The sequence below is a fragment of the Anastrepha obliqua genome, chromosome 2, assembly GCF_027943255.1.
Source record: "Anastrepha obliqua isolate idAnaObli1 chromosome 2, idAnaObli1_1.0, whole genome shotgun sequence".
Taxonomy (NCBI): domain Eukaryota; kingdom Metazoa; phylum Arthropoda; class Insecta; order Diptera; family Tephritidae; genus Anastrepha; species Anastrepha obliqua.
The window spans coordinates 11,571,744-11,643,832 of record NC_072893.1 but is presented as its reverse complement, the minus strand read 5'-3'; the positions used below and the strand labels follow the sequence as shown (position 1 = coordinate 11,643,832).

Genomic DNA, 72,089 nt, shown 5'->3' with positions numbered 1-72,089 from the left:
TGTTAAAACGCACTAATGAGAGCCCAGTTAACAGAATCACTTCTGGAAAGAAAGTTGTCGATTGTTAAGTGCGCTGTATGGCAAGTGCAGTTATGAGTTGCTTTTTTTTCAAAGTAAATTTCCACAATTCGGAAGCGTTGTTCTGGCGTTAAACGATTCGTGAGAACTTGTCAAACCTTATTCAACAGAAATATCAACTCAGTTCGCCATACTCAGCTGTCAAATAATATACCTTCTACTCAAATATGAACGAGACGTTATCAATAAAACGGTCCGCGGATGACATATGGCAAAAATAAATTTTTTATTTTTTGGTAGAACTGTTATAAGCTTGCATGGCAAATTTCAGCGTGATATGTCACATAGTTTGTTTTCTGTGCTACTGTAAACAAGTCAAGCTCGAGTGTGTTCTTCGAATTTAACGATGGAAATTCAAGTTGAACAAAGAATTTGTTTGAAATTTTGTTATTCCAACAAAACTTCGACTTCAGACGCCTTAGAAATGTTGCAGACAACCTATGGGGACTCTGCTTTATCGCGTGCACGTGTTTTCCAGTGGTACAAATCGTTCAAAGAGGGCCGTACATCAACCCAAAAAACCACGCCAAAGTCGCTCAAAAATTAAGGTTATGCTGACTGTTTTTCTCGATTACGAAGGTTTGGTGCACTCGGAGTTCCTTCCGCAAGGCCGATCGGTTAACGCTGGATATTATTTAGACGTTTTAAAGCGTTTGCGCGAGAACATTCGTCTTAAAAGGAAAGAATTGTGGGACAACAAGTCATGGTTCTTGCATCACGATAATGCACCAGCTCACACATCACGTCTTGTTCGCGATTATTTGAACAAAAATAATGTTAATATCGTTCCGCAAGCACCGTATTCGCCTGATATGGCTCCATGTGACTTTTTCCTGTTTCCCAAGCTCAAGTTGCCGCTCCGTGGAAAACATTTTGAGACAATTGAAGTCATAAAAGAGAATTCGAAGAACACACTCGAGCTTGACTTGTTTACAGTAGCACAGAAAAAAACTATGTGACATATCACGCTGAAATTTGCATTGTAAGCTTATAACAGTCCTACCAAAATATAGTTATCGATCTCGATAGTTCTCATTAAAGTACATTAAAAACTTCTTGAAAATAAATCTAAAAAAAACCTAACATCCTTTAGGTAAATCAAGAAATGTGACAGAATACATTGAGCCATTTTTTAAATTTTTGTCTGTCTGTTTGTTTGCTTAACAGTTTCTCCATTGGTGTGTTCGAATTCATTAATCTCCGAAACTACTGAAAGGATTGTCTTAGGGCTTGAATTGGTGACTGGATTGTAACCTCGGACATAACAAAGGGTAAATATTATCACAATTGGCATATGTAAAGGTATAGGAAAGGTATATATAATTTAAATTCAATGCTGAGAAGATTTACTTTGCAACAAATTCTTTTGAATAAAACTAATTTTTTTTTTTGAATTGTTGAAAAGTTGATCAATAACTGGAAATGAACTATCAGAGAGCTGGCAGGGGACATACACATTGCTTATGGATCCATTCAGGATATTGGGTTTATGCTTTGGGTATGCGCCTTATTGCTTCAAAAGTTGAATTCAAAGGACATGAATTTCAGGCAAAAAAGGGACCGGGTTGATATAGCCAACGACATGATTTCTAAGGCTCAATCCGATTCAACATTTATTAAACGTATTATTACTGGAGATGACACATGCGTTTTTGAGTGCGAGAATTCAGACATCAGACGAGTGAAGAGCTCCGCATGAACCAAGTCCAAAAAAAACACGACTTTTCTTTAAAAAAAAAGCGATGCTCACGATTTTTATGGTATGGTATGGTACAATGGTATTTCACACCACTATTTTTGGTCAGAAGGTCAGATAGCTAATAAGGACTATTATTTGGAGCTCATGAGACGTTTACGTGTCGTAATTTGCCAGAAAAGAATAGATTTCTTAGGAAACCACTCGTGAATTTGTACCAAGATAAATCACCGTCGCACAGTGCCATCAATATTCGATAATTTTTTACTAAGAACGAATCTAATACCATCCAACGGCCATAAAATTCACCTGATATGGTTCCCTGTAACTTTTTTCTGTTTGATCAAGTCAAAAATCCACTACGGGAAAAGCGTTTTAACAGTCGAAAGGAAAGGAAGTAAGGAGGTAATGGAAAAATCGTAGACGTCTCTAAAAGTTATACCGAAAATAGAATTCCAGAAATACCGAAAATAGAGTTCCACAAATGTTTCATGAGCTATATTGAACGCTGACATAATTGAGTTGCAGTTGATGGGGAGTATTTTGAAAACGATAAAATCACTTTTGAGAAATAAAGTTGTAAATATGAATTTATCAATATTTTGCGGGAACTTTTTGATCAACGTGGCATTCTAAACCAGCTATTGTGATTTGAACGATCCATAATGAGAAAAATCGACGGTCCTATTCGGCTTGAAAATGGCACGTAACGCATCCGTTATAGCAACCTTGAAAACCTTATTGGTGAAAATGTAATACGTTTTGATAAAGCGCACCGGTTTTTGCACAGGTGTCATAAATCAATTAACGAGTTCTCTTCTCATTTTTAGCAAATTTCTTCACGTAAACGTCTCATAACGCCCATATAATTTGACTGTCCTGGTTAACTGTCTGATTGTTCATTGTAATCCATAAAACCCGTGAGCATCGCTTTCTATTTTGACTGAAAACGATGTGGTGTTTTTGGTCTTGGTATAAGAAAATAATTTTGAGTGTATTTTAATTAAATTAGTTCTTTAGCCTAGTGTAGAGTGACCAGCATATTTGCTAATCTTTTTGTTGCATATTTTCCTTAATTTTCGCTTGTAATTTCAATTTGAATTAAAAAACCAAAAATGTTGTTCAAATTTGTTCTGTTTTAAAAACATTACAATATCTAGTTTTCATTTTAAAATTATTTTATCGTATTTTTTAAAGCAAATTTCAACTCTCTCAAGGCTACTCTGCTGCCTTGGAATTGCTAAATTCTATACAAAAATAAATATAATACAATGTAAATAAAACCACAGAAATCAACCACAAAAGAACGCACACATACAAACGCATTTAAATAGAAATATTTACCACAAACTACGAATGTGAAAGCAATAATAGAAAGCAGCGCGTTGAATAGTATTAAATGTGGGATGTACACTGCGTATACGCAACTTAAAGCAACTGCAATTTACCGCAAAGCGCAGTGGAGCATAGCGACGCTTAACTACCACTTCACCGAATGTAATGAATGAATAAATGCAATCAAAGTGAAATGGAATAAAAATAGAGCAAAATTAAATGAAAACTCCCGTCCTGCCATTAATCTGCTGACGGCGATCGCCGAAAAACTGGGTACGAGAAAAAATGCGATAAGAAGATTGTGTGTGAAATTATTTTCAAATGTGCGTACATATATATTATAAATATATATATTTTTTATCTAGCGCTCACCGTTGGCAACAAAAAGCATGAAATGAATAAACGTAAAATAAAGACAGTTTATCTGTCATTCTCATTCTACCGGTATTGGTATTGGCATTGGCGAACAGGTGACATACTCGACTCGCTAGTGACTCTTTTGGGTGCGGTTATTGACACACCTACAGATAAATATACTGGCTTTTTGTGATAAAAAAAAGCTTTTACATAAATACTAGCACAATCAAGCTTTTGCGTGGGTATTAACGGTTTTCTGTTTTGTTTCTTCTCCATACCTTTGCCACTTTGAGGGTCTTAATTCGAAGTCATTGTGGCAAAGTCAACACGTTTTGCCTATTCATACCGCCGCTCATGGCGCGGGTGATGCGCGATTGAATGGAATACATTTTTCCAGGAATTTCTTTGAAAATAGCAGGACGGGCCGCAATTGTTTGGATGCAGAGGTTGGTGAATGGTTCAGTGGCTAAATGTAATGCATTGGAGGTACCTACTCGGATTAAGGTGATCCACATATGTGATATATATACAAAAAACTATTACATTTGCGCTCACAATCAGGTGGCTCTTCCTTTTTACAATATTCTAAATACATATTTTCCATAAGAAATTTTTTCGCAAAGCATTATAAAAGTATATTTTAAAAATTGCCCCCCACCATTTACGCATCAGAATCTTCTTTCAGAATCTTTAGAAAACTTGTGTGCATGCAATTTTGTAGCGCTTCAGTTTGGGTATAAAAAAGTGTAAGATTAGAAAAATATAAAAAAGAAGTAGAAAATTGTATTGATAAGTTTTTGAAATTTGTTAAATTTTTCCGAGTTTTGTAAGAAGTTTAGAAAGTTTATTTATGCGATTTTTGATATATAATAAACTACACCACTTTTATAAAAAATGAACGAAAAAAAATTTCCAAAAATTATAAAGAAATGGAGTAACTTAATCATGTGCGCATAGGTGTATGTTTGTGTGGCTCAGCAAAAGGTCTTACGATTTCCACAATATTTATATAATTTATTTATATATTAATATTAATTATATCCGGGACAAAATTTTATACTAAGTTCCGACCTGAAGTTGTTGATCTGAAGTGCAGAACTCGAACATCGAGACTCCTAATGGTCTGGAATTTTCAAAAAATCTATTTTTTTTTTAATATTTTGAAGGTATAGACTTTCAAGAGTGTAGTGTCAAATTTTTGGAAGGACATTCTCAGTATTTTCGATTCTACAGGCGTTTTAGCGGGTAGAGGCAGATTCGTTACTCAAAACTTTGAACTCAATTATCTTAAAACTACTTTTTTCGGTCTGGTGCTGTTAAGAAGAAAAAAACTATTCAACCAACTCATATGAAATTTTAATATTTTGTTCACAACATATTGCTATTGCTCGTACTAGAATCAAATTATTATTTCAATTATTAAGTATTTCTTTTATTAAAAAACTGTAAAAAAACGATTTTTAGAGTGTGAAATTGAAAACCGAGCCATTTTGTAAATTTTTTTTTCCTTTTTTTTCTTTATTCTAGTACGGGACATAGTAACAGTCATACTGATTAATTATTTTTTTGGTTTTTGTGTTTCAGATAAATAGAAGATGGACAACACGATTATTTCTTTCTACCTAATTTCTGATGCGTTTTCCTCTGGCAAATAATCACCATTTTGGTCATCATCAGCACCACCAAATGGATCCATTTAATAATGTATAAATAAAAAAAAAATAAAAATAAAAATAATAACAATAATTTTTATTAAATCAAAAAAAAAACCTCATTCTACTCAGTTGAGACGCTTAACTGAGGCAACAATAAGATGAATAGTTAAATGCCATTATTCACAGGTGATGCGACAGCAAAGCAAAAACCAAGCCTGTACACATCCGTAAAATTAACATACAAATTACAAAAATAAAATAAACCGCAAAGAAAAACATAAACAAATATGTAATCAAAAACTATATTTACTTAGTTCCCCTTTTTTGTCTGTTACTTTGTTTTTTTGTGACTGTAATACTCTTTAGCGTAGACACACACACATATGCACATATGACTTCATGCAAATGGGTAACGCGTGGCTGAGCTGACATAAAATTCTTCATGTACCAGCCATTCCAACAAACGGGCAGCATAGAGCTTTAAAAGCCATTAGGGCCGAGATTCCAAACCAATTTTTATGATGCGGTTTGCTGTTCTTCTATAAATGAAGAGAGAGGCTCTACAGTTTTACCTATGTCGCCTATCAACGGCAGCTACTTTTTCTGAGGAGCCTACAGTCAGGCTTGAACTCAGAGAGGCGGCTGCTTATTTCCTATAATTTGATTATTTTATGTCCACTGTCGGGTTCGCACCCATGGACCTAGAGCCTTTAAGCCACAGAAACTTGGCTACACTGGGTGCCGAACTATTATGTATTTTTAACCATTAAATTTTTACCTTTATTTGCATACAAATTTTTGTTACTCCTGTTTGCTTATGCTTACGGCTGTATGATAGCGTTATGTCCGAAATTTTCATGTACATAAAATTTTACGACACTCCATTACGCTCCGTTCAATGTCATTTGCACTGTGGCAATATGTTTTTTGGGTTTTTGTGCATGTTTCCGTTTTATTGTTTGTAAATGTTGTGGGTCGAAATGGGTTAATAGCGTTGTCACATGGACGGGAATAATAATGTTTTTTTTTAATTTCATGGACAGAAAAATTAAAGACAATTTTTGAATGCAGACATAAAAGTAGTCCAGTTTTATTTAAAGAGGAGCGATACAGCTTTTTGCTTAAAGAGAGCCATAGTATTTGAGAAATTCTGCGCATACGATGCAACTTTCGCTAATTCGCTGATGGGTCAACATGGAAGCATCGCATTTGAAGTAAAATAATTAAAAAGGGTGGTTAATTTTTAAGGGCCGGTGTTAATTTTGAATAAAATAAAATTTTTTTAAGAAATTATTGTCATTTCTCTTTATTATGGTAATATTAGTGTATCTCAATTACGTATGGAATAAAATATTGGACAAATGGTCGCCGCGGTCTTGACGGCACACCTCCAAAGACCACGAAATGCAAATAGTTCCTTATCTAAAGGGTGGTTAAGTTTCAAGGGCCGGTGTTGATTTTGAATAGAATACAATTTTTTAAGAAATTATTGTCATTTCTCTTTATTATGATAATACTGGTATAACTCAATTGCGTATGGAACAAAATATTGGCCAAATAGACGCCGCGGCCTCAGCGGTACACCTCCATCCAATGGTCCAAATTTTCGGTGACGCTGAGGCGTAATTGAGGTTCTATGCCGTTAATGTGCCGAATTATCTCATCCTTTAGCTCTTGGGTTGTTGCTGGCTTATCGACGTACACCTTTTTTTTCAAATAACTCCAAAGAAAGAAGTCCAATGGTGTCGTTGACGTTTAGGTGTGGTTCACATTCAACATCGGCCTTTGAAATTTAACCACCCTTCACAATAGGCCTTTTAGCCTAAGTATTTTAGGAGCCACAAAATCTCCTGTTGCTTCTTGGCTCGAGCTTTTCCAATTTCAATTACACTTTCGTTGAACGCGGAATAATGAATTTGCCGGAAAGATGTCAAAAGGTTATCGAACAAAATGGAAAATATATAAAAATGAGTAATGTTCATTCTATTGTATTTAGTTTCTTTTAAAAAATCGGGAATTTCTTTCCGGGCAATGGGGAATATTCATCGATTATTGGAAAGAAAATAGTGAACAAAATAATCTCATACGCAGTATTAAGTAAACCACACAAATTTATTCAAGAAAAAATTAATTAAATTAAAAAGCGGACCCGAGTGCAGTGAAATTGTCCAAAAAAAAAAATAAAAAAAAAATATATATGACGTTAATTCATTTCTGAATCGAAAATAACAAGAAAAAAAAAAGAAAGAAAGCTAATGAACTAAACTAAACTAAATTTGGAACAGGTAAAATATTGAGAAAAATTTTTTTCTAAAAGTATAAAAAATTTCTTGTGTGAGCAGCTCCTTCACAAACATCAAACTTTACTAGCCTGCGAAAGTAATTATTTTCCTATAAAACTTTTTATTACATTATCATGATTTTTCCCTAATTAAAGCACTACAAATTTCGTGTATGAATTATGGAAAAATTGCCCATACTTTCAATGCTTGTAAAGCATGCGAATTAACTTAATTAACACAAAATGAAACCGCCAATCAACATTAATCAACCATTTTGTTATATAAACCCGCACCAAAAAACAGAAATGATAATCAAAGAGTAATGTGCATGTGTGTGTGCCACAATCAATTAAATTCGCAAACGCAGACATTTTCAAAATGGGCATAATTTCATCAGCAAAAGTTATTTGCTGACCAACAAAAAGCGGGCACTTATTTCCAGCTTAGCAATAATCAGCGGTACAGTTGCGACAGAAATGAGTCCGAAGCCGCCAAGTCGACAGCCAACAGTCAACAGTGGAGCATAATAAACGCCAAGGAGGTAAATAAAGTTTCTGTGCGGTATAATTAATTTTCGCTTGCCGACAGATTGACGAATCAGCACTTGGCGGAGCCGGTGGGCGAGAGTGTTGGACATTTGCGGGCAGTGGAGGCCGCACAATAAGAAGGATCATCATCATCAGCAGCAGCTGTTTGTGTAATTTCTGATGTTGCATATTATTTGCTGTGGCTTGGTTGTGGGAATTATTGTTATTATTTAATAAAGGGTTAAATGCACTCAGGAGAGCGATTTTACGAAAAGTTTTTTTAATTCGTTAAAGTGAATTCTGTATTTTTATTATTATTTATTGTTAGCGCAACACGAAATATTAAGCTGCCATCTAATAGCACACTTAACATTGTAAATTTAAAATTTATTCAAATATTTTTTTCTATTTAAAAATAATGACTCTGGAAGGTTCTGTAAAAAAATCAAAGTCAAAAATAAAAATTTAATTTTTTTTAAAGATTTATTTAAAATAAGGCATGACCAGTATTTAAATATTCCTTTTAATGGCGGCTTCTCACTTAAACTTCTTTTTCTGATGCAGATTCCTGAAATTTAATACTTACGGGGTCCCGGTGGTCTAGAAATTTAAAAAAATGGATTTTTTGTTTTTTCGATATTTCGACGAAAGAAATTTGGTTCATCCTTTGTGATACCATTGCAAGAGGGGAAAAGGAGGTGAAGGAAAAAGAACAATAGGACGAAAGGGAAAGGGGTGGGGAGGGTTGAGTTTTTGTGGATTATGAACGGTGACTAGTCTGCGATTGTGTTAGCCTCTTTATGCTGCTGATGAAGTCCATTAGATTCGTAATATCAGGGCCTTCTATATCAGTAGGCGCAGAAAAGAAGTGAGAACCAAGATGCTTGAATCTTAGTCCCGCGAGAGCTGGGCAGCTGAGGAACAGGTGCTGAGATGATTCCACCTCATCCTCCATACAGCTGACGCAAAACGGATTCGAAGTAATTCCGAGTCTCAAGGCATGTATACCCCGCGGACAGTGCCACGTGAGGATGCCTACGAAATTTGAAAGATGAGATTTTGTCATCTTCAGAATATCCCTCGAACGCCTCCTATCCAAACGTGGCCAGAAGGACTTCGCGACCTTACACATTCGTGTACTTGCCCAGCGCTCGCTGAGTTGGTGCACAGCCCGTCCTTCGAGCAGTAGAGCGCAGGTTGTCAAGGGGATCCCGATCCTCTCCTTTCGCGGGCACACTACCTCACAAGTCCCTTGTCTGGCCAGCTCGTCGGCTTCGCAGTTTCCATCAATATCACCGTGACCAGGTACCCAAATTACCTTTATGTCGAAGAATTCTAATGCAATCGAGAGAGAGACCAGGCATTCCCTGACCAGTTTCGAATGTACTATAATAGAGCCTGGGGCTCTAATTGCCGCTTAGATATCGGAGTAAATATTTACCTTCTTAACAGTTATTACGCAAGTCAACTGCTTCTTTAATTGCGGCCACCTCTGCTTGGAACACACTGCAGTGATCCGGTAACCTGAAATTGATAGGGAGCTCTTTGCAGAATACTCCTTCTCCAACCCCACCGTCCAACTTCGAGCCATCCGTGAACAGATTGACCAGGCCCTCTCCCCAAGTGTTGCCCCTGGTCCACTCCTGCCTTAATAAAATATGGGTGAAGAAAGTGCCGCTTGGACTAACACACTGATCCGTCGACGAGGGGATGAACTGAAAGTTTCTGAGGATGCTTGAGTGCCCATATGTGAGATTGAGCTTATAGCCCAAGCCTGATTGCGGTACGTGCAGCGGCAATTCTGCCTGCGATGTGTATAGGTACCACATTTAACACGTTCCCGCCGGCGCTGTTATTCATGGTCTTCGCCCACAGACGGCAACGTTTACATCTTTTCGCTCTATCGGAAGCGATTGCAGGTTATATAAAACGAAATTTTTTCATAAGGGTAGTCGTTTATGGCTTCTCAGCTCATAGGTACCATCTAATAAAGTACCATTGGTGGTACACGCCGTCCCATGAAGCAATCTTGTGCGGGCCACCGCTGGTACACGCCGCCTCATGAAGCAATCTTGTGCGAGCCACCGGTGGTACGCGCCGGCGTGAACGTGTTAATATTACATTAAGCGCTACAGAAGGAGTAGTTCGAAGCGCCCCACTTATTTCAATGAGTGCAGACCTTTGAACTCTCTCTAGCTTTTTAAGTGATGTCGTCCTCTCCAATGAGTTACACCAGACAACGACTCCATATAACAAGATTGGCTTTATTATGGTGTTATAGAGCCAGAATACAACTCTAGGCGAGAGGTCCTATCTTTGGCCAATTGCGTCCTTGCATCCATACAAGGTGATTGTTGCCTTCCTTACTCTCTCCTCAACGTTGGGTTTCCATGTAAGCTTACTGTCAAGGATAATACCTAGGTACCTCACCTTGTCAGAAAGCTCCCCCAAGGAGGGGAGTTGAACTCTGGATATTTTATATTCCCTCGTGAAAAGGACGAGCTCCTTCTTAAGAGGATTCACCGATAAGCCGCAGTCTGCTGCCCATCGAACAACTACGGTGAGATATCCCTGCATTAAATCGTACAGGGTATCTTAAACTTTCCTCTACCAATTAATGCCATATCGTCCGCGTAGGAAATCACCCTACAGCCCCTCCTTATCTGCTCCTCCAGAATGTCATTGATAACAATGATCCAAAGAAATGGTGAGAGAATACTGCTTTACGGCTCGCCCCTGCTCACCTGCCGGCGAAGATAGACGCCGCCCCACTCTGCTACGACCGTTCTGTCGCTAAGCATTCTGTAAATAAACCCGGAAAGGTCGGCTTCAACCCCCAGCCTACCCCAGTGATTAGTGATTGCTTCCAGGAGAACGTTATTAAAAGCCCCCTCAATGTCGAGGAAGACGCCAACTTCGAGTCCTTTCTGATATAGGGATTCCTCAATATCTTTAACAATTGTGTGCAGAGCAGATTCCACTGATCTGCCTTGCAGTAAGCATGTTGGGTATGCGACAAACGCCCCCAAGGAATTCCGCTCCTTATGTGTAGGTCAATCAGCCTCTCAAGAGTTTTCAGCAAGAAAGATGAGAGACTGATTGGCCTAAAATCCTTAGAGGAGACATGTGAGCTCTTGCCAGTCTTGGGTATGAACACAACCCTCACAGCCCTCCATGATCCCGGTATATAGCCCCTGGCTATGCAGCTCGCGTAGATAGGGCTCAGCCAGCGGCATGACACCGCCGCAGATTTCTGCAGTTGGGCAGGTATGATGCCATCAGGGCCAGGCGACTTGAAGGGCCCGAAGGAGCCAATGGCCCAAGACAAGCGGTGCTCATCCAGCAACCAGCACCGGTTTTGAAGACAGATTGGTGTACTTCCCAAGCTGGTGCATCTAGATACCGGATTCGTCGGAAAATGAGCGTTGAGAAGCATTTTTCGTGATTTCTCTCCGCTCATCGGCCAGCGTCCCGATTCATCCCTCAGGTATCCGAAGGGAGCCGAACACCTGGCACCCGGACTAAAAATTATGTAAAAAAATTTGAATCGGCATAAAGTAGTTTTACTTTTCAATGTTTTTTACGAGTTCACCTGTTGAGCTGACGTGTTTTTCCCCTTCTCTACCGCGCAGCTGACTATTTTTGTTTATTCTACTAAATGTCAACAATACACAAAAAAAATATCAGGCGGTACTAAATGAGTTGTTAAAAAAAAATTTTCGACACGTTTCGCAGCATCCCACGCACGTACCCACCGCTACTGGACCAGCCGACGGTTGGTTTCGTCATCCATTGGATGGCGTCTGCCTTCCAATCAGTCGGCATGAAATTATGAGATTAAAATGATCCCTGGCTCCCCGGACTATTAATTGGGGTTCGGTACCTAAGAAATTAGGTTTTTGCAGAAAATAAACTCACTACCTGACATTGGAGCCCAGATTTTAAAACGAATATTTATTATATGTTTCGGAAATGAAACGCAAGTGTTGCGATCGGGGTTTAGTTTTTTTTAAAAATGGATTTTAGTACATTTCGATGCCGTTGTGGAAAATTAAAAAAAAACTTTACCTTGCTCAAAAAAACATTTAAAAAATGGCCAAAATCTGCATTTTTTGACTATTTAATCTCGAATTGCCAAAAATTCTGACGTGCTGGAACATTTTCAAGGTCATATTCGTTTTCAGCATAAAAAAACCTTCAAGAAAAACCCATAGCCGTTTTAGAAACTGTACCTCGCAGGACTGTGAAATATATCCGATACATTTTGGTACATAAACTTTATTTCTACTTAATTGTAAAATGTGAAAAATTTATGGGTGATATAACTTTTTAATGTTTTTTTTCGTAATCAGGACACCAAATTACAAAGTAATTAGTTATAATTATCGAAAAAGTTGTTTGCTTGTTGGCCTGTGTTATTTTTATGACGATACAAAGGAAATTTAGCAGCCTTCGAAGGGACAAATAACATGAAGACTTTATTTTTTTCAGATTGAGGCTTAGGTACATAGGTAGAAGTGGCAGTTGATCTTGAAACTAATTCACTTAAACAGTTGCCGCTGAATTGTGGTACTCCTCGTTAAACCATTTCGTTTTGAGTGCAAACTTATTGATCTGACTGACGCTTATGCATATCCCTAAGGCCACTGGTATCATTTAAAAACGATGAATAAAAGAATCCAATCCTCTTGGCATGCCACGCAGGGCAGCGACAAAGAACATGTCTCATAGACACTTTCTGCTTCTCATTCTTACAGCCTCTGCAGTAATTGAAATGAGGAGCATCCAATAACTGAGTATTTCGACCTAAGATACAGTGCACTGTGATCAAAGCAACTAACATAGAGACGTTTTTCCTTGACCGATTATGTAGCGCCTTTGACCAAATCTTTTTGTAGCGTTATATGCCACCCTATCTACTCATCTCGTGTTGGCTGAAGTGTTAATGTTACTTGCCCCATGCAGTTTGTAGGTTGAGAGGGTCATACCCACATTCTCCATGTCAAAAGTGAGGCGATTGGTGGGGCCCTCTCTCGCTAATTCGTTTGCCTATCAATTCCTCTGTATCTCACTATGACCTGGTGCGCATATGAAATGAATGCGAAAATATTCTGTCATCTCGTTAAGAGACACCCGGCTTCGCTATCAGAATAAGTATAGATTTTCCCTAAGGTAGTCACATTTTTTCCTAACCAGCCAACTACCTCACTAATGCTGTTGGAGTACATTCGGTTCGCTTTTCCGAGTTTCCACTGTGCGCGCTCCACGCTTCCCTGGAATCAGACGACTAAGCAGGGCTGTAAGCTATCGTGGGGGTCGGCAGGTTGCGGATAGCCGGATGGCCTGTAGTAGCAGGGGAGTTGCGAAACAGTTCTAACAAATAAGCAGCCCCCGACAATGAGGGGCAGGAACGGTGGAAGCGGTTTAGAGCTAGCTATTCCGAAGAGGTTTCTGTGACAAAGGCCAATCCACACCGCCTTTAATAAAATAAGTGTCCCCTTTATCATGCAAAGACACGGTGAAAATACAAAAAATCCAGAAGCGACTGACTCATACTGGGCGGCTCCCTGGTCAGCGTCTGCCCTCCATGTTAGTGGCGACTGTTAAACCAACACGATCCCCATACATTAGGACTGAGCCCAATAAGGTCTTAATTATGGAATACTGAAATACGTTAGAGCCAACTGCCATGAGCTGACGACTGTATTATTCTATTTCCTTAGTAAGCAGAGTGATATCTAGCTGACACGGCATTCAGGCTAATAATCCAGTTGCCCCCGTCTCGTTAAAATGATGGCAAGTCTCTAAGCACGCTCCATATCCTGTCGCTATTAAGTGTCGGTGTAGGTCTAGATGAACCATTCATAGTAAACATTGATTCGGCTCTGAGCTTAAGTTCTCATAAGAAGCTTTTGTCAACCCTTGCATGGCCTCCCTGCTTGCAAAGATAACCATGTAATCATTTATAAGAGACTATGCATGAGGATATGGATAACGGCTTATGAGTTGGGACCCAAAAAACTAGAAATGAATTCAAAACAAGGAAAAAAACAAACCACGGAAGGAAGTGAAGTTTCAACAAAAATAGCACCACAGGTGCACGAAGTAATTTTACCAACCACTATTGCAGATGGCAATGACAGCAGCGGTGAATTACTCAAGAACCCGTTCCAAAGTAGCTCAAGGTTGGCATATTCGCCACCAGACACGGAAAGCACTAGATCGGCGTCACCGTGCATGCCGTGCTTTGGCTTCACGAAGGTGATGACGGCCGAGGAAATATATCGAGCCATCGGTCATAAAGTTAAGGAACTGGCTGAAATGAGGGAGCTTTCGAAGCGAAACATACATATACTAGCCAAAGTGGGATTTGGTCGCGAATATAACGGACCTACACAAAAAACTAAAGAGATCTATCCTTACTCCGAAGAACCTGGCGTCAAGAAGGGCGCATGACGCACTATCTACTGTCAAAGACGGAGATACCCAAACAACACCTCTTACGAAGCGTATAGATTCTACGCCAAAAAGGGCAATCGACGGGGCTGCTGCAGGAAGAAGTGATGGCAAACGAAATAAGAATAACCGCGTGGAAGTCTTGAGAAATACGCCAGTTAAAATGAAAGAGTATGTAGCAACCGAAAAATGGGAGACGGTTAAATCCAAGAAAACCCGAAAGGATCTAACACAGAATGCACTCAAACCAGATGAGAAGGCAGAGAGGAACGATATAAGAAAAAATCGAAGGTAGCAGGGGCCACCGCGAAAGGACGCGATAGTAGTAAAAAGCGTTGGCAGCATATCATAGGCTGAAATTCTGAAGGGGGTTAAGTTAGAACCAAATCGCAAGGAGCTGAATAATGACATACAAGGGGTCAAAAAACTGCCAAAGGAGAGTTGCTGCTGGTGGAATAATGACATACAAGGGGTCAAAAACCTGCCAAAGGAGAGTTGCTGCTGGTGGAATAATGACATACAAGGGGTGAAAAAACTGCTAAAGAAGAGTTACTGCTGGTGTTGGTAAAACCATCTGACCCAAATACTTTGCAGATCCATGAAGCTGTTAAGGTGGTTCTAGGAGAAGCGTTAGAAGTCAGGGCACTAACGAAGCTGCGTTCGGGGACTATGTGGATAAATAAAAATAATCTTGAAAAAAATAGTCTTCTATTAGTCTTCTGATAGTCTTCATTCCTAACACGGGTACTTATTGAACCTTATTTATACGTCATTCATAGTGGCAGACGAAAACCTTTTTCTTAAGGCAGCAATACACGCGGAGTTTTGCCCTTACTTGCCGAGGCTTGACCTCTGTTAGAAAAAACATTTTCCACCATTTGACGTTTCAAGCCCACAATAAACGTTGAATCTGCGCCCAACCGAATGATAGTCACGCACAACGGCATGCGCCAATAATGACCTTAAAATTCATAAAGCAAATTAAAATTTACTTCATATCCCATTCCTTTATTTTTGCCTGCAAAAGTACTCCTCTTTTGATGCGTAACCGCAACATATATTTCTAAATTTAACTGCAATGAATTCGATTGAAATTACAAACACGTAAAACATTGAAATCATTAAAATTTATTACCCGAAATATGAAACAACTGATGCTGATTCTAAATTCTATGCGCCACATAATGAATTGACACAGCATTTACGGCATTGGAATGACTTTTGCGAATAAATTTAAATCTTGAGGCATAAATTATAAATGCTGACAAGTGAAGTGTTTATCTGGGCCATAGATTTCGAAAATGAATTATGGGTGAAAATGGGGCGATAGGACGTAAATTTTGATTGTTTATGAAAACAGAAAAGTTTGTAGCTACGTGGGGCTGCGCAGCTGTAAGTTTTTGAAATAAAATTAAACTCGGAAAAAATGTGATTAAAACGCGTGACATCAAAGGGAGGGACGGAAATTTAGTGGTAACAAAAAAACAAACAAAAAAAGTGGGTGTGGTTTTTTTCCGATCTCAATAATATAATTTTTATGTCGGCTCTAAATGAGGTATGGAGTATTTTGTGACGATGGATCTCTTTCTGTGCGTCTGCCTGACCTTCTACCCTGCTTTATAAAGGGTTTTCCAATAAGAGATCTTATCCGGAAACTTTTCCCGTAAAAGGTCAATGGTTGCGTTGCTTGTGTGGCACAAGTACTATCGCAATTGGCTTAATTATTTTGCCTGGACGATCTTCCTTTTGAAAAAAATTTAAAGGGTGGACCTTGACGTCAGCAGGCCAAACGGACGGTTTTAGAACTTGGTCAAACTGTGATGGCGGAACCCCTAGCTTAAAATTATTATTTTTTTCAACTTTGGATATCTGTATCCTTTTTTTTCAGCTTAAAACATAGAATCTGAATCAATCTTTATCAATATTTGCATTTTTAGCTAAATAAGAAATTATATATTATTATCCTCAGTTACAGAAGGTTTAACCCTAGAACACACACCCAGAAAATACCACGTAAACACACACCCGGGATACGTTTGTACCCGGGACCTTATTTTGCGGTTTTTTTAATGCTTATTCAACCGATTCCTATGATTTTTTTTTTTAAATGTATATCTACACTAATAATATAAAGAGGAAAACTTTGTTTGTTTGTTTGGTTGTAATGAATAGGCTCAAAAACTACTGGACCGATTTTAAAAATTCTTTCACCATTCGAAAGCTACATTATCCACGAGTAAGACAGACTATATTTTATTTTGGAAAAAATAGGGTTCCGTAAGATATTTGGACTTTTCCGACACAAACTGAAAAAAATCAACCAAAGAAGTTACTTATTTTGCGTACGTTGCCTAAACTACAAAAGATAGAACCATAAAATGTTATAATTAATTGTAGATCCTATAAATATCTACAAAAAAGTCCGCGACACACTATACCTATCTATGTCGAGTGAGGCACAACAACCACATTTTTATTTAAAAATCTTGAATTTTTTTTGGACTACATTTAAACGCGTTTATTTTACTCATGCTATTAATCCTTATCAAAATAAATTATTTCATCAATAAGTACAGTTTATGTTGATAATATTTGGTCTGCGAATGATTAAAATTGGACGTTTGGTTTTGAAGTTGTGGTGAAATTAAAATATTACGATTTCTGCTGCACGGCCCGTTGCGAAGTGGGCGTCACCAGGGTCAGGGGTGCGCGTGCGGGAGAGGGGTGTTTAGATCTATGAGTAAGGCTCCCTACGCAGCGGTCGTGTGCGAAGTCTAATAATTTTCATGAGATTTTTTTTAGATTTTGTTCTTAAAACTACACCTACGCAAAAGTTCTTCTCAGAGCTAAACAACAGTCCTTCTCAAAGTTCTTTTCAGGGCTAACCAACAGTTATTTTCAGGGCTAAACAACAGTTCTTTTCAGAGCTAGAATATTACACGCTATTAACATTTTCTTAAACATTTGAAAATGCCTAAGAGAGCCAGGTCTCAACTTTCTAAACATAGTTCTCAAGCACGAGCAGCAAAAATACGTCGTATAGGAGAATCTTCACCTGAACGTTCACAACGCCTTGCTGAACAAAATCTGAGAAACTCTCAGGTACGCGTACGAGAGTCGAGTGTCGAACGTTCGCAACGACTTGCGCAACAAAATCAGAGAACCTCTGAGTTACGTGCTCGAGAGTCGAGGCTGGAGCGTTCCCAACGTCTTGCCGAACAAAGCTTGAGAATCTCTGAGCTACGCGCTCAAGAGTCGAGGCTGGAGCGTTCCCAACGTCTTCATGAACAAAATGTAAGGACCTCTGACTTACGCGAACGAGAGTCGAGGCTGGAGCGTTCCCAACGTCTTCATGAACAAAATGTAAGGACCTCTGACTTACGCGAACGAGAGTCAAGTGTCGAGCGTTCGCAACGTCTTGCCGAACAAAGCTTGAGAACCTCTGAGCTACGCGCTCAAGAGTCGAGGCTGGAGCGTTCCCAACGTCTTCATGAACAAAATATAAGGACCTCTCAGTTGCGCGAAAGAGAGTCGAGGGTTTGCAGCGACTTAGAGCTCAAGCAGAGAGACAGCAGTTGTCCACAAATAGAGTGCGCAATCGAATTTTAGCTAACAGGAACAGACTGGCTTTCAGATATGATCCACAGCTTGGTTATGCACAACAAGCGTCCGTCCAAATCGGAGTCATGAATAAGATCTGCTCTAACTGCTCTGCCAAGAAATGGGAGGACGAACCTAATGGTATGTGTTGTGCTTCAGGTAAAGTGTGTCTTCCTAACCTTCAGGAGCCGCCACAACCAATAAAAAATCTTTTAACTAATAACCATCCATTATCTGGTCATTTTTTAACAAACATACGTAAATACAATAGTATTTTTCAAATGACTTCGTTTGGCGCAAAAGAAATCAGGGAAGGAAATTTTATGCCCACTTTTAAAATTGAAGGACAGGTGCATCATCTCATTGGTAGCCTTTTACCATCATCAGGCCAAAACCCACAGTTCCTGCAAATATATTTTATTTCGGATGCAGACCAGTTATCATTGCGATCAAGCTTCGCACCAACCTTAAAAATGGATTTAATTCGCGAATTACAGACCACTTTGAATAATCATAACGTGTATATACGAAGTTTTAAACGAAACTTAGAACTTAACTCATCACATAATTTAAAGCTAATTATTCATTCTGATCACACTCCACAGACAGCACACAGAGGCAGATACAATGCTCCTACTGTAAACGAGGTAGCCGTTCTCTTGATCGATGAAGACAAAGGTCCCAGGGATATAGTCTTACACGGTAGAGACGGACAGCTCAAAAGAGTTTCTGAGCTACATCGATCCTATGATCCACTACAGTATCCTGTAATGTTTGTGACAGGTGAAGACGGGTATTATTTGACTATTCCTCAGCAGGGTTCTGCGCGTAATAAAACTGTTTCGTGTATGCAATTTTATGCATTTAGATTAATGTTTAGAACTAACCCCTTTAACCCGTTACATTATTACAGAGACTTATTTAGTCAATATTGTGTTGACATGATGGCGAAAATGATATCGGAAAGATTAAATTATATTTCGCGGAATCAACAAAGACTGAGGGCTGATGACTACATCCATCTCAGAGATGCCTTAAATCATGACGCAAATGTTGACCCATCAAATATCGGTCAACATGTCATATTGCCATCATCATTTACGGGTTCTCCGCGTTTCATGCACGAGAAAACGCAGGACGCGATGACGTACGTCCGAAATTATGGTAGACCTGACTTATGTGTCACTTTTACATGCAACCCCGAATGGCCTGAAATTAAAGTAGAGCTGCTACCAGGACAACGGTCTTTCGACCGTCATGACATAATTTCACGTGTGTTTCATTTAAAAATGAAGAAATTCATCAAATTATTTGTCAAATAACAGATATTCGGTAAAGTAAAATGTTATATGGCAAGTGTAGAGTGGCAGAAGCGCGGTTTACCTCATTGTCATTTGCTGTTCTGGCTAGAAACTAAAATACAACCAGATGAGATCGACAGTGTCATAGTTGCGGAGCTACCCGATCAACAAATTGATCCGGTACTACACGACATTATAACTACAAATATGATACATGGACCCTGCGGAGAACATAATTTAGCTGCACCATGCATGAAGAACGGTGTCTGCACAAAAAAATACGTTTACTGCTAAATATGGTGTCAAGGTTTGGTGGATTTGCGATGCCACAAATGCATATCCACTGCATGGACAAATATATACTGGCCAAGCAGAAACTGGTAGGGAAACGAACCAAGGCGAACGAGTGGTGAAGGATTTGTCTGCCAAATACCAAGGAAGTGGCCGAAACATTACAATGGACAATTTTTTTACGACCTTGCCAGTTGCAGAACTGCTTCTCACCTGGAAACTCACGATCGTTGGAACTTTGCGCAAAAACAAATCATATATTCCTCAAGAAATGAAGCAGAACCAAAACAGGACAATTGGTTCAAAGACATTTGGCTTCAAAAATAATGTGAGAATGTGCTCTTATGTTCCCAAAAAAAATGAAGCAGTAATTTTGCTTTCGACCATGCATAATGATGCTGAAATAGCTGACAGTGGGAAACCTGAAATAATTGAATATTATAATCGTACCAAAGGTGGTGTTGATCGAATGGACCAAATGTTTGCGGAATATCCAACACAAAGACAAACAAAACGATGGCCACTAGCGATGTTCCTCAACATGTTGGACATTACAGCTCTTGACATTGTCTACGATTTGAATAACCCTATGTTGCCTTGGCTGAAGCATTGTGTATGCCCATTATTGAAGCCAGAGCCATAAATCGTCAAGTGACGCGAAATTTTTCGACTAAAATTGCTATTGAAGCATATTTCAACCGACCGCTGGAATCAATGGTGTCAACAGCAGCAGCAACATCTGCCGCAGCACGCACGCCCAAACCTGTGTCCGGATCTTGCTATCTATGTTACGCACAAGAGGAAAAAAGCCGTAGAAAAACCAGAAAGCTGTGCGCCAAATGTAAGAAGCCAATGTGTCTTGAACATTCGGTCACATCAACAAATTGCTCTATTTGCCATGATTTTCCTTAGATATAATATGCATTTTTATAATTTTTATAATAAAAGTCAATGGACTATGAATAAGTTCGTGCGGTTTTACAACAGATGGCGTAACTTGATTATTATTCCATCGATCCACATTTCCAAACATTCATTGGAGAGCTACTGTCGTAAGGCACAAACGTCAGTATAAGTTTTTTATTTGAAGCGTAAACAACAATATTTTTACCACACTTGAAAATGTCGAATTTCGTGCCAAATAATGTGTTTTTGCGGGGAATTCTTCTTCATTATTTTAATATGAAGAAAAAAGCAGCCGAAAGTCATCGTATCTTGGTGGAAGTTTATGGTGAGCATGCACTAGCTGAGCGAACGTGCCAGAAGTGGTTTGCACGCTTTAAAAGTGGTGATTTTGGCTTGGAAGACGAAGAACGCGAGGGTGCGCCGCCAAAGTTCATGGATACCGGATTGGAGGAATTCCTCGATCAAGATCCGGCTCAAACGCAAGAAGAGGTTGCAAAAACTTTGGGAGTTGATCAATCAACCATTTCCAAACGTTTAAAAGCCATGGGAATGATCCGAAAGGTAGGCCATTGGGTGCCGTATGAATTGAAGCCAAGAGACGTTGAACCCCGTTTTATGGCATGCGAACAACTGCTTCAACGGCACAAAAGAAAGGGTTTTTTGCATCGAATTGTGACTGGCGATGAAAAGTGGGTCCATTACGACAATCCAAAACGTCGGGCAACGTATGGATACCCTGGCCATGCTTCAACATCGACGTCGGCGCAGAATATTCATGGCCTGAAGGTTATGCTGTGTATCTGGTGGGACCAGCTGGGTGTTGTGTATTATGAGCTACTGAAACCGAATGAAACGATTACGGGGGATGTCTACCGACGACAATTGATGCGTTTGAGCCGAGCACTGCGAGAAAAACGGCCGCAATACGCCGATAGACACGACAAAGTTATTTTGCAACATGACAATGCTCGGCCACATGTTGCACAAGTGGTCAAAACATACTTAGAAACGCTCAAATGGGATGTCCTACCCCACCCGCCGTATAGTCCAGACCTTGCGCCATCCGATTACTATCTCTTCCGAACGATGCAACATGGCCTGGCTGACCAGCACTTCCGTAATTACGATGAAGTTAAAAAATGGATCGATTCGTGGATTGCGGCAAAACCGACCGAATTTTTCACAAAGGGAATCCGTGAATTGCCAGAAAGATGGGAAAAAGTAGTAGTAAGCGATGGACAATACTTTGAATATTAAATTTGTAACCATTTTACGTCAATAAAGTTTCAAATTTCGAAAAAAACCGCACGAACTTATTCATAGTCCTATATGTATTATATATCCTATGAATATTTTTAAGTTTTCAAATAAAAAAATAATATAAAAAATGTTTTTTTTTTTGATTATTATGAGGGTTTTTACTATTGGGGTACAAACGTATCCCGGGTGTGTTTACGTTTATAATGTGTTTGGAAGGCTGTAGCTCCTGAACCAATGGTCCGATCTGGTTCAAATTTTGAATTTGAACTCAAAACTAAATAATCTTCCTAGATCCGAAGTTAGCGGTATAGAGGTATAGCGGTTCAAAAGTTACAACACTTCAAAGTTGAAGTGGATACATTTGTACCCGGGTGTGTGTTCTAGGGTTAAAACTTATAACGTTGTGTTTCTTTTTCGTAAAATATATCTCTCGTATTTTTAATTGTAATAAAAACTCCGGAAAACAAATGCGTTTAGTAAGCTAAGTAGCACGAGCAAGAACAACACCTGTTTTGCAGCGGCCAGCCAACGCTGTCCACACTACAAAGGTAGTTATTGGCAAGCACCTAAGCTCTGCTCACCGCCGATTACCAAACGAAATGTGTTCTTTCCAAACGCGCGCAGGCTTTTTATAGGCAAAATCAATCCTATTAGAAAATTCAAATATAGAGTTTGAAAAAAGACATCTAGTGGTCATTGCCATATAAGAAAACTTTAAATTAAATCTAAACAATTTGAAGGTATTGCCATATAGAAATAAATACATGAATAAATTATAAAATATAAGTATGCTACAAAGTTTATTTTTTATTTATTTCTCTCTATTAACTTTTGGCACCTGCCCAAAGGAATAGAGTTCCATGCTTCCTGTACACCTTCCAAAAGTTCATCGATATTTTTACATTTTTTTTGTCCAACCATCGTCTTCACATCATTCCACAAGTTTCCGATTGGATTTAAATCCGGACTTTGTGCTGGCCAATCGAGCTGGGTAATATTTTCCTGCGAAAGCCAGTTTTTGACCACTCCCGCAGTATGTTTGGGATCGTTGTCGTGCATAAATATCCAATTTACTGGCATTAACTCGAAAGAATATGGCTCCATATTATTTCTAAGTATATTCAGATACATATGCTTATCCATATTTCCTTCTATCTTGACCAGTGGCCCAACTCCGCGCCACGAAAAAGACCCCCAAACTTTTAAATTCCCACCGCCATGCTTCACCGTCTTTTTGTGTACCGTGGATTGGTTTCCTGATTTTTTTCGCGATGTACATACGTTTTTCCATCAGGACCGATGCGGTTTATTTTAGTTTCATCCGTAAAAAGTACTCGTTTCCAAAACTCTGTCTTTTTGAAGAGGTGCCTACGCGCGAATGATAAACGCGCTTTAATATTCTTTTTTGATAGGAGCGGTTTTTTCCTGCTTATGCGACCAAATATTTTATTTTCATTGAGACGCCTTCGCACGAGCTTACTGGACACAACTAAGCCTAATTCTGCCCTTACTTCAGCTGCTATCGTTCGTGAAGACATAAAAGGATCCGATCGAATTTTCCTTACAATTATTTGATCCTCACGGGGGGAACTTTTACGTGGCGGAGCTTTACAAATTTTTTTTTTGTTTTAATAAATTAGCATCCGACTGGACATCTTTGATGGCATTGTATACCGTTTTTCTTGAACAATGCACTATTCTGGAAATCTTCACTTGATTGGTCCCCATTTGGTAAAGGTTCCATATTATTTTTCTATGTTCAACTGAACAACACTTTCCTCTAGCCATTTTAGCAAAAATTAAATATTCACAACAAAAAATAGTTATTTGCCGAACCGATCGCATGTAAGAGAAAAACACGTGTAAGTGCGCTAAATAGTTGTCCAACGTAATTGAGACAGAACTCAAGAAAAAATAAGCAATGACAAATACGAAAGAATTATAACGGTTATTTTTTGGACATTTGAAGAGACCCATAAATAACTCTTATCATGCTGAAAACAAAATTAGGAAAATTTGCACTCTCTTAGAAGAAACTGCATTATTTATCAGTATAATATAAAGTGCGCTAAATGTCTGCCCAATTAAAGCACAAAAATCTAGCAACAACCACACAGCGAGGAGGCCTTCTACGCGTCGTTGGACTGCTGTATCGACACCAATATGTAAGTGCATTTGCTAATTCTTTATTTTATGTTAATATTCACTCTCCCGCTTATTCAAATTCATGTAGACGTATGTATGGAAGTATAGTACATATGTAGCAATTTGCAATGACAGTTTTTTTTTTGTTTGCGAGAACCTATTTAAGCAGAATAATGTACATCCATACGTATGTATACATACTTTGATCTTTGATCGGTTATTCCATTTCATTCCTTTTGTTTCCTTATGTACATAGATTGAATATTATTTAATATATATTTTTTTTTGGGTTAATGACCACATATATATATTATAGAAAATGTTGAGGTAGGGCAGTTTTAGTTAGTTAATGTACACCCACAAAATAATGTTAGTACACCATTGTTTAAAATATACTTATTTTTGATATATCTGATGGTGTTAATAAATATTGTAATGAAAATGATTTACTAGATTTTTCATAATTTTGGTCTGATTTCGGAGGAAGTGTAGATGATCTAATGGGGCTTTATTTACATCTACAAAGCCAAGGTAGGGTGGGTATAGAGCAGCTACACGACATACACATGCGCTGCCAAGCTTAAGGATTCCTAGGCCTTTTAGGACTGTAGGTGGAAGTTACGTATGTTGGCAGTTTTTAATTTTCTCCGTGTGCAATTTATTTAGTTTATCTTGTGAGGCGATAGTTATGATGGTAGCTTGCTTCTGCTGCTGCGTTTCCGAACCCACGTACTGAAGCTCCGGGACACAAGCGAGTGCACACGGCGCAGTGGCAGACCATCATCACAAGCAAGCCTACCAGAACTCACCTATGGTCACATAACACTTTATATTTGTAAGTATATTTATGTATAGTATATAAATTGCATATCTAAAAGTTCCTAAATAAAATTCATAAATAAATTTTATATGTAGGGTTCGCCAATGGAAAGGTCTATGCCATCTTGGTATGGTAAAGCTCCTTCATTTATGAAATAATCAGGAAGCCTATCGCGGATATTAAGTGCATTTGTTGAGGCTCTCCGAATTGTAGTCCGCATACGTGGTAATGAAGATTCACTATTTATTTCTCGTCGCCATTCCCCACAATGAACAATGTTGCCTGGTTCTTGTCGATCAACATAATTTTCATGGCAATACCAACGATTGTGATCGTTTAAAATTATAAAATTGTGTAAAACTATGCAGGCTAGCACTACTTTTTCGCAATTTTTAGGGTCACATTCAATCATCGTGCGAAGAATTCTCCATCACGTCGTTAATATTCCAAAGCTGTTCTCTATTACTCTACGCGCTCTTCAAAGGCGATAATTAAAAATCCGCTTGGTTCTTGGTAAGTTAAAAGCGGGATATGGACGTATCAAGCTTGTTCTCAATGGGAATGCAGCATCGCCAACGAAAAAATGTGGTAATGGTTGGGGCGATTGCATTGATATTCGCGCGGGAGGCGGTAGGGGCAAAGTATTTTGCATCAAGTTCTGTCCAAATGATGAAAGTTAAAAAATTCCTGTAAAATATACATATGTATTAGGTATGGCGGCCGCCGTAGCCGATTGGGTTGGTGCGTGATTACCATTCGGAATTCACAGAGAGGTCGTTGGTTCGAATCTCGGTGAAAGCAAAATTAATAAAAACATTTTTCTAATAGCGCTCGCCCCTCGGCAGGCAATGGCAAACCTCCGAGTGTATTTCTGCCATGAAAAAGCTCCTCATAAAAATATCTGCCGCTCGGAGTCGGCTTTAAACTTTAGGTCCCTCCATTTGTGGAACAACATCAAGACGCACACCACAAATAGGAGGAGGAGCTCGGCCAAACACCTAACAGAAGTGTACGCGCCAATTATTTATTAATTTTTTTTTTTATTAGGTGAAATAACTTATTACATATAAGTTTTATTACCTCCGTCACTCTGACTACCATAACTCCCGATGCTTATTGCAGCGAAAGTATGCTTGGCATCACAAACGGGCATCAGAACGATGCTAAAGAATTTTTTGTAGTTGTAATACATCGAACTTGACTTGGTTGGACATTTGATTGCAACATGCTTGCCATCGATTGCACCAACACAATTTGGAATTTTCCACATATCAAAAAAATCCTTTGCAATATCCTTGTACTGGGATTCTGTAGGTTCGCTAACGTAAACTGGAAAAAGTAACCGCCAGATAACTTCACAAATTTCCTGTATTATTTCGCGCACAGTCGTTGCACCTAACTTATAACTCCATGCAATGCTCTGCACAGATACACCTTGTGACAACTATCTAAACAACCAATAAGAAAGAAATATTTATCGACTTGAAGCCTCGCTTTCTCAATATGCATACAGCAAAACTAAAGATAGTCTTTCTTCAGGACCAATCCGCTGTCTTGGCTTCCTCAAGGAACTGCTCACTAATTTTAAAAGCAGCTCATACACAGGCAGGGACATCCTTGTGTGTGAAAACAATTCACCAGGCTCCAATGTTTTCATTCTGCGGAACACTTGGATTTGATAACCACTTGCGCCCCAATTCCTATTTAATGGCCGAACTTTATAACTCTTGCACTTTTTTTGGTCCTTGTATTTTTTATATAAAATATATAGATGAAATAAATTAAGAAATAAGTCGCAAATTTCGATGTCTTCTTCATCCATTTTGTCACCGATGTATTTTGTAAATACAGTTTGTATGTATGTAACCAAATAAAAAAAGCTGTTATCTACCACGGTAAGGGACTGCGTACGGCGTTCACTGTTTTCAGCATTCGCCCTTGAATAGTTGTGCACGTTTGTCCACGAAGTTTGAGTATGCATTTGATCACTAAGTACTGGAACAGTGCTTTGTTTGGCTCCCGCAGTCGACATGTTGATATGAGCCGCAGCAGCATCAGCATTAGTTGAAGAAGCAGAGAGAGTAGGCGGAGTTGAAATGTTGATATTAGCAGCGGCAGTCGCAGCGAAGCAGTGGGTGCAGAAGATGGCGTCAATACACTAACAGTGGCTGATGATCCTCTTGGCGTCTGCACCAACAGCATAAGTATCAATGTCATTTAACACCACACTAGTTCCGTGAGAGGGCGAGATAGAATTCGCATTTGCAGTAGATGTAGGAGAGTTAGTTTGGTGTTTTGTTTTGATTTTGGTTTTGTTGTTTGAGTTCAGCGCATTGTTCTCATGGTCAACAGGCGGGAAACGAACAGAAAGAGGAGAGAGCAAGGAGCTCGCATGTTTTGAATTTCCACTACCAAGAATACTAGCAAAGTTAGCAACAATGCTTTTGAGATTTTCTACCTCAGTTGTTAATGTAGAGAGAACGACATCTTTTGCTGCTTCAAGCTTCGAGTGCAATGAGCGAATTTCTGCGAGAAGACCATCTGGTTTTTACATTATTTGCTCTATTTCTTCACGCAGAGCATTTACAGCAGATAGTATGCGACTATTTTCCGTTCTAAGAGCAGCTATTTCTTTAACAACAACAAGCAATGTAATTTGTTGCTTATTATAGTGCACATTTGAATCATCATGATCTTTATTTTTTGTTTCGGCTGAAAATACTGATAAAGTTTGACACCTAATGGAAGAGCGTCTATCAGCAGAGCAGGTGTTGCAAAGATACGGTTTATCAGATGAGAGCAAGAAATCCACATCTGCCCGTAGTTGACCAACCGAGTCAAGGTGAAAGAACTCTTGACATTCCGCACACTGCACTTTCGGTTGAAGACAATCAACTTTTTGTCCACATACACACAGCATCTTTGTCTTGTTGAGTTTTTTAAAGTGGTTTTTTAAGTATAGATTAAAGTCGCTGTCTTTTAATTTTTGATATTAACACTACAATGTCATTTCATATTATATCAAAATAACTTTTGTATAGCAGAAATACAGAGCGATTAGAAAAACACGCCCGACATGTACCGCATGCATGCATCGCGTTAATTAATTAATATAGATGCTTTCCATTTCAATTCAACCGGGTTATTCGGGTCATGTTCTTCGATTTCGATGTAACTCAAATATGTTGCTCTCTGGTCAAAATAATGAGACACGTATTTTTTTGTTCGCCCAAAAATATTTTGTTTTCAAGATTTATCGGCAATTTTGTTTTTCGGCTCAAAATCGATTTTTTTTAATTACATATATAAGAAAATTTTTTTTTTAAATGCTCATAACTTAGTCAAAACTGAACCGATTTTAATAATTTTGGGTTCAAAATGATCGCCATTACTTACACGAGCGATTTCATGTAGAAACAATTGCAAAAGCGTAGTTGAAAATTTTTTATTTTGCAAAAACAAAAAAGAATATTTCAAAAAGTGTATTTTTTTTTTTTTAACTTTTTCCAAATCAAGAGAACACCTCAAACTTCAATTGAGCTGAATGCCCAGTAGCTAAAATGAGTAGTTTTTGAGTAATGAATTTTTGAGTAAAAAACCTGTTTCGGGTCGATTTAAAAATCGCTCATTGCTCTGTGAAAATCGTATTCTAGGGATCAAAATAAGAAACTTTGCCGAAGGAACCATACCTCTAAAACGAATTCTGATATCCCCCAATTTCAAAATATCACCACTTTTGGCCTTTACATGAAAAAATCAGCTAAATGGCTATGTTTTTTCTTTATTTTTATTTATTTATAATAATATCTATTTTTTCTCTTAAGAAATTTATTTAGTCAGAACATATGTAAATGAAAAAATTAATTTAGGTGAGTTATAGAAAAAAAACTAAAAAGTTCGACCCAAATTGGGGGACATCAGAATTCGTTTTAGAGGTATGGTTCCTTCGGCAAAGTTTCTTATTTTGATCCCTAGAATATGATTTCCACAGAGCAATGGGCGGTTTTTTTGCCTCCCCACAAATCGATCCCGCCTATTCTACAGCCATCCAGTGCTGTTGATGTAGTGGAGGAGAGAAAAGGGATCTAGGCTGGAGAATTTCTTCGAGTCATCCCCAAAGGACATGCGAAGAAATCTCAAGCGCCTAGCTGCCAGAGCCGGACATTTGCAGAGAAAATGTTCAACAGTCTCTTTCTCTGTAGGATCCCCACAGCTTCTGCAATAAGGGTTGTACGGAATTCCAAGCTTCTAGGCCGATCACCCAGTGGCCAGTGAACACCGCAATGAGATTGGAAATTGAATGGCGGGGGATTCCCATCACCTTAAACGTTCTATTTCTATCGTATTGAGGCCATAGTGTTTTCGAAATTGCGCACGATGAGACAGACCTCCATCTGTCTTGCGCTTTTTTGAAAAAGAAATTGTGTAGTTTCCCTTTAACAACGGACAAAGGGACACCGATGTCTGCGAGGGAGACAGCTGGAACCGGTTCTGTCAACCCCTTCCTGGCAAGTTCGTCGGTAATTTCATTTCCCTCTATATTCCTGTGCCCAGGAACCCAGATAAGGGAGATGTTTCTTGCTCGATCGAGATGTTTGAGTTCCTCCTTACAGGAGTTCACCAGAAGAGAGCTGCAATACGGCAGCTTGGCTATCGGAAAAAATATTAATGTCTCTCTCCCAACAGCGATCCCGAAGCATTTTGCATGCCTGCAGGACCACGAAGACCTCTGCTTGAAAAACGCTGCTCGTTTCCGGCAGTTTAAAGGATACCGAAATGCTGGCTGATTTAGAGAAAACCTCCGCTCCCACTCCAGATTCGATTTTGGATCCGTCAGTGAAAACAGAGGTACCTTCCTATATCCATGCCGACTCCAGTCTTTCCTGCTCGGAAAGATATCTCTAGCACAACCCACAAAACAGAGTTTGAGGATGGAGAGATCAGTGCGAAGAACAGAAAAGGAAGGGGAGATCTGCTTCAAGATGCTACTATGTCCTACAGGAAATTGTCTCCAAAGGCCAAGTTGCTTCAACCTGATAGCGCTCTGAGTTCTGAAGCTTGCTCCTCTGTCTTCACTGACGGTTCGAAGATGGAATCGGAAGTCGGAGCTGGAGTTTTCTCTAAATGAGCAAATGTATCTATCTCCTTTAAACTGCCGAATACTGCTAGTGTTTTTCAAGCAGTCTTTGCGAACTTGCAGGCTTGCAAAATGCTTAGGGAACGCGGGAGCGAGGGAGATATTAACATTTTCTCCGATAGTCAAGCCGCGACCAAGGCTCTGACGACGTCATAATGCATAACGAAACTAGTAAACTCCTGTAAGGAGGAGATCAAATCTCTTGCGTGTGCAGCTAACATTCTCTAATCTGGTTTCCACGACATAGGAACATAGAGGGAAATGAAATTGCTGGTGAGCTTGCAAGGAAGGGGACTGAATTGACCTCAGAGACCTCCTACCTGGACATCGGCATCCCCCTGGACGTTGTTAAAGGGGAAGTGCACAAATTATTTCTCAGGAAAGCGCAGAAAGGTAGAGCTCAATTTCTTCATGTGCTATTTCGAAAACCCTTTGCCCGCAATACGATATACGAAGGACTCAGAAAGTCCTTTGGACTCCTCGCCATTCAATTTCCAAACTCGTAGCTGTGTTTGCTGGTCACTGAACGATCGGGACACACGCGAAAAAGCTAGGGTTACCATTTAACCCTTATTGCAGAAGCTGTGGGGACCTTTCAGAGAAGGAGACTGTTGAGGCGCTCCTTTTTTCGACAGCCTGGGACAGTGCGCGAACCTTAATTCAATCGATCTTCTCCATTATATCAACAACTCTGGCTGTCTGCCTGTTGGAGGTCTCATAATGGTGTCAAAACGGCGTTTCAGTGCTACTTGAGGAGTGCTAGACTGGTACTTCCACCATTTCACCTACCTATCTTTAAAAGCTTACTTAGTTGAAATCAACCGGATGAAGTTCGGTGACTTACAAAAGTAAAGATTATAATAACAAAGCTAAAGTTTTTGACTATTTCGAACAAACTTTTAAATATTTCTGTCGCGTGAGTTGCATTGCCGTCACAACGGACTGCCGCATTACTAACGCTACATGGCACTAATCGCTGCATTGATCAACAGCAAATGCGGAAGTAACTAACGGAAAGTGTTTGCACTTAAGAAAAAAGAAAAATTGGTGTCAATACCTATAGCAACAATGATTCTTCTTCTGACTTAAAATCAGCAAGACGTTGTGCACATTTTGAGACTTTAAGGCCTCAATTTAATTTCTCGCTTGCATAAAAATTTCAACCCAACCGCACAGTAGATTCATGAAAGCCTAAAAGCATTAAAAAGGTAAAGGTAACCTGCCCACATATTTTTTATTAATTTCAAAAATACCTCCGGCTCAATTTCATCTTGCCTGTTTCTGTCAATTTTCTCGACACGTCACTCTGATTAGCGCTTGCCAGCATCTACACCAGTCTGAATGCCTCAAATGCATCGCAACTTGAAAAGTTTATAGTAACATTCCAACACCAAGTTGTCATTCGCTTGTGCCACTTGTGTACACAACTCAATTATCACCAACATCCACTTGTGGAAACCTCGAGTGGCATTAAACCGCAATTGACAACTCCTTCAGTCGTATTTGAATGACAGCAAACATGGAAAACAATAACAACAAACCAATACTAAAGTTACTGCGCTAACAATAAAACCAAATATTGCAAACCAACAGCAATAGAATTTGACAAATTGGCAGGTGATGGGCACAAATACAAATAAAGCCACGTGTCTGTTTACGGATTTCCCCACAGGCAAACGGGGTAGTTCTGAATTGCCTTACTACCAGGCAGAGGTAAGTTATTGAGTTGACTACCACACGTGAAGCTCAGACTCTCTCTAAAAAAATGCAATTCAGTAACTCAGTAGCTCAGCTGATGTTCGGTGGCTCATTCCTGATTTAGCTCATTTCTGTTTGAAAAACTCTCTCACTTCGCCATGCGAAGGAGTATTTCTTCTACGATAGTCTCGAGTGGAAAATGAATATATAATAAGGTGACAACAGTAGTACAAAACAAATTATCTCTTCTTCTTCTTGTTGGGCGTGATAACTGTTTAATAGCCTAGACAAATGGTGGCCTTAATCGGGATTACCGGCGCAGTTAATTCTGATTAAAGTTGTAGTGCGACAGACGGCTGATATGCGGACTAGTGAATAGCTGATTTGCTTATTGGATAGTTTTGCCAATAAAAAAGGAACCGCAGGCAACAAATACGAGTATGAACTGCCCTGATACTGAAAAATACTTATTTATTTAAAAAAAATTAAATTACCATTTCTCAAACTGCACCGAAATATCAAAACAATTTATGCAATTTCGAACGTGTTAGTGTAAACTAGCATTATATCCATTATTTGTTGTTTTTTCCTTAAAAGTTTCATTATTTTCCATTCACAATATATATTAACTGTCATTTTCGGCAATGTTGCCATCGAAGTGCCGGTCGTTTCTTCTACCTATTAATTGATGTCGGTGGGGCACACCAAGTGAAGCCAAACCCTTCTACTCCTGATATTTCAAATGTAGAGGTGGCAGTTTTCTTCCTCTGCTACTATCAGCTGATACTGCTTTTCAAAGTCGGAGCGTTTTTGTCCATTCGGACGACATAACCCATCCAACGAAGCCGCTGGACCATGTCCCACACAGGCTACATAGATCTGTTGCCTACAAAATTTCCCTACTTTCCCTCTTTCTAAAGAAAAAAAAATCTCATTCCTCAACCCCAAAAATGTATCCTTCCCATCTTTTCTCTCCTGCTAAAACAAGAAAACACAAAGAAAAACCCTCAATTACGTTTTGCATCATTGGCGCCAGCAAGAGGAAGCGGGCACACCATATTTAGCGAAGTCCTCAGCCATCTGTGCGATCCTTCTGCCAGAAAGATTTGAGACACAGATGTCGCTCCAAGCAGTAAGAAGGCGTTGTTCCTAAGCAACGAAAGGTGGGCTTTCCCAATACTTAGGACTGATAGCGGCAAGCTAATAGATTAACGGAACCAACGCAAGACTTAGTTTTGTCGAGGCCCTATGCTACCAAAACGAGTGAACAAGGAAAAAAAATGCCAGTTCCGATTATTAATGAAAGAGTCAAATGAGTTAGTTGAATGAGTTGATTGCTTTAGGCTCTCACTTCATTTGAAATGGTCTTTTTTGGGTGTTTCTTTAAAAGCGTGTAAAACGGAAATAAAAAAAGATTTTTTATTTTTGTTTCGAGTATTTTATTTTTTGATCTATTGTTAAGAAACATATTTATTTTTTTGACCCTACGAGGTTCTTTGAAAAAGTTGTCAGCCTTCAAAAAATGGTCTTCCAAAAAAAGGCCTTTTATATTTGTGTCGCAACTGGTACAATTCTAGTCACTTTTGAGTTAGTAGAAAATTTCCCCATGTTTACTGAGTACTTCCGCTTTCCCCTGGAAGGGGCGTGACTGCTCTGTAGTATTACATCAATAACAGTTTGTCACTCTGGCATGAGCTTGTCTCCATTCATATACATACATATGGATGTGTGTATGTATGAACGGGTATGTCAATATGCAGAGCTAACTAATCATCACCATCTTATATATGTACATATGTAAGTAATCTCCTGCTAGCAACATTATTGGCAAATGTTGAGATGTCAAAACAATACTACTTTTGTTTGTATTTGCTAGACAGGCCCAAAGGCACTAATATTATTTATATGTACATACTCGCATATGCTGCTAATAATATACTTACATGTGTAACAGTAACTAATCGCATCAATGTATTATTCTAAGACGATTTGACTTGATTTAATGCGATATAATACATACTTACTCATATATAAATATGTTATTACTTGACAAGAAGAAAAACAGTGCATCAACACCATAAAATATTTCAAGCAAAAATTGGTTAATTTAATAATTTTTTATGTATTGACAAAAAGTGTAGAAATTTTAATTAGCGAATGAACGGTACAACTCGACTCTCCCTCCTGCTCTCAGAGAGTATTGCCCAACCAACTAGCATACACGAGCAATGGAGCAACATTTCTTGCTCTTACGTACCGCCGCCAAAGATGAAATCGGATTTCGGCGAGACCGAAAAAACAATTGGTACGACGAGGAATGTCATGCTGCCGCAGAAAGAAAGGATGCTGCCTATAGAGACACGCTGGGATCGGACAAAACGCAAGTCATGTGGGATCGCTACTGAGAGCTAAGAAAGGAAGAGAGACGTATTATCCGAAAGAAGAAACGAGAGGCCGAAATACGTGAGTGCAAGGAAAGTTCGGCGGCTTGCAGAAGGTTTTAAGACCGGGGAGTTTTGCTGTAAGAACAAAGATAATACAATTTACTATGAACTTTTTATTTTTAAACTTTTTATTGTACAAAAACCTTGTAAAAATTTCATTGTATTTACTTGTATTACTTTGAAAATAGTGAAAATAAGTTGGACAAACGGTGACGTTAATCGGGATTAACAATGTATTAGGAATTGTCTCAAAAATTAAGTTCACCTAATCGGACTGAATGCTGAGCTTTCTGTAACAAGTAGGCGTAGGCCGATAAATTGGCGCATCAGCTCTGACTGCCCGGATGCAGACGAAATATTTATTTATTTATTTATTAAGCCAAAGAATATAATAAATTAATATAAGCTAAGTGGACATATCTTAAGGTTAATAGGCAATAAAAAAAAGTACAATTAAACTATTTAGAATAAATATTCAAGGATTTTAATAGTTGATATTTTGAAAATGAAAAATCTATCTCAACAAATTTAGAGATTTTATTGAACTCAAATCAGCACTGTAGTAATTGAATCTAGTAATGGAGCATTCTGAGCATAAAGGGATTTTGAAAGACAGACGTAGACTCCGGACTACGCAGATCTCTGGTCGGAATATTAAAGAAAATCCTCTGAAGAAGCATCGGACAGTCAACAGTACCTCGGATTAAGTCGAAAATGAAAGATAAAGATAGGATTATTCTGCTGCTCTGCAATGGTTATAAGTTGATCAATAAGCAACGCGCTTCATATGTAGGGATAGGATCCGAAAAGCGTAAATTTCACAAAGCGAATTTTAAGAATACTTCGTTCAATTCTAGTAGCATGACGCGTATAATACGGAGCCCAAATGAAGGCTGCATACTCCAGTTTGGAACACACAGACGCCGTATACAAAAGCTTCAGCGTATAAGGGTCGGAGAAATCGGAGCTATGACGCCTAACAAAAGCAAGCATGGCGCAAGATTTGGCAATAGTAAAATTTATATGACTAGTAAAAGTAAGCTTCGAATCAAATATTACGCCCAAGTCTTTAATTTCACTTACACGTGACAGGGGTGTTCTGGAAATGTGATAAGAGGAGTAAATAACAGTGGCACGCTTCGAAAAGGTAATTTGGAAGCAGTTATTTATGTTGAGCGATAGACGATTATTGATACACCAGTTGCTGAAATTATCTAAATCAATTTGCATCAATTCAGAGTCGGGGGAGCTAGTAATCGTCGAATAAACCTTAACGTCGTCTGCATAACGCACGAATCTTGCTGACAGGAAGGAAGAGTGAATATCATTGACAAACAGAACAAGAAGAAGCGGACCCAGAATACTACCTTGCGGAACCCCAGAGCAAGCAACGAAGGGCAGAGACCTAACGTTGTCAATGGCGATTCTGCAAGTAAGATGAGATCCAACTTAAGAAGGCTGAGTGGAGACCAATGAAAAACAAAATCATTCAAGAGGCCAATACAGGGTTTGATTGAAAAGTAATGAGCCTTATTTTTTTAAGCAGTTTGATTAAACCTTTTGGCTTACACAACTAATAGTCTTCAAAATAGGACCCTTGAGCGTCAATACATCGCTGGTAGCGGTCCTTCCACCGCAGGAAACAATTTTTAAACTCATCCGCCGGAATCACGTTCAATTCGGCTGTCACAGGTTTTTGGATCGCCTCGATGGAGTCGAAACGCCTTCCCTTCAGCTTTCTTTTCAGGCGCGAGAACAAGAAGAAGTCCGGAGGGGACAGGTCTGGGCTGTAGGGAGAGTGGGGAAGCACCGGAACCCCCATCTTGGCCAATGCCGAGGTGCAGAGGAAGGCGCTGTGCGCTGGCGCATTGTCGTGATGAAGGGTCTAATTGTTGACGAGGTCGGGCCGAACCCGGGCGACGTGGTTTTTCAGCCGAAGGAGCACTTCTTTGTAAAATGCCGCGTTTACAGTGCTTCCTGGAGGTACAAACTCCTTGTGGACGATGCCTCGAGAGTCGAGAAAGATGATTAGCATGGTTTTGACCTTGGATTTCGACATGCGCGCCTTCTTGGGTCGTGGCGACTGGCTCGTGTGCCACTGGGCACTGGACAGAGATTGGTCCCCGTGAGCCTCTTTGAGTAGCCCAATGGTTTCGGTACTCGTTTTGTTTAGCTTTACGCAAAATTTGATCGTTGCTCCAACGATGGCTACATTTTCGCCACTGCAAAATCCTTACACACTTTTAAAACAGCTTTCACGCGCGGAGCTATGTTGTCTGCAGCGCTGTTGCCAGCGAACTGGGACCGGTTTCTAGTGGAAGGGGAAGGGCCAACGATCATTTTCCTCCACCAGCCGATTCGGTTGATCGCTTGGCAGACGCTCCGCGCGGGAAGGCTTATTACTTTTCAATCAAGCCCTGTAGATCATGGAGAGATGAAGATACATGCGTAAAAACTAGGCTACTATGACCGCAAATAAACAATAAAAGGACAAAGGAACTGCTTAGCCTCTCAAGAGTTGATATCTCGAAGGTCGTGGCTTGTATAACCGGTCATTGGCTATGTGTCAGGCGTTCCTCGAGACTAAGAGCTTTCTCCCATAAATTGCGTAGAAGTTGTAGATATGAGGAAGAGGAAGAAACAGTTGACCACTTCCTTTGGTATTGTCCAGCCTTAGCTAAAATCAGAGCAGGTTGTCTAGGTAAATACTTTTTCAATTCTGTCTGGCGTGGGATTGGGATCAATTCTACGTTTCATAAAAGCCACAAAATGGTTCCACGAAGGAAAATAAATGAGGTTTCCGTGCAGATGGAAGGTATCACAACGGACCTGTAAGGTCTAAGTGAGTTGGTCGTACAGACCGACTACCATCATTACCTAACCTAACCTATACCAAGCCTTAAGATTTAATAAGAAGCACCATAACCATAAAGTTTTTCGCCCGTAACCATAAACAGCTGATTGTTGATTTGAGGCATTTTGGTATTTAATGATTATTTATTAATGAATAAGTTACTAATTTCCTCGTCACTGTTCCTGTTTTTATCTTTTCTTTAGTTTCTGCACTTTCGAAGTGAACAAATAAATGGCAAGCTATGTAAATATCAGCTGCTTACGTCAGTATTAACGTATGAGAGTAAATAATCGTTATGCTTAAAACCAGGTTTAAGATTATGGCGTTGTGGTATGGCACCTCTTATTTAGCATTAAAGTGGTAACCAACATAATTTATTTTATTTATTTATTTATTAGAAATATAATTATGCAAATTTTATTACATTACGAAAGGCACTAGTAGCTAAGACTACCGACTTTCATCGTAATTTACCACTTCCCATCAAATGCGTTGAATTTTATATTTTGTATAGACCAACATTTTTATTTTTCGTAGTGACCTTTTTTCGAAAATAAGTTTAAATATTTAAAATTAAATATTACAATACATAAAAAAATTAATTTTTCTGTTAGAAAATCTTTGCCCTGTATTGTTTGAGTGTGGAAGGACAAAAGTAAAAAACCCCTAATCGATTTCCAAAAAAATACCGAATATGTTCAAGTTCCCTGGCATACATTTTTTTTTTATTTTTAGCCAACTTTTTGCTTAATGAAGCTGCACTGTGCTTGGCCATGCACTCCACAAGTGCTTGTGTCATAGACATCAATGATTCGTATATGAATTTGTGTGCTTTCCTAGTTATTTAAATATAAATATTTAATCTCTCCATCTCCTGCTAATATTTCAAGTTTATTTAATTAATTTATTGCTCTTCAACAAACTCATCACTTTTAAGGAAGTTGCACAAGTTTAAGTGCCAGCTGTTGCTTTGAGACCCAAACAGATAAGTGGCTAACCACATTTTGGCATTACGAAATAATTTAAATTAGGATAAAGTATAGAAGTGAAATATACTGCATAAAAGTGCTATAATTTCATTAAACTAAGAGCTCAGCTGGGATATAATATTAGTTGAAATTTTATAAAGGTGAGCTGAATTATTAATATATAATATGCGGAAATGTCTTATGGAAATGTGTTATGGAAATTTTTATCAGCACACAAATATAATTAATCAAAATTTCTTGATGAAGCAAATAATATGTGACAATTGCTACAAACCCTGAAGTGTTGGTGTTCAAGAACTGCGGTGGAAAAGAACTACGGTGAAAAACAAAATTGTGAGGGGAACTTCGGCTGCCACGTCATGGAAGTATGCGCCAGCCGAAATCTGCATGATTATTTCACACACTCGCCCAATCAATCGCTGTTCAGTCGCAATTGCGCGAGAATGTATTGATTTTTTTTTTCAACTTATCACTAACACAATCTTATCGTCAGCTGAAATCAGCACTATCATTTCGCTTAGACGGCAGCGAAGTGACATTGTGTTAATTTTTTTCGTATATCACTCACACATTCTTAGTTTTTTTCGTCAGCAAACCGATTCTTAACTCCTGCCACGTCAGCCTAATCGCTGATTCTGTCAAATTCCCTGCGAGCTGGCTGACGGTCTGATATTGCCCACACCAATACATCTTTTCACCATGCATTTATCCAATAGACTTGTAAAGTAGGGGGAAGTGAGAGAGCAAAATGACATTTCATTTTGATGGGAAGTTTCAATTTTTGAACGCAAACATTTTTACTTGTATTTGCAAGTGAGAAAAACAGCTGATTGGAAAGTAAGCATAAACACGAATTAAAATTTGCGAATTGAGCCAAAGTTCTAAATTAAAAAAAAAGTGAATCAAATGGAGCATTCAAGTAAATATATTTCAGATAAAATTTATAAAGTTTATTTGAAGTCATATATTGAATAGCAATCGGCCAATGATATAGAGGGATGTTCTTCTGAAAATGGGAGGAGCTTCGAAGGGATCTAAATAGCAACCCTTGGGGTCTGGACTATAAAATTGTAACGGGGAAGTTAAACGTCAACTCCACAGCCGTACATCTAGACAGTGATGCTACATATCAGCAAAATAGTGGACAGACTATTCCCCACGCACTCTATGCTGTGTGGGAATCAAGACCCCCAAGGTGACGAGATGCTCCCACCCTTCACCGAGCAAGAGCTTAGAATCGCGGCAAGAAGCCTCAAAAGAAACAAAGCTCCAGGCCCAGATAGCATCCCAGCTGAAGCTTTCAAACTTGTGACTGAAAGCCGACCAGATGTATTGCATGCACTGCTCTAAGCATCTTCCGTACGCTGTGTAAAATACAGAAACTGATGCTGATCATTAAGGGTAAGGCTGACCCAGCGCAACCGTCAGCCTGGCGTTCGCTTTGTATGCTGGACAGCGCCGGGAAATTGCTTGAGAAACTCATACAGCGCATACTTGCAGAGCCTGTTGGGAGTGCAGGAGGATTATTAGCAAGGCAGTACGGTTTCCGACGCAGGAAAACAACCCTTGGCGCAATAGAGGAGGTGGTAAACAGCGCTCATCGCAGACGCCACTACCCGAACCGCAACACCGTCCTGGCAACGCTTGATGTACGAAACGCCTTTAACAGCCTACAATGGATAGATGTTATAAAATCAATACGAGAAAGGTTTTGAATACCTGCATACCTGTTAAGGATTCTCCAGAGCTACCTGAGTGAGCGTGAACTGCTGTACGATATAGCAGATGGTCAGAAAACAAAAGCGATAACGTCTGATGCAGCCCAAGAATCTATTATCGGCCCCGATCTCTGGAATCTGAGCTACAATGAGAAGTTGAGCATAGAAATGCCAAAATATATATATCTAGTAGGATTCGCGGACGATATAGCGGCGATCACACCAGCTTATGGTGGCCACAAGCTCAATTCTCCTGTACGGCAGCAAAGTATGGGGAATTGTGGTAAACTGCAATGCCAAGCGCAAAGCACTGGAGGCTGTGAAACCAACAGCGGCACTCAGAGTTGTCTCAGCCTACCGCACTGTCTCAGGCGCAGCAATTTTCATGATACCCATCAACCTCAAGGTCCGGGAATGAATGGATGCGTGGGTCTCCAAGAAGAAACACGTCATCACTAGTTTCTCAGAACGGAGGTGCCAAGCCATGCTGCGGTGGCAAAGCTGATAGGTCTCTAAGCCGAGTGGCAGATGGACGACGAAACTTATTCTACCAATTGACAAAAGGGCCCAAAGGAACTTCGGGGAAGTGAACTACTTCTTAACTCAGTTCCTCTCGGGCCACGGATACTTTCGGTGATACCTATACCGCTTGGCAAGGAACCGATTTCAAGTGCATATACTGCGAAACGCTGAGCGATGTCGCTGAACACACGTTTCTTAGTTGTGACTTATGGTTAGAAGTCCAAAATCGCTTGCGGTCCATTGTTTTAGAATATGAAGAATACAAAAATTCTGGCACTGTTTCCGCATATCTGACGTTATTGGCACACAATATTGCTTTTAGATGGACTCCTTTTTTATACTACGTTTTACATATATTAATAAAATTCTTTTTACTATTTATTATTATTTTTTAACTGTCAGGACTAGCATTTTCGGGGAAAAAGTTGTCGGGAAATTAGATTCGGGAAAAATATCAGTCGGGATACAGATTGTTGGGACACGAGTTGTCGGGAAATAGGATCCGGGAAAAGCGGCGGGAATCTCTCATTGTTCCAGAGTTGCAAAATAGCTAAGTGTAGTGCTTCAATGCCAAAAGTCGAAGTAAGTTGCTCTATGCGCTTCTGCCTCGATAATCCACGTCGAAAATCATAATAAATCAACGCACGAAAATGGTCACGAGTTGCTGCCATTTTTTGGCCAGAGGAATTTTTCAACTCACTAAAAAGATAACAATAAAGCCCCTTGAGTGAGAGCGTTATATGTAAGTTTGTGCTAAAAGATATCAAATTTTAACAATAAAAATACCGAATTACAGCAAAGACGACCTGATAAAATTCAACCTACGTATTATCAGTAAACTGGAAAATCAACATTTTTAGGAAAAAAGTCGAGTCAAAAAACCCTTTTTATTTAACACAGTTTAGTCCCACAGCACCTACGTATTTGCTCATCCAGTACTCATTCATTACTAATAGTATTTCTCTCCATTCGCAAATCGACGATCATATTGGCACCAAACAGCAAGAGGGGAAATTGTCATAGCGGCATCGTCTCGGCACGAAACAGTAAAAAGACGAAATTTCCACAAAGACTATACGAAACGGTACGAAACAAAAATATTGATGACATTGAACAGAAAATACATGCCAATTCGCGTAGGGACACCCTTCCTATGCTTATTCCCCCATAGCCTTTGCGCTGAAAAAGTTCATGTGTTTGCATTTCTTTGTTGCAATTTTTATCACTAACTATTTTATACACCCAAATATCAGAAGTGATTAAGCGAGGTGTATAGCACTAAACATAAATTTTACTGCTCATCTTGATCCTTGAAAGAATGCTTAATTTTTGCAGTTCAGTTTAATAAAACTTCCTGCATAAATCACTTTGGCATTTTTGTATTACTTCACGTGCAGCCACATTGAGATAGTTACTTTGTTTTTGTTTGCCTATTGCAACTATAATAAATATGTATATGCATAAGTACATGCATGCATAAGTTAAGTTAAAAGTTTTTCCATTATGCGAGTCGTATGTTAATGTCACTCTCAAAATATGCAAAATATATTACATTTCCCTCTATGCTCTATCGCTGTTGAACTCTGGTGTACTCAGCACTTAAATTCTAAAGAGGACATATAAATAACATATTCATAGGAACATCTACTTTTATGTGCAAGTAAAAAAGTTGTCAAATGCATATGTATACAAACATATTTACCTAATAACCTCATTTGCGTCAACGCACATGCCATAGATGTCTCTCTGCTCTGTGGAGAACATCTGCTGAGCGCTGAACTAACAATAAGTAAGACAACGACGGCAAGTGATGAAATGCAGCAAATGACAACGGACAGGGAAAGTAATATATTTCATGTTTGTTTTATGGAGGAGAATACTGAGAGAGGACATTATTACAACTAAAGTATTAAAGGCAAAAGCAAAGACAAAGTAGGGGAATTTCCTGACAACTAAATCGAAATATGAATAGAAATTACTTTTGATACCTTTTCCAAAGGTGGAAATATGGAGATTTGGGGAGCATTACTATCGACTTAATACGGGTTTGTCTTTCATTCATCAAACAACAAATTAATTGAGGTCTGCAATCTTTGATGTTTTAGTGGAATTATTTCCCTCGCGTTTTAAAACGCTGAATAGCTAGAGAAAAAGAGGTTGTCTGTAAAGTCGGTTTACTGACGATAGTTTAACGTGACAACGTCATAAGAAAATATTGATGGAATGGTTGCAATTTTCAAAACAAAATTTTAATTTTATTAGTTTGATAGATATTTTGTATGGATATAGAGGAGGAGGTAAATGGAATTGTAATGGAATCGGTCAAGTTAAATTTACACAAACGTGAAAAATGACGAAACATTTATCAAATTCATGAAAGATATCTTCAATTTCGATTGTGCTTCAGACGTTAATAAGTCAACAACACTAAGAGGCACCATCATCGATTTGCCTTTTTCAAGACACTTTGCACTCGAAACACTCCCTTTCATTTCCTATTTTTTCTATCATCGTCCTATTCTCAACAGAGAAATGGTTCATTACCATGCACACAGGAAGAAGGCATATGCAAATACAAGTATGTGAATTTATATACAAATGCGCATATACATACATATACATACATATATATGCTCATTCAAGTAGGACAGAGCGAGATGTCGAACGTTGCCGAACGCGTGGGCCGATTGTGCTCTTTGTCGTTCGTTCCGCGCTCTCGCTTCAAGTTCAAGCACATTAGCTTACATTTGCTTGCGTACGGAATAGATTCGTATATTTGATATCTCCATATGATTTGTATGCATATTTACATATAGATTTGTTCTTTTTGAAAATTGCGCGAAATTGTATATGTATATGCATGTTTATATACATATATTAGTATACAACATATCTTATAAGGTATATGGTAAATATTACCATACATTTTTCCCTTCATAAATAATAAAAAAATTAATAATAATAGCATTAAAACAACAGGTATTATTAACAAACTTGGTTTTATTTTAAATTCTTCAAGTAAATCAAATTAATAATAATCAATAAGAAGGCATATGCAAATACAAGTACGTGAATTTATATATGTACATATGCGCATATACATACATATATACGCTCACTTAAGTAGGAGAGAGCAAGATGTCGAACGTTGCCGTTCGTTTGCTTTGTTCGTTCCGCGCTTTCGCTTGCAGTTCATTCAAGGTAAGGGCAAATAGCAAGGTAACGACAAATGAGCAAGGTAACACTAATGAGCAAGGCAACGACATATTTTTTCGTGCGTGCAGCCGGCTAAATCGAATTATAAGACGTTATCACGTCAAAAAAGTGGTGCCGAAATTTCTTTGCAAGAGAGTCTCCATTGTAAGTGTTAAACAAAAAATACGTGACTATAAGGTAAATCTTTGCCTTTTTTATTATTTCAAAAATAGTTCTTACGTCCAAGAAAAAAAAATACCAGTCTAACGGTTAGACTTGATAGAAGTGAAACCTTCCGTAAAACAAACTGAGAGAGAATAAGACGAAAGCAGCATTAGGAGCGGGATAATTATAGGTTCATTATAATATTGCTATAAAGTTCATATTTTATTTTCTTCATTTTATCATTATTCATCCTCAATGTTTTCAATTTCAACAAATGATACGAGTGGCCTATGATAGATAAAATATGATACAAATGCTTTGGTTTCGATGTTGTCAAAAAAAATACCCAAACGGACCGAAGAAACAGACTTACAAATTTCTTCAATTTTCGTCTACTTGTACTCATATAAAAATTTATGTCTCTTCCCACCAAAGCTAAATGTATTAGTATATTTTTTTTTGTATTTATTCAAGGCTGAAATCCTGGTGGTACTGCAATACCGGGCCAACCCGTGGCAGACAAGGAGCAAGCACCTAATACACTCCGCCCATTTTCAAAAATTAGTTTAACATTTGTTGTCCTCCGATGAAGGATATATCAGATGTTAAGCTGATAACCACACTACCTAGTCAATACATTTTAAATAATAAACCTAATAAACCTTTTGAGAATTACACGCTCACAAAAAAAAAATTAATGTACGACATATTTATACCGATTCACTTAAACTGACTTTCAGTATCTAAACCAAAAATAGAAAAGCCAAAAACCTGTTTTCAATAAATAATCAGAAATGTCCTACAATGCAAATTTCAAAAAAAAAAAAAAAATGTATTTCTTGTGATTCGAACCAAGAATTTTGGATCGGAAGCTCACATTGCTAGCCGCTCGGCTATCGCGCCATACTGTCGGTGCTGGCCTAAAAGTTATTTAGTTCGTCGCTACGTTTATATGTTGTAATTCGTTTCACTTTTTCCCAAATCACTCCCAACGATTCTAAAGAAGTTTTCACCCTGATTCAATAATAAAAGGTTTGCTCAGTAAGCTTTCTCATTTCCTCTTGACAAATCGGCTCCCTTAGCAAGACAATGGGTTGCTAACTCTAGAAATTTTTATCAAAAGTGGAAGAAAAATAAAATTTGTAGTAAAAAACTTTTGCTTTGAAAAGGGTTTTTAAACACAAGAACTTGCTCGGTATTTCCATAACTTTCCGGGGCTTTGAATCCTTGCACTTCCAAATGGTAGTGACGCAGCAAGCTATTCGACTACGGTAGTTTGCAGGTAGTTTGTTAAGTATTTATGAATGTAAGAATATTCTTGACTGAGAGGTCAAACTTACGTGGGCAAGGCTTGGTAAAGTAAAGCGCCGTGAGTATGTTCAGAGTTTGTTTTTAGTCAACCAAATTCATGCTGAATTCGCTTCTTCTATGAAAGAATTCAAGGTCATATTTAGGTAACATAATAGTTCGATATTTCGTGATCAGTTTTGAATTTAAAAATTAATTCACAACCATTTTTTTTTAATATCATACTTAGCAATTTCCGTTTATACTATATATTTTTTTATAATTTAACTAAAAAAGGACTATTTTGCTACCATTTTAAGCAAAAAGTTATTATTTCCATTTTCTTCATCCTTTTTAAATGCGACTTTTTGTAAGGGAGTGTCAGAATTCTAATGTCATAAGTGAGCAAACCTTTAATAATTGAATCATGGTTTTCACTTCAAAAATTAATGTACGAAATATTTATACCGATTCACTTAAACTGACTTTCAGTATCTAAACCAAAAATAGAAAAGCCAAAAAACTGTTTTCAATAAATAATCAGAAATGTCCTACAATGCAAATTTCAAAAAAAAAAAATTCCATTTTCGTCTACATTTATTCATATAAAAATTTATGGCTCTTCCCACCAAAGCTAAATGTATTAGTATATTTTTTCTTGTATTTATTCAAGGCTGAAATCCTGGTGGTACTGCAATACCGGGCCAACCCGTGGCAGACAAGGAGCAAGCACCTAAAACACTCCGCCCATTTTCAAAAATTAGTTTAACATTTGTTGTCCTCCGATGGAGGATATATCAGATGTTAAGCTGATAACCACACTACCTAGTCAATACATTTTAAATAATAAACCTAATAAAACTTTTGAGAATTACACGCTCACAAAAATTATTTATATCAACATATAATATAACGCTTCATAACTAAATAACTTTTAGGCCAGCGACGACAGCATGGCGCGGTAGCCGAGCGACTAACAATGTGAGCTTCCGATCCAAAATCCTTGGTTCGAATCACAAGAAAAAATAAAAGTTATTTTTATTTTGTTCGTCGCTACTTTTATATCAACATATAATATAACGCTTCGTAGCCAAGTTGGTCGCTTTTTTCGTTTCACTTTTCCTCAAATCACTCCCAACGATTCTAAAGAAGTTTTCACTTCAAAAATGTCATGCAATATAAAACAAATTTTATTTCTTTTATTTTTTATTTAATTACAAAAAATATCTCTCTACTCAGTTTGGCTTGGGAGTTGACGATTTAAAACTAAACAGTTCGTGAAAGCAACAACATCGAAAATTGAAAATAACAAAGGGACTGAGATTGTCACATGCACTGGGTTGGAGGCGACCTAAGGGAAGAACTAGTCTAAGGCGTTTACCGAAACATCCCGGACTTACCATATATCAAGCCAAGGACTGTCACTCCGGCAGCACTCCTTATGCATGTATGAGGAATGTTTTTGCTGTTACAACAACAACAGTAACAACAGTAGTCTAAAATCGGCGAGAGAAAGCAAAAAGGCTGCAGGAAAATTTATGGCCACGATGCTGCAGTAATTACTGGGGTTCAAAACTCCAAAGAAAAGGCAACTGAGAATCTGGTCCTATACTTTAAAGGGCCACCGAGGGTGCGATATACATCTAAAAAAACACTTGGGATACCGAACATTTGGGCGAGGTATTCGATCTATTAAAGACATCAGAAGTCACCACCACCAGCACCAGCTCTGAAGAAAAATAAAATAGTAATTATGGAGTACTTAATTATCTATCGAAAATGAAATCAATGAAGAGCGCAATAGAGGAAGAGTTCAAGGCCATACTATGTAGAATGGCCCGAATTGGTTTGAGGAGTGGAACAGAGCGCTGGCAGAGGTTGAGATGGGAGGGCCAAACAGATTAATAGTATAAGAAATATAAGTAAAAAAAAAATTTGGGTAAAATTAGAAAAATTTTTAGAAAAATTAGAAAACTATTATTAACAGAGTCAGTTCCGAAATTTCATGAAAAAATGCATCAATTAGGACACCAAAACCACCAGTTTTAAAATATTCAACTATTTTCTCCGGGATCGTATAAAAGATAAAACTAATTTTTAATCCAAGTGATAATTCTTCTTCTTCTTAATTCGCGCGATAACCGCCTACGCGATTTTGGCCGAGTTTAACAGAGCGCGCCAGTCGTTTCTTTCTCGTGCTAACCGGCGCCAGTTTGACACACCAAGTAAAGCCAAGTCCTTCTCCACCTGATCTTTGCAACGCAGAGGAGATCTTCCTCTTCCTCTACTACCACCAGCTGGTACCGCATCGAATACTTTCAGAGCCGGATCGTTTGTATCCATTCGGACGACGTGACCCAGCTAACGTAGCCGCTGGATCTTTGTTCGCTGCGCTGACATGGGTTATCGGTGTTAATGCTGGTTCCTAAATACACGAAGTCTTTTACAACTGTCTACAGTGACGTGGGTGCCGATACGCAAGTGCGCCGACTGTTTGTTTGAAGACAGGAGGTACTGCGTTCTAAAATCGGCTAGTGAAAGCAAAAAGTCTACAAAAAATGTATGCTACGATGTTGCAGTAAATGCTACAACTTCTAAAGACGCAAAAAATGTTTTTCCAAGGGTTCAGCGTGACCACCATTTAGCCTCCGTAATAGCGGGAGTATGGGGAGTGTCTTGTAAAGGCATGACATCTCTTCGTTTCAGCGTAAAAGGGGTTAAGCCTGGGGTAAAAGTATACCTGGAGGGATGGTGAAGATGTTTAGAGGTGTACTACCTAGTATACCGTTATTCGGTTCTGAGCGAATTTGGCAGATATGCCGACGTCATTTGAGCCTAACGAGCAAACCTGGTATCTTTCATCCTTGCTAGGAGGATGTCTTAGAAGGCGTGGTCAAGCCGTTGAGCAGTACTCTGTTCAATGGGGAGCGTGGGATCTTCCAGCTAAATTCTGCTCCAGCCCATACGACAAAAACCACCCAGTAATGGCTAAAAAACAATAATCCAGGGTTCATAGCCGCAAAAGATTGTGTATCTCGACGTCCAGATATGAATCCATTGGACTACAGTTTGTGGCCAGAAATGAAGCAAATGGCCTGTTGAAGACTTCACAGAAATTCGAAGAGTCTCAAACAATCTTTGGTTCGAGCAGCGACGTCAATATCCATGGAAACTGCGCAAAATTTAAAATTTTTGTTTTTTAATATTTTCATGATTAATTAAATCCAACTTCATTAAAAAGTATTACAATTTCATATCTATAACGGATTAACTTGGAACGGAACTTAGGGCAGGTCTAAGTGTTATCATTAAAAAATTGGCTTTATCGATATTTATTGTTTGGATATCGAACTGCATAAAAACGCAATAGAGGCAATAGTTCCGGATGGAAATTCGTCTTTCCTAGTGTAATTTATATGAGAAGCTTCTACATTGGCAGAAATAGGTTATGTTAGGTTCCCCAAGGAATGAGCACACTTGGACGAAGATGAAACTCATCAGATTTTTAATGTCAATGCCAGCTATATCAGCAGTCGTAGCAAAGAAGTAAGAGCCTGGATCTTAACCCCGCCAGATCAGGGCAGCTAAGGAGAAGGTGCTGAGCTGATTCCACATACATCCAGCGCAAAATGGGCTTGAGGTAATTCCAAGTCTCACAGCACGCATTCTTAACGCATAGTGACCTGTGAGAAAACCCCCGAGATTCGTGAGCTGATATTTTGTCAACCTCAGAAGCTCGCCCGAGCGCCCCCGTTAAACACGTGGCCAGAAGGATTTCGCGACCTTACAAGTTTGTGTACTTGCCCAACGCTCGCTGAGTTGGCGCGATGCCCATCTTTCCGGGAGCAGACCGCAGGTAGTCAGGGTGATCCCAATTATCTCCTTTCGCGGAGAAATCACCTCACATGTCCCTTGTCTGACCAGCTCATCCGCCTCACAGTTTCCCGCAATGTCGCTGTCACCCAAATGAGCCTTATGTCAAAGAATTCGGACGCAGTCGAAAGTGAGTTCAAGCATTCCCTGACCAGTTTCGAATGCACCGTCACTGACGCGAGAGCCCTTATTGACGCTTGGCTGTCGGAGTAAATATTTACTTTCTTGACTGTTAGTACGCATGTGAGTACCCAATCAGCTGCCTCCTTAATTGCGGCTACCTCTGCCTGGAACAGACTGCAGTGGTCCGGTAACCTGAATTTGAGTCTGATGGAGAGCTCCTCGTAAAAAACTCCTCCGCCAAACTTTCCTTCCAACTTCGATCCATCCGTAAACAAGTTCACCAGGCCCTGTCCCCAAGTGTAGCTCTCCGTGCACTCTTCCCTTGATGGAATATGAGTGGAGAAAGTTCCGGTTGGACTAAGCGAGGTTATACATTGCTTCGTTGACAGGGGGATGAACTCGAAGTTGCTAAGGATGCTTGAGTGCCCATAAGTTGAGCTTATAGTCCGAGCTCCTCAGTCTGATTGCGGTACGTGTAGTGACAATTCTGCCTGCGATGTCTACGGGTACCACATTTAAGATTGCCTTGAGTGCCAGAGTAGGAGTCGTTCGATAATTCCAATGAGTGCCGACCTCTGAACGCTCTCCAGCTTTTCACCAATGTCGTCTTCTCTAGTGATTTCCACCAGACTATGACTCCATATAACAAGATAGGCTGTACCATGGTATTATATAGCCAAAAAACAATTCTAGGCGAAAGTCCCCATCTTTTGCCAATTGCGCCCTTGCATCCATACAAGGCGATTGTTGCCTTCCTCACTCTTTCCTCAATATTGGGCTTCCATGTAAGCTTGCTGCCAAGGATAATATCTAGGGACCTCACCTTGTCAGAAAGCATTAGAGGAGCGCCCCCTAGGGAGGGAAGTTGAGCTCTGGGTATTTTATATTTCTTCGTAAATAGGACGGGCTCCGTCTTAAGGGGATTCCCCGACAAGCCGCAATCCGTTGCTCATCTAACAACTGCGTTCAAATATCCCTGCATCAAGTTGTACAGAGTATCCACAAATTTTCCTCTAACGATTAGTGCCACGTCATCCGCGTAGGCAATTACCCTGCAACCCTCTTTCACCAGCTCCTCCAGCAAGTCATTTAAACAACAACCCATAGCAGAAATGCACTCGAAAGAAAAATTGCGGGTATGTAGTTTCAAAGATTATTGAATTTTGCTTCAATAAAGTGCAAGTTTCAAGTAGATCAAAAATAACGCCGATTTTTGTAATTTTTTTCGAATACTTCCTTATGCATTTTCTTCCTTTAACGCCTACTCCAAGTTTTTCATATGTAAGAAAACACCCAACACAGGCAGCAGAAAAAGTTGTCAAATGTCAGCACGATTTTTGAACCACTTCAAGCTTGCACTTTATTATCCCAAAATTCAATAATCTTTGAAACTGCATACCCGAAATTTTTCTAAAGACTCAGAGTAAAATGTTTGAAATTTTGATGAAAATTTGTTGAATTCTTAAAAATTTTATACAAAGTTCCAAACTTCGCTTTATATGCTTTTTATTGTAGTGTGAATTATATTTTCACAAAAAAATAATTACAGTTCCAAAATAAATAAATAAATAGTCAAAACTTTTCAATAAAAATATGCGTATCACTTTATTTTGACGCAGGCGTTTAATAAACAATTATTTGTAATTGCCACTTATTCCCATCACTTTGTGTTTGGCCGAACTCCTCCTCCAATTTGTTTGTTGAAGTTTTTCATGCCATGCCAACCTCAAGAAAATTGCAAAAAAGTTTAGTTATTAGTTATTGTTGTTATCGCCGAACTTTTTTCTCTCTGTCTCTTCTCCACTGTTTTCCTCGACTTTTTTACTGCCATTTTTTCTTGCTTTTTCGCAACTCATTTTTAATTTTCCATCTCATTACCCGTTTTATTTTTGGTGTGCAAAAGCGGTAACAGTTGGGCATGTCAGCTGTCAGTGTATGGGTGCAGCATTACAATGAATATTTCGAACCTCCAAAAAAGCTGAAATTGCCACAAAAAATCAGTTGTTTTACTATTGTCATTTCAATTCAGCGTTGCTGATGATGTTTCCGTTCAATTTCAGCAAATTTGTGTGTTCGTATTTGTGTATGTATGTATGCGTGTGTACGTATGTATGTATGTGCATACTTGCATACGTATAACTGTGCATGCTTGCATTCTAGCATCTGTTGCATGCGCATATGAGCATTCCCAATTTATTTTATTTCTGCTCTTATTTTCTCATATTTTTTGTTGCTTACTTTGGCAACAGCTGAAACCTGGATTGTGTCTCATTTGAATTTAAATTTTGAATTTAAAAATTGCGTTAAATATTCAAAAATATATACCAGCTATTTGACTAGAAATCTGTGTCTCTCATTTGGATTCTAATCGACCAACCAACCAGCACACCCACGCCCTGTAGAGTAATGCTGGTCTACTGAAATCACAGTAGAGCCTCAACTTGTGGAATCTTTAAGTTTACCAACTGCCTCGCAGAGGCCCGCCGAACGTGTAGCTTCCAATGGAGCTTGGAGTCAAGCATCACTCCAAGATACCTAACTTCCGATGAAAGCGGGAGAACGTGGTTGTTTAATTTGGGAAGTCGAAAGGATGGAGGTTTATATTAGCACCAGCTCTGTTCTGTTAGAGTTGACTATGAGGCCGCAAGTGGAAGCCCAGCGACTGAGTACAGCCATTGACCTTTCCAAAATCTCAGCCATGACTAAGGGAAACGGTCCCGATACCATTAGGACCAAGTCATCGGCGTATGCTATTATCTTAACCCCAGCCTTACTTAGCATTATCAGAACTTCGACATTAGCAACTAGCCAAAGTAGGGGCGAAAGGACACCACACTGCGGCGTCCCACTATGAACGAATCTACTGACCTTAGCCCCTCTTGCCACCGAATTAAGTTCCCTGCAGCCAAGCAGGGGCAAGATCCAGAGAGGAGGTAATAGAATTCTCCGGAAAGTGATTATTTACCAGGATAATCAAAGATTCTTCTGCAGATTCAGCCCACTCCCCGTCTTCCCTTTTTACAAGAGGAGTGGTCCCTCGAGAGGATCTTTGATTAGCCGGGCAGAATCCTTCACGGATTCAACTTTTTGTATTCATATTCAAAATTATACGGTAATTTTCAAAGTTTTTAGTTTGGTAGCATTCGTTAAAAACCTCCTAACCTTCTTTTTCAAGTCGGTCAGCGTCTTGCTCCACCAGGGAGGAAAGTCTTGCTTGCTAAAAAAAAACTGGACAAACCACTTTAAAGGCCGTCTGATAGGATCGCTGCAAGTGTGCCACCTGCTTGTCCAGTTGATCAGTGGATGAGTAGGAACAAGTTCGCCTGTTCAATTTATTATTGAAAACCCTATTGTACAGAGACCAGTCAGTTCTTTTAGGGTTCCTGTGAGGAGATATGGTTTCCCGTGCGAAATTGATTTCGAAAAGGATCAACCTGCGATTCGAAAAGGAATTTCTCTGAGAAACCTTCCAATTATCAACCCTAATGGCAGTCGAATTAGTCGCAAGATTGATATCAAGAACCTCCTCCAAACCATTTGATGTTTCCGATGCTCGAAATACAAACGCGGGGGTGTTGCCTTTGTTTCAAATAAGGAGATTACGGCTAATGATGAAAGTAAGTAGAAAATCCACAATTTACTAAAATTAGTTTAAATTTCCTTGAGAAGCATACACTAATAATTAAACTCCACAGCGGAAATTTTGGAAAAAATAGATTTAAATAGTAGTGTTGATCCAACGAAGAAAGTTAAACGTAAAAAAAAAGAATCAATATTTCGAGGCAATTGGGATCTTATACTTCTGTCCTTAGGCCATTCATGATCTATTTCACTATTCACTTCTATGGATTGATAGAAATTTAAAATTTGAAAAATGGGCAAGCCAAGAAGCATTAATAAAGCACTCAGGCTAAATCCCATTGTACCGGAGCGCTAGAAAGTGAGAGGGTGGGTAGTCAAGGAGGAAAGGAGAGAAATGACAGAGAGAAAGAGATGGGATAGAATTGAGACAGAGACGGAGATAGTTAGCCCTGTGAGAATTTTCGTGCTTCGCTGACAAATCTGAAAATATCCTCCGGTTTGAGAGCATGAATTTTATTCATTCTCATGATAGTGGAAAACAAAAGAAAAAGAAAGATAAGCAAACCGGTTGCTCAATGATTCCAATGGTGGTCATATGCTGACCCCGTGGGTTATGTGCTGTAATATTACCAACTATCAGCCGAACGTCTTTTCTACCAAGTTTTAGAAGAAAGTCCGAGAGTTTTCTGTTCCGGCTTGTCACAAAACACTTTGCAGTCCAGCAGAACTGATTCCGATTATTGGCTCTGGTCGCTGTGGGATAACCGCTGATTGATTCCCTTGAAGACCGCAGTGTCCTGGAACACATATAAGTGTGAGCTCATTTCATCTTACAACAGAAGCTTCTTCTTACATTCTTTAACAATCTTTGAGGTTTGCTTCGCGCTCTCCAGGTCCTTCAGTGCAGTCTGACTGTCTCTAAAGACTCCAATCTGTTTTCCGTTCCATCTCCTCTGATTATTTCTACTCCAATTTACATTCGCTTCTTTGTAAGGCTTTGCTCATTCGACATTTCCTAGTACATAAATCTTTGGCTGACTACCTTACCTAAATTTTTTTTCATTATTGATGTATGCACCCGTAGATTACAGATTTAAGTTTCCCTCGCTCCATTCCTCCACATTTACATAGTTTTCCCGGTACTAATCGAGTTAATCCAATAATATAATATTTTCAAAATAAACTCAACAAAGTTTCTGCTCTTTCATTCTTCATGTGCAGTAGTACCAGAAGCATGCCAAAAATACATGAAGGAAACCACAAAACAAGAGGAAGGGGTAAGGAGTGGTCATTAGTTCAATGCCACAATTCTACTTCACTACAATGTGTTTCTCCTGCGTTCCGCACTTGATTTTCATCACTTCCAATACTTTAGTTTTCGTGTGTAAGTCGTCGTAGCCACAAATTGTTTACGCTGTAGCTTCTCTCAGCTGTGGCAACGTAAATGCATGCAACATTGAAGCTGCTTGCCACACTGTAACTAACTTGCACATATGTATGTATGTGTCTATCTTGAAAAAAGTTCCCCACATCGAACTTCACTAATATGAAACTGGTTCGCTGGTAATGAATTAAGGGCTGTAAGTGGTTTGTGTTATTTTTCATATAAGCAGGTAGAGCTAAATACGACAATTAGTACTAAATTTCACAGGTAAGAGCTAACTCTCTCTGTTTCTCTTTTTCGATAGTTTGCATTAGTACTTAATTAGATATGTTAGATCTATTGTAGTAGCTCTGCATTCCTTTTTCGGCAATTTGGTATTAATCCGCATACGCTGTCTATTTAGTACTAAAATCCACCGATGGGTTCTATGCATCCATTTTCAACAGTTTAGAACTAGTACTAGAATTGGCAGATAAGATTTAGTAAGCATTTTCTTATTTAGTACTAAAATTGTTTAGTACTAAGAATGGAAGATAAGATTTTATCTTTGCATCCCTCCTTCAACACTTTGGTATTAGTACCAATTCGTCCCCTTTTCATCAGTTAAGGACTAGTACTAAAATTGTATTAAAATGGAATTAATATTAAAACTGACGGATAACATCATGTAAGCTCTGTATCCCTTTTTGACCACTTTGCAATTAGTACTAGATGATGTATAGGAAGCTCTGCATCCTTTTTCGATAGCTTTTGTTTAGTACTTAAATCGACCGTGGAGTTCTATGCATCGCCTTTTCGATAGTTTGCAGCTAGTACTAAAATTGGCAGATGGGATTTAGTAAGAAATTTTGACTTAGTACTAAAATAGTTTGTCATTAGTACTAAAATCGACAGACGAGACCTGGTAAGCAGTACTGAGTTAGTACCAAAAAAGTTTGGAATTAGTAATAAAATCGCCTTCACTTTTTCAATAGATTGAGAACCAGTACTAAATTCGGAATTAGTACTCAATTCGAAATAGGTTGGAATTGGATCTAAAATCGACAGGGGAGATCTAGTAAGCAATATTGAGTTCGTACTACACAAGTTTCTAATTAGTACTAAAATCGCCAACACTTGTACGATAGTTAGAGACTTAGTACTAAATTCGGAATTAGTACTATATTCGAAATAGGTCTAGTTAGCTATTTTGAGCTAGTACTAAAAAAGTTTGGAGTTAGTACTAAAATCGACATTCCTTTTTCGATAGGTTGAAAACTAGTGCTAAATTCGGAATTGGTACTAAATTCAAAACACTTTTCGGTTGGATTTAAAATCGACAGTGGATCTCATAGTAAGCATTTTTCCGTTAGTACTAAAACAGTTTTGGAACAGTTTGGTACTAAAATCGACGGATGAGTTCTCCATACCTTTCTTGATAGTTTGAAACCGGTACTAAATTCATCAGATTAAAACTAGAAGCTCTGCATTTTTTTTTGATAGCCCTAAGTTAGTACTAAATTAAACCAATAAGATCTAGAATACTCTACCACCCTTTTTTGTAGCTCAAAACTAGTACTAAATTCCACCAGTGGGTATGCTCTTTATTTTGTTTTCTGTAGCTCGGAACTAGAAATAATTCGACAGATGCGTTCTTGTAACCTCTGTATACCTTGTACTAAAATCGGCAGATAAAATTTACAGCGCTTTGCATCCCTTTTTAATAGCTTGGAACTAGTACTAATTCGACAAAGTAAATCTAGAATCCTCTACACTTCTTTTTGATAGCTTTGAACTATATAGTACTCAATTTGCCCTAGACAATCCATCTACTTTTCCTGATAGTTCGGAATTAGTCCTAAAATATACCTAGACATAGTTCGGAATGAAGTCTAAAGCCGACAGATGGGATCTAAATTTCTCTGCTCCCTTTTCGATATCTCGAAAGAGACATTATATCAAACTAAAACAGATACCGAATCGAAAAATTAGTTTAATTTCATTTCATTTGATATACTTCTTTTTTAAATTTATTTGGTTTTATATCACATTATTTAAACTATTTTTTATAATTTAATTTATTTTATTTTAGTCCTTGAATGGTGGGCTACGCCACCATCGTCATGTGTAAGACGGCTAATACACTTTTCTGTTTTGATAAAATGTAGGAATCTAAGATGGTACTTCTGTCATGTGTAGCGAAATGATTCCAAATTGGCAAATTCGTACTTGCCCTGAACCAGAAACCCCTCTCACACCAGTTTAGGTTTTCTCTGCTGGGTTACTCCTTCACTTTTGTTATATGTAAGTGACTGCAACTCGCCAAAAATTAGTTTGCTTAATTTGGTTTAAATTTTTGGAAATTGTTCCAAGTTGTGCCAGGCGATGAGTGAAGGTGGCTGTCTCTTTAATTGGTGAACTCTCAACTTTCGCCGCAAACTCGTTTACCCATAACTGTTTCGGGTAATTGAAGTTGACGGCCTGTGCTACGAGGCATCTCTACTCGATTAAGTTAATTAAAAAGTATATGCGATTACTCTGCTCGGGTGTTATAAATTTTATTTTAGTTGAATTGTGGGCTAGGATGGTCTGTTGAGAAGTTTTTATGTGACATTGGGAATTCTATTTTCTCAACAAAAAAAAAAATCACTGGGTGGCGGATTTTTAAAATTTCTGATTGTCAATGGATGGGCATTGGGAAACTAAAAATTGTAATTTTCCCAAATAAAAATATTCAATGGGTTATATTGACTTTTTTTTTAATTTTGTTGATCCTACTTCATGATTAAGTTAATTTCTCAGATTTAATGGCTACATGTCTTGTTCTGCTACCTTTTCACGCACATGCCTAGCAGACATCCTTCTAGGGTATTACTAATTTTTTTGTAATGAAATGCGAATATGTAGCCCCGTGTTGCTTACGATAGATTTTCACCTTCTCCAGACCAAAGTATATAACCATGAAGGCTGCTAGACTGCGGAAAATACAAATCAGTGGATGACATCGGCCGAAACACCTGGTCTCTCGAATATGTCTGAAGCTTCCTGTTTTGAAACAACGACGACATGGAGCTATATATGGACCTGATGGAGTACTCCAATCCTTAAATTACATTTATAAAGAGATTATCGCCACCTTCATTCAGTCTTGTTTCACATGTGCCATAATCGAAGGCAAGCCACTACGTGAAGGCGAATTGAATTCTGTTAGTGAAGGAATTTCGCTTCCCACTAATCATCTCTTCACTTTCTTTCCTAAACCATTGCAATGGTTTTGCTCAGCTTCCATGATTTTGAAACATTTTCTGTCGGGATCTAGGGCTACCCTTGACAACAGCAACTGAGAAACATACCAGCCTAGATAAGGTATTATAAAAATAACAACAACAGCAACTTTTTTCTTCTACTACTATGAATATATTTTTGGAAATTTATTTTACAAAGTAGACGATTTTCTGACGGGTGCTTAAAAAATTGCTTAAGAATTAGAAAAAAATAAAAACAAAATCAAGAAGTGAATTTTCTTTTATAAGAAAAAATGTTTAATTCGTTAATTCTAGTTTTTTTAAATCATTATATATTGTAACTGTTAAAATGTGGTTCAGCTTAAGGACCATCAGGTGAGTGCAAAAGCCCGTTGCTGCTGATCCTAGTAGATAAATTTCAAACGGTGATGATTCAGCTACGAAAGTCATCTCTACACTCAACTACGTTTACTATATTACGTCGACCCCCAACTTTTCGGTGACCAATCAGTAGCGAAAAAGTAATTATTTTTCAAACTTAAACTAAAACTAAATAAACCATCAATAGTCTATTGCTTTTTCAGTGAGTTGTGTTTAATATTATAGTCGAATCTGAGTATACAGCAAGTTTCGCTTTTTGTTTTTCATTTCATACGTCCAACAAATTTTTGCACCTTTCAAATTGTTTGTGGAATTGTATTTCAAATTTGCACCACTTGTATACTGCAACCATAATTTCCTTCAAGCTCGTATGCCCCATATCATCAAGATACTTTACAAAGTCCCCTGAGTCACAAGGCTCAAAAAAATTCCGTTGATATATTGCAGAGGCCATACAGCTAAGATAATGAAAATCAAAATTGTGGCAAAAATGATTTAAGAGGCTTGGAAGACGTAGTTAATTCTCTATTGCGCGATAATGGTTCCTACTAACAATGGGAAAATCCTAATTTGATCATCATTTCTCCCGAGCTAGACTCATTAACTGACTAGGTGAATTTTATGAGGGCAATTTAGAGAATTAGAATTCGGCCGCCGTAGCCGAATGGGCAGGCATTCGGTCCTCGGCAGGCAATGAAAAACCCCCGAGGTCCTCCTTGTCCTCCTGCGCTAGGTTCCTCTGTTCTGCGTCGTCACATCATCCAGGTGCTGCTTCTCTTTGCATCATATTTAGATGGGCCCATTGTGGTTTTCCTCTAGTTCATGTTGGCTCAGTTATGTTCATGGTGAGTTTGATGATGTGGTGTTGCCCATACCATCTTAGCCTGCCTTCTTAGCTTGCATTGCCCAGCATTCCGACCCGTACAGCATTACTGGTCTTAATCGTTTAGAGCATTTTCCTGTCACATTTTATAGGTATTTGGGTTTGTTCACAATATTTGTCAATATTTCATTCCTAGTGTTCAGTTTTCTTCACAGGCAAGCTAGGTCTTCATTAAATAAGACTACATCGTCCGCGTAAAGGATATTCCATGGCGGTTACTCTTAAGCTTTACCTATCAGATGATTCATAACAATGCTAAAAATCAACGCGCTGAGTGTTGAACCTTAGTGCACGCCGACCATCTCTGGGACCTTTTGCGTTAGTCCGCCTGGTATATATACTTGTGTGGTGGGTTCGTAGTATATGTCTTGAATCAGGTTGATGCATTTTTCTGGTATTCCTTTGGCTCTTAAGGATAGCCATACCACTTGCCTAGATACCCTATCGAAGGCCTTCTCTGGATCTACCAGAACCATGTGCAGATTTTTCTTTCTACTGCGTCATTTCTCCAATAGTACTCGAAATGCCTGTATTGTATCTGTTGTGGACTATCCGGCTACGAATCCGCATTGGTTTGGTATTATTTCTGCTGTTTTTTCAATGCGATGTTTCCCATATCTTACAGGTATGCCATGTAAGTTTATGTCCAAGATATTCGCTCCAATGCAAAGGTAGTATTTAAATTGAGACATTTTTAATGATAATTTTGCTGATTATACACCAAATATGTGCTACTTGAGGAGTGCCAGACCGGCACTTCAACCATTTCATCTACACTAAACAAAATATGATTTTTAATAATTTTTTACCTAATGATATAGTTCAATTTATGTGTGCCTCAAGTTGGGAATTCGTTGAAAATCTAATGCTCTCAGTATATTTCAGAATATCTGTTACAGAAGAAGCATTCTTGATTTCATTCGGATTAATTTGATCTTGAAGAAAGACATGCAGTCTTGTCTTTGCCAAGGCAGTAACGTTGCACATGATATGCTCATTGTCTCATTCTAAATATGAAGTTTTAAGAGATGGTAATTTAAGTAATATGATACTACCTGTCAGAAAACCAATTATTTTTCTTATGTCTACTTTACGCATTTATGCAATTCCCTATTGTCTTATAAAGCCTGAAAGTTCTTATAAGCCCTTTGGATTGACGGAGTTCTTGTGAGACTGGTTATTCTTTCAATATTTTTCCAACTATAATATTTACCCTCCATTTAACTTATGCCTAGTTGATACCGCAGTATGATTCTGGACCGTGAAAATCTGCTGGTGACCCCTCCTTAGCGAACTCATAAAATATTTTATAGTGATCCGGAACCCAGTAAAGTGCAACCTTATTTGTTGCACTAAGTTGGTTTAGTAGTTAAGGCATTCGTACACTTGTAGGATTCGACAGAATAGGAAGGTGGTGCTTTTAATGCAGCCTCATTGCCCGTTTATAGCTATGTGTGTAGCCTTGTTTACACTCATAAGATCTATTCTCGCACAGATTGAAATTGCTTGAATTTTAACCTGAAAAACACTAGCCCATTTGCTCATTGGATTTGGAACTTTTTGTGCTTGGACCATAGATTCCCGCACCGAGTCCAGTATTTATTTTCAAATCGTCTGTGAAACATTCGCAACTTTTGGCATCGACCTAAGTTCAGATTGATTGCGGTCTCAGTTTACAAATCAAAACCTACGGTTAAAATACTTTTTGGACTCTTATAGTCTGTTAACGAATAGATAATACTCTTATCTGGTACCTCTGTTATGATATTCGTATGGCCAAAGTCAGAAAGATCTTTTCCAAGTAAAATTTGTACTTTTAATACACTTTTCTTCTTCTTTTTTTTATAAAAATATGCAGTGGGAATAGTCTTATTATCGCTTATATAGCAACAGTGGAACAGGTGTTCTTGGCACCAGTTATTGCTAACCTGGCTTGTCTTTGAAAACTACCAAGTAGTTGTTTGGTGGTTACTTGCGTGGCTTTCAACCACCAAACAAGGCAGGTGTAGGATAATTCTCGTACTGCTTCGCGAGCTTAATTTACTAACTTAAATTACTAATTTCCAAGACTTGCGCTATTTTTATTCTTCTATATCATTTAGCTGTCAATTCACTTAAGCTACAACAGCTCGAACAGCTTTTCCAGCGACTCTTTAAGAAAATTTATTTAGCAATTTCATTACGCCCCATTAGACGTTAGTCATTTAAAGAGTTCATTCTGTCAAAAGCAGCTCACCAAATTACCGGTTATATCTACTTCACTGCCTGCACACATACAAGTACATACGTGGTGTATATGCAACATTACTTGTACGGTAGTTCAAACTTCTAAAACGTTGATCAAAAATCAAAAAAAAAAAAAAAATGTTTGCATTTGGAAATTTTAAAGCAGTACACCTAAAAAATATTTGTTGTTGGTAAGTACTTCACAAGAAATATTTTTTGTGAATTTGTTTTTGTCACACATTTCTGAAGATGAGAAATGGACGGATTGTATACCTGCAGCGCTTAGAAGCACAGTTTTTAGTGGATTACAAATACTTCAAATAAATGTTCAACAATTATTCGGTTGCCGCATAGCTGATGAGCAGATGATGTAAGGAAATAAGTATTGGCATGTCAGGCTCCATAGTAGCTGGAAATTTTTGTCGCCATTTCGAATTCGCTATTTGGGGGTTTGAAAGGCTTAACTCGTGTTTGTTATCAACGATTTCAACGTCAATGTGCAGCGATTAATTGCGAAAGAATCTCCCGAACTGAGCAAATCGCTATTCTGGGCACCAGACAGGCTGCACTCAACACTTAAAGACCTTCAGTGGATTGAGAAAGTAAACACTAGGATGCACAAACGCATCTGGCTCATATGAATCCCAGAGCCTGGAATCGAAGTAGCAGCTGCACTGGCGAGAAAGGTCTCGTTACTAATAAGATCCGGACACTTCCTTGCCATGGAAAAGATATCACCCAGGAAGAGCTTAGAGGTGATGAATTAAGACTACGAGATAGAAGCTGGCACCAAACTCTTGATTTTAGGTAGGGTATAACAAGAGAGATTTAAGCATTCTAAAAGCCTCGCTATATGCTAAGGGCGTCTTAGAGTGCCGACCGCCATTTTCACAGGTCACTTGAGAATGAGCAACAACAACGCAGAAACAACAGGAACACGACCCACCGTGAGGCTGTATAGAAGGCCTCACGGTGAGCCGTGTTCCTGTTGTTTTTGTGACCAATCTCTAGAAACTACATCCCTGCTTCTCGAATGCGATGCCATAGCGAGAGGAAGATCTAAATATCTTACCCTGGTAAAATGAAATCGAAATTTGAATTGGCCGAGCCATGGAGCACCAAGAGATTTGGTGGCTCCTAAAATAATCAGGTTAAAAAGCCCATTGTATTTAGAGCTCTGAAAAGAGGGTAGATATTCAAGGAGGAAAGGAGAAAAGTATCAGAGAAAGAGGTAGTAAAGAAGAGTGAGAGAGATAGGTCTGGTACGTCTAGAATAAAAAAACCAATATGCTCAGCCCAAAGCAGCTGCAATATAGGTTTATTGATCAAACCCGGTTTGGATGAGTTTCTGTAATCTGTCGAGGTGTAAACCTATTAGATTTTAATCAATGATCGCTAAAATGTAGATATAAAAAGTTTCAAAAAAGTATTTGCGAAATTTGTCGTCCATCTTTTGCAAGTTTGTAATTGGTATTCTGAAAATCGCTCATTACAGGTATTTTTTATCTACTATTTTGAATTTTGAAAATTTGTATTCAGTACAGTAATCAGAGGCCTTCAAATTTAGCTCTGAAGGAGTTTGAATTGTTGAAATCCAACGTAGAATCTCGCTTGCCAGCAAATTTTACTTTGGACTAAGTAGGCAATCGACTTTATAAAGTTCTTGGACGATGACTACAACCGATGAGGCGTTCCTGAGAGTGTTTGAGAGAAAGATTCTGCGGATGATTTTTGGACCTTTGCACGTTGGCGACGACGAATATTGCAGGCGATGGAAGGATGAGCTGTATGGACTTTACGACGTCATTGACTTAGTGCAGCGAATAAAGATCCAGCTGCTACGCTGGCTGGGTCATATCGTCCGCATGGATATAAACGCTCCGGCTTTAAAAATATTCGATGCAGTATCAGCTGCTGGTAGCAGAGGAAGAAGAAGGCCTCCTTTGCGTTGGAAAGATCAGGTGGAGAAGGACTTGGCTTCACTTGGTGTGTCTAATTGTCGCTGGTTACAACGAGAAAGAAACGACTGGCGTGCTTTGTTTTAAAATCGCGTTTGCGGTCATTGCGCCAATCAAGAAGAAGAGGAACGAGTTTCAATAGTTCTGTCGATTTTTTTAAGAATTTGATATCAATATTTAAATTATTTGAAAATATAATAAAAACGGGTTTAAGAAAAAATATTTTTTTTAACTAAATCTTTAAAATTAAAATAAGACTAGCAGCAAAATATACGATGTGTTTTTAAAAAGGATTATTTTGTCCCCTTCAAAGTAATCCCCATGAGTTATTATGCACTTATGCCAAAGCTTTTCCAATCTTCGAAGCACTTCAAAAAATCATTTTTTATTTTATCTTATTCCGCTCCTCCTTCGATGCCGTCTTTAGCTCATCAATCGTAGCGTAGCTTCGTCCTTTCATAGGCCTTTTCAGTTTCGGGAAGAAGAAAAAGTCACAAGGGGCCAGATCTGGGGAATATGGTGGCTGTAGTGTGTTGTTTTTGGCCAAAGCAACGATGCGTGAGCAGGGGCAGGGGCGTTATCGTGATGCAAGAGCAAATTTTTGTTCTTGCACAAATCCGGGTCTTTCTGGCGAATTGCTTCAAAACAAATTGCGCATAACTTTCAGGTAATATTCCTTATTAACCGTTTTACTCTGTGGCACGAACTCATAATACACAACGCCCCTGCAATCAAAGGAAATGGTAAGCAAAACTTTTAAATTCGACCGAACTTGGCGCGTTGTTTTCGGTCTTGGTTCGTGCGGCAGCTTCCATTGAGATGATTGAGCTTTTGTTTCCACGTCATAACCATAAACCCACGATTCGTCATCAGTTATGACCCTCTGGAGCAAATTTGGGTCGTCGTGGACAGAGTCCAACATCTCATTAGCAATGTTCATGCGATGCTGCTTTTGGTCGAAATTGAGCAGTTTTGGTACGAATTTTGCGGCGACCCGTTTATGCCCAAATCATTGAAAAAAATCGAGTGGCACGAGCCAATTGATATGTCTAGGTCCTCAGCAACTTCTCTAACGGTGATTCGACGATTGGCCAATACCATTTTCTTCACTTCAGCAATTTTTTCGTCTGCGCCTGTTGTTGAAGTGCTCGGGCGTCCGGAACGCTTTTCTTTTCTCTCCCCTCTTCTCGGCCTTCTGAGAACATTTTGTAGCACCGATAAACGTTGCTTTGGTCAAAGTCAACATTCGGAATGTATCCGCGCACTTAATTTCGCTTTTCATACAAAATTTCATACAGGTTCTTTGATCCATCTTTTTGAATAGGTAAAAATCGAAGACGAGCCGAAACACGTGCAAGCAAAGCACGTGAATACACCTCGTACATAAAAATATGACCAAATATATATAAAAATTACGAAGGCGAACTGAGCTGATTTCTCATTTGTCTGCTTTTAAAATTAGAAAATTGAAAAAAAAAAATTTTCCTGAGTAGTACTAAAATCATACTATGTATGAGTATTTATAGTATAAAACAAATTTTGTTTTTGTTCAGTTAGCTTCTACTTGAGGAATTACTGTGCACAGTGCGAAGCCATTTAATCTCAAAGCCTATCAAAGGTATTTACGCAATAGACAAATAGCAAATCCATTTACAGGATTCAATTCTAACCCTCTGCCCCGCTCACCGCTCCTCTAGCATGCACTCTTATGTATTCTCCAATTTACTTCGCTCAAAGCAGCTTGCCAAATACGCAAATACCCAAATACCCAAAGGGCCATATGTGCCCAAACTGTTGCAAGCCTAATGTTGTTGCATGTGCCCTCATGAGCATAGTTTCCTATTTGCACACCTACACAGTCACATACTCATTTACCTATACATACATACTTACGATAGCTCTGCAGGTATAACTGAAATGCTGTTAAATGCTGATTGCCTGCTTGTTCGACAGGCGGAAGGTGGGTTTAGGGGGCAGTTACATATTTTAATAGTCCTTTTGTGCATTCGGGTGGAACTTAAAATGCGTTTGACAATACACACACACACACACACACGCACACATGTGTATGTACATATGTGCATGCAAAGCTCTTGGGACTCACGACATTTGCGTTATGTTGCGCGGCGTCATTGACGACATTTGAGAGTTCATAACTGCGGGTCATTTAATAAAAACAAAGGCATTTCTATGAATTTCTTGCTGGTTAACCATAAAAGTAAAACATTTTTCCATGAATTTAATTCCACTAAGCGACTGCCATTTAATGCTAGTGGGGTTTCTCGGTATTACAGACATAAATTTTATGTGGCAGTAAATAAATAGCAGCGAGCGTTCAAATTTTAAAGAGCTTAAAGAGTAGTAAATCGACATGGAATGGGAAGGCAAAGAACTTAAAGAAAAGCAAATCGAAATGAAATGGGAAGACAAAGTTATTGCTGAGAAAATTATCAGTTCATCTGGTTTTCAATGAAAGTAATTTTTATAGTTATTGGTGAAAAAATGTAGAATTCAATAACTTTCGTTATTTCTTACTTGAATTTGATGTTTTTACGGTGCCATTACTCTGTTGAGAGTTGCTTAACGGAAACAAAGCAATTCCAGCACACATATTTTAGACCACAGCTTTAACATCAAATGAAAGCTATTTAGTTCATAAGGAACCCAGAGGGTTTTCAAATAAGAGCTGGTTGATGTTAAAAGGACATGAAAAAAGCTTTTTGTGTATGAAATATTTTTTTTTTTATTTGAGAAACCCTGTGTGCCATTTTGTATTTTGTACAGCTGAGATAAATGTCAGCATTTGAAATAACTCATGCTAATAGTTTTTTTTAAGCCTCCAATTTCATGAATGGCATCTTCGATTTCGTGTTTTAAAGCATCAATCGTCTCTGGATGGTTCGCATAGCATTTGTCCTTAACGGCTCTCCACAAAACATAGTCCAACGGGCTTGAATCACAGCTCCGAGGCGGCCAATTGATATCGGAATTTCGGCTGATTATTCGGTTTTCAAAAACGGTAACCAAAAGTTCGAGTGTAACTTTGGCAGTGTGACAAGTGGCACCGTCCTGTATTTGTGTTACCATTCTCCAAAAAATAGGTGGTTCAAAAAGCAAACGATATATGGCCCACCCGTTATAACAAAGAGTTTGGATTGATCTGACTAGCACTGAGCTTATGTATTTATTAGTATTTTTTTGGTCATGGAACCGCAAATAGCGGCCTTGCGATAAATCCTCTGGAGACGGAGCTCGTCTTATTTATGAGGAAATATAAAATACCTAGAGTTTTTCTTCCCTCAATAGCGGGCGCTCCGTTGATGCTCTCTAACAGCATGAGGTACCTGGGACTTATCCATGGCATAGGTCTAACATGGAAACCAAACATTGAGGAGAGAATTAGGAAGGCAATAGTTGCTTTGTATGGTTTCAGGGGCGCTATCGGAAAGAGATGGGACCTGTCGCCTTAAATCACTTTTTGGCTTTATAACGTGATTATAAAACTAATATTGCTGTACGGTGTCCTTTTCTGGTGGGACTCACTAGAAAGGATGAAATCAGTTAAGAAGCTGAAGAGGGTACTAAGGTATGCCCTCATTGGAATCAATGGGGCGCTCCGTGTGGCGCCAATGAACATTGCGGGAAAAACTACAGCTGCACGCGCCGCAATCAAACTAAGGGGTTCGGGCCATAAGCTAGACTTAAGCTACGGACACTCTAGCATCATTAAGGATTTTGAATTCATTCCCATGGTGCTCAATCATTGTATGTACACCAATGCTAGGGCCGAGCGGACCCAGGGATGGGTGGGCCAGGTGTAACATTTGGCGGCAAGGCATGGCAAACATATTCACGGTTGGCTCGAAGTTCGATGAACCCTTCCATGGGGGAGTATTCTGTGAGGAGCTCGCCATCAAGCTCAAATTCAGGCTTTCGGACCACTGTAGTGTTTTCCAAGCGGAGGTAGCCGCACTTAAGGAAGCAGTGGATTGGTTGCTCACTTCGGTAATTACCGTTAAGGAAGTAAATATTTACTCCAACAGCCAAGCGGCAATTACACCCTTGGGCTCTTTATTTGTGCGTTCGAGAATTGTCGGAGAATGTTTGGCCTCTCTCTCTATTGCATCCGAATACTTTGATATCAAGTTCATTTGGAAACTGCTGGGCTAATGAGTTGGCTAGGCGGGGAACTTTGGAGACGATTTCGTCGCAAAATCAGAGTATTGGGGTTCCCTTAAGAACTTGTGGTCTACTCCTGGAAAGATGGGACATTGTCCATTAGGTGTCCATGCGGTGAGACTTGGGGTTGCCTCAAGTCCATTCTGCAGAAGCTGTCTTGAGGCTGCGGTGGAATCATCGCAGTACCTTCATCTCAGCTGCGCTGCTCTCGTCTGGCAAAGATTTAGACATTTGAGCTTTCACCCTTTCGCTACACCTGCGGATATAGCGGATTAAATATCATACATCTGGTGAACTTCATCAGTAGCTTGATGCAGCCAATTGCAAACATAAATCAGCCACCGTCAGCGTCGTCGTAAGAGCATGGTCATCATTTCCTAATCTCAAGGCTCCTCTCCGATAAACCCGCGCCCACCTTGAAATTCTCGAAGAATTCTAGTTTTCTTTTCATCTAGTCAGTCACGAAGAGTTCAGGACTTAACCCAGAATTCTTACATGCCCTGTACAATTGCCCCGCATGATACTAACCGTCTACGCACATGCCCTCTTAAGCCCACTCACCTAACACCCCTCTTTCAGCATGCTTCCTCCGCCTACTCTTAGATGAGAGAGACGATGACGTTCGGTGACTGCACCGTACTAACAAAATTTCATGAAATGCTACAATAACAAAACCATAGTCTCAGCCAACCTTGCGACCTCAAGCAAGTAAGAAATTTTGAATATTCCTTTAGTTGGAATAATGAAAATTCGTTACCTCACTGGTTGTAGTCGACTGAGCTCGTATCTCCATCTACCTACTAAGATGAGCTGAGTTTGTAGGACGGTGAGAGCTGTTTAAATATGTGTTTGAATAATCGTCCTTTCAAAGATCTAAATTGGAATTTCTATTAAAAAGTAGAGCTCGTCCTATGATTATCCGGAAAGAAGCAACACATCACATTTTATTCTTCATTACAGAATCTGAAGTATATAGGGATTAGGAACATGCAATGGATATATACTATTATATAAGCAATGTGCTTTAATCAAATTTGCCTTCCTTCTTGTGTTACCTTATGCTATCATTTATTTTGAGTTAAAGTTTAAGCAGTCACTTGCTAGACAGGAGCAATTAGGCATGTCTCATAAAGTGTCTCGAAGTGAAGTGCAATTCACTGAAGTACTTATTTAGATAGCAAAAGAGCAATTCCACTCAAGTGCGGTATGCATATATGAATGGGGAGTGTTTATATGGCCTGTAGTAAAATGCACTGGTAACAAATTGGTTTGATCAAATGATTTCAAAACCATGGCTAGCACGCGCTTCTTCTCTTTTCCATACCAGCCGGGTGAATTTTTCACTGTGATATTCGAGTAATTGGAAATTTTTCTCTTCTAATCTCCTTTCAGAGGGTTTGGAAGTAGTGCTAACGTCATTATATTAGTATTAGTATGCTAAAATCAATGGGGTGGAACAACTGTGTAAAATTAAAAAAAAAAAATATTATTTTGAATAAGAAAAATGTAACATAACTTGCACTGCTTCCTTTCGAGTGCTTTTAAGAGCTTGACAATTTAAAATGGTAATATAAAACGAAAACATTCCTGGAATGATTTTTTTTTATTTTAATCTGGTAGATAATTTCATAACATTTATTTCTTGAATGTGCTCACATGCCGGATAGCCATCGCGGTAACTCTTAGTTGCGATTCCGTCTATTTGACCAGTCAAGTTTTTGACTGCGTTTTGCAATAAATCTGACCGTATGGCATCAATGGTGGCTGTGGTGACTTCAATATTGCAATAAATCGCAATTGTTAAGAGTGCTGAGTCGCAAGTAGCGGGGTCTCGTTGGAGCCAAATGCCGTCCATGTTTAGCTGATTACTATTTGAAAAAAAATCAGTCAGCATGGCTCGACAGCGCTCGTCATTCACATTAATGGCAGTTCCCTCCGCATTTCGAAAGAAATAAGTACCGATGATGAGTATAGACCAGTGCTCTATGAACTTCGTGAACAGATTTTTGTTTTAAGGTAAATTCCCACAATTTGGAAGCGTTGTTCTGACGTTAAACAGTTCATGATGGCTTACGAAACCTTAGTGAACAAAAATGTTGACACTTCTGCCATTCGCAGCTGTCAAACCATAGTTATCGATATCGATAGTCTACAAGATTGAGTGAGGGGCCGGAATCATTAGATTCTTGCATAGGAGTACACTGCAGGGTGGTGTCCTCTCGCCTCTCCTTTGGCTAGTAGCTATTGACGAGGTTCTAGCTCGTTTAAAGAGGGTGGGGTAAAGGTTTTAGCATACACCGATGGCGTGATTCTAATGGTATCGGGACCGTTTCCCTCAGTCATGGCTGAGATTTGGAAAGGACTGGCTGTACTCAATTGCTCGGCTGCCAGTTGCGGCCTCAGAGTCAACTCTGACAAAACGGAGCTGGTGCTATTTACCAAAATATATAAAGCTCCAGACTTTGGACTTCCCAAATTAAATAATTACGTTGTTCCGCTTCTATCGGAAGTTAGGTATCTTGGAGAGATACTTGACTCCGAACTCTTTTGGAAGCTATACATTAAAAATCGGGTAAAGAAGGCTAGTATAGCCTTCTGCTCCTGCTAATCTATATTCGCCAAAAATGGGGATTCAAGCCACAAGTCGTCCTCTGGATGTACAACGTATTGATTCTGTACAGATACCTAGTTTGGTGGGAAGCTCTTCGGAAGGGCTATAATATCCCTAAACTGGGAAGAGTGCAAAAGACTGCATGTATTGGCATCACCGGAGCATGTAAAACTTGCCCCAGTGCTGCCCTGAATGTCCTTTTGCACTTACTTTCTATCCATTTTTAAGTTATTTCCATCGCAGCTCAAAGTGTAATCAGGTTAAAGGAGGTTGGCCTGTGCAGGCAATCTCTCAAGTGACATGGTAGCATTTTCGGGCAGTTAACACTGTATTTCTCTGAACTTCGAACAGATCTCTCGATCCACAAACAAAAGTTGGAGGGGGGCAATCTTTTCAAGTAGGCAGGAACGTAAGGAAAATTTGTACCGAAGCTGATACCTCTGTCTTCACTGACGACTCCAAGATGGAATCGGGAGTCGGAGAAGGGGTTTCCTCTGCGTATTCTCATCTCTGCGGATGCACCATGCAGATCCAAATTAGTCTTATAGGGAGAAGATCAAATATCTTAGGTGTGCTGGTAATATTTCTCTCATCTGACTTACAGGGCATAGGAACAGAGAGGGGAATAAAATTGCTGATGAGCTTGCCAGGAAGGGGACTGAATTGGTTTCAGAGACCTTCACATTGGTCATCGACATACGCTTGACTGTTGTTAAAAAGGAATCGCACAACTTATTTCTCAGGAAAGCGCATATCAGATGGAGCTCACTCCCTTCATGTGGTACTACGAAAATTCTGGGGCTCCAGTATAATAGATGCAGGACCCACAAAGTCTTGGAGACTTGACGCCATTCAATTCCCAAGAGAATAACTGTGTTTACCAGTCATTGTATGGTCGGCTTATATGCAGAAAAGCTAGGTTTAATATTTAACCCCCATTGCAGAAACTGTGGGAACCTTTCACAGAAGGAGACTGTTGAGCACTTTCTCTTTAAATGTCCGAGTTTGGCAGCTGGAATTATATTTATAATTAAAGATATCGCGCAGGGCCTACTATGAGAAGATTTCTAGATTAAAGTTTGGTTGAAATTCCAGTTGGTTTCAGCTCATTTATCACTTTCAATGCTAGCGACAGAGCGCTTCAAGATCACTGAGTGCTCCTTTGTTCGACGTCCTGGGACAGTACGCCAACATAAATCTCGTCAATCTTCTCTATTACATCAACAATTCTAGCTGGCTGTAGATAGCTGCCTGTTGGAGCAGACATTTCTTGCAACTTGAGCGACATAGAGCTTCTAAATTGCTCGAAATCGCACTAATCGTGCATCAGCAGTTCTACTCATAAGCGCTAATTTTTCCTACAGGGTGCACTTAAACATATGCCCGCGTTTCATTCAAGTGTTATTATGTGCGTTACCCAACAATCAGCGTGCAAGTTAGTGTGTTTACATTTGTATCGGTGACACGCATCACTGCCATCGCATGGAAACTATGAACCGGCACTAGTTGTCCAACAACGGGCCGCCACCTGTTTTAGCAGCCGCATTGTTATTTAGACGCCAATCAACAACTCCGATAATTGTATGGCATTTGCCAGCGTTGAGTGGTTGAATGGTTGCTCGCTTAAATGCCTGCGTGTTCGCTTGTTCCTGACCACCTATGCCACTGGTTTGTCACAGTTACTCTGTGTGTAATTGCGGAAGCATGAAATGGAAATGCTCATTGATTTTTACGAGTATGCACCAGAGTGGTTGCACTGTAGTTACAATGATCCTGTGGCATGTGGCAGCCACAGTGACACCCATAGGGACAAACGTATGAGGTTAGATTGCTCGGTAGATATACCGACACCTGTGTCGTGGATGTGTGGATGTGTATGTAAGTGTGACATGTATGAATTCACTACTTTGTGGTAGGTGGAAATAAAGGATTATATAATTGATTTTTACACGAATCCAATATGAGAATTACGGCAATTGCTTAAGAGAAGATAAGTGATATTTAGCTTCAAGGGGAATATTGAAAATTTGCATGCTAAATAAGTTAACGTCGAATCCCTTAATTAGAATTTTATACAAATTTGATAGAATTCGCATAATCGCTTGCTCATAATCCTGCTGCGCTCGAAGTTTTGTAACGACTGAATTGGCCATTTAGAGCGCAAACATCGGGTAATTCTATAACTTTTGATAAACGCGACAAGTTGGCTTGGTCATATCGTGCTAAAAATGTCAAATGCACCAATATTTTTTTCGGGCCCGTAGCGGCGGTACGTAGAGAATGAGAAATGTTGTCCCATTGCTCGTGCATGCCGGTATTTTGGGCAGTACTCTCTGAGAGCAGGAGTGAGAGTCGAGTGGCGAATCTTCTGGCTGTCTGTTGCGATTGCAGCTTTTCGATGTCGAACATTCTTTGTGTAGGTAGATTTTCCTAGGTACGTTTTTTACTGCACAGAAGGGTGTGCGTAATTTGGCTGCAACAAAGCACTGATCCGAGTCCATGTTGGGTCCTTGGATCATACGTACATCTAAAACACTAGAAGCGTGTCCTTCGTCTATTTAGCAATTGCCCTCAATTCCCATTAATCAACTGGTTTTGCGTCCTTCGATCAGGAGACATCCATGCAGTTCGATTTATGTTTTTCTACTGGAATCTGGTGCTGCAGACTATTATGTTTTGAGCCCCAGCAAAGTCGATCAGCCTCTGTCCGTTACCATTACCGACTGTGGGACCAAATTCCCTCCTTGCCCACCCTGGCGTTGAAATCGCCAAGCACGATTTTTATGTCGTGGCGGAGGCAGCGCTCATAGAAACATTTCAGGCACTCATAGAAGGAATCTTTGGTCGCATCGTCCTTCTCTTCCGTCGGGGCGTGAACCCAAATTAGCGATATGTTAAAAAATCGCGCTTTAATGCAGATTATTGCGAGACGTTCGTCCACCGGAGT

General features: G+C 39.0%; 3 pseudogenes; all 3 read right to left on the bottom strand.

Annotated features, from left to right (window-relative positions):
* Positions 1–25,139: 25,139 nt before the first annotated feature.
* On the bottom strand, positions 25,140–68,386 carry LOC129237076 (putative nuclease HARBI1; annotated as a pseudogene).
* On the bottom strand, positions 43,897–44,080 carry LOC129239908 (U2 spliceosomal RNA; annotated as a pseudogene).
* On the bottom strand, positions 45,383–45,566 carry LOC129239893 (U2 spliceosomal RNA; annotated as a pseudogene).
* Positions 68,387–72,089: the final 3,703 nt, after the last annotated feature.